General features: G+C 38.1%; 8 protein-coding genes, 1 long non-coding RNA gene, 1 other non-coding gene and 1 pseudogene across 16 annotated transcripts; 4 read left to right on the top strand and 7 right to left on the bottom strand.

The window, feature by feature from the left end:
* Window positions 1-5,309: 5,309 nt before the first annotated feature.
* LOC112164509 lies at window positions 5,310-8,215 on the bottom strand. 2 transcript variants are annotated; one of them, XM_040519773.1, is made up of 6 exons: window positions 7,692-8,215; window positions 7,517-7,594; window positions 6,856-6,890; window positions 6,670-6,725; window positions 6,066-6,179; window positions 5,310-5,745 (listed from the first exon to the last, which is right to left on the bottom strand). In XM_040519773.1, the coding sequence occupies exons 1-6, from the start codon at window positions 8,085-8,087 to the stop codon at window positions 5,684-5,686; spliced, it is 741 nt and encodes a 246-aa protein (XP_040375707.1). In that variant the 5' UTR covers window positions 8,088-8,215; the 3' UTR covers window positions 5,310-5,683. The 2 variants fall into 2 exon arrangements, with proteins under 2 accessions (XP_040375707.1, XP_024156488.1); XM_024300720.2 differs by having other exon boundaries at window positions 6,066-6,161; window positions 7,692-8,211.
* Window positions 8,216-9,959: 1,744 nt separating this feature from the next.
* LOC112165289 (transmembrane protein 184C) lies at window positions 9,960-12,875 on the bottom strand. Of its 2 annotated transcripts, none has more exons than XM_024301780.2 (5): window positions 12,725-12,875; window positions 12,148-12,454; window positions 11,918-12,040; window positions 11,243-11,533; window positions 9,960-10,410 (listed from the first exon to the last, which is right to left on the bottom strand). In XM_024301780.2, the coding sequence occupies exons 2-5, from the start codon at window positions 12,397-12,399 to the stop codon at window positions 10,201-10,203; spliced, it is 876 nt and encodes a 291-aa protein (XP_024157548.1). In that variant the 5' UTR covers window positions 12,400-12,454; window positions 12,725-12,875; the 3' UTR covers window positions 9,960-10,200. The 2 variants fall into 2 exon arrangements, with proteins under 2 accessions (XP_024157548.1, XP_024157547.1); XM_024301779.2 differs by lacking the exon at window positions 12,725-12,875 and adding an exon at window positions 12,574-12,718.
* A 25-nt stretch (window positions 12,876-12,900) lies between these two features.
* On the top strand, window positions 12,901-12,973 carry TRNAF-GAA. The gene has a single exon. It is a non-coding gene; the product is annotated as a tRNA-Phe (tRNA).
* Window positions 12,974-13,203: 230 nt separating this feature from the next.
* LOC112166475 (uncharacterized protein YnbB) lies at window positions 13,204-18,144 on the bottom strand. 3 transcript variants are annotated; one of them, XM_024303328.2, is made up of 13 exons: window positions 17,923-18,142; window positions 17,219-17,332; window positions 16,628-16,738; window positions 16,490-16,552; window positions 16,260-16,373; window positions 16,032-16,181; window positions 15,562-15,639; window positions 15,262-15,483; window positions 15,088-15,174; window positions 14,730-14,849; window positions 14,263-14,355; window positions 13,838-14,087; window positions 13,208-13,680 (listed from the first exon to the last, which is right to left on the bottom strand). In XM_024303328.2, exons 1-12 carry the CDS (start codon window positions 18,073-18,075, stop codon window positions 14,028-14,030), a joined length of 1,365 nt encoding a protein of 454 aa, XP_024159096.1. In that variant the 5' UTR covers window positions 18,076-18,142; the 3' UTR covers window positions 13,208-13,680; window positions 13,838-14,027. The 3 variants fall into 3 exon arrangements, with proteins under 3 accessions (XP_024159095.1, XP_024159097.1, XP_024159096.1); XM_024303327.2 differs by having other exon boundaries at window positions 13,204-13,680; window positions 16,490-16,738; window positions 17,923-18,144; XM_024303329.2 differs by lacking the exon at window positions 15,562-15,639 and having other exon boundaries at window positions 13,204-13,680; window positions 17,923-18,143.
* An 11,238-nt stretch (window positions 18,145-29,382) lies between these two features.
* On the bottom strand, window positions 29,383-32,627 carry LOC112167082 (lysine-specific histone demethylase 1 homolog 2). 2 transcript variants are annotated; one of them, XM_040506939.1, is made up of 3 exons: window positions 32,463-32,622; window positions 30,530-32,121; window positions 29,383-30,413 (listed from the first exon to the last, which is right to left on the bottom strand). In XM_040506939.1, exons 2-3 carry the CDS (start codon window positions 32,061-32,063, stop codon window positions 29,701-29,703), a joined length of 2,247 nt encoding a protein of 748 aa, XP_040362873.1. In that variant the 5' UTR covers window positions 32,064-32,121; window positions 32,463-32,622; the 3' UTR covers window positions 29,383-29,700. The 2 variants fall into 2 exon arrangements, with proteins under 2 accessions (XP_040362873.1, XP_024159815.1); XM_024304047.2 differs by having other exon boundaries at window positions 30,530-32,627.
* A 2,880-nt stretch (window positions 32,628-35,507) lies between these two features.
* LOC121049181 (zinc finger BED domain-containing protein RICESLEEPER 2-like) lies at window positions 35,508-38,423 on the bottom strand. Its single transcript, XM_040505796.1, has 4 exons — window positions 37,388-38,423; window positions 36,936-37,330; window positions 35,776-36,658; window positions 35,508-35,689 (listed from the first exon to the last, which is right to left on the bottom strand). The coding sequence occupies exons 1-4, from the start codon at window positions 38,421-38,423 to the stop codon at window positions 35,508-35,510; spliced, it is 2,496 nt and encodes an 831-aa protein (XP_040361730.1).
* A 6,431-nt stretch (window positions 38,424-44,854) lies between these two features.
* Window positions 44,855-46,359, top strand: LOC112168314. The gene is made up of 2 exons (XM_040505619.1): window positions 44,855-45,086; window positions 45,563-46,359. Exons 1-2 carry the CDS (start codon window positions 44,855-44,857, stop codon window positions 46,357-46,359), a joined length of 1,029 nt encoding a protein of 342 aa, XP_040361553.1.
* Window positions 46,360-46,714: 355 nt separating this feature from the next.
* On the bottom strand, window positions 46,715-48,388 carry LOC112167555. 2 transcript variants are annotated; one of them, XR_002923836.2, is made up of 4 exons: window positions 48,180-48,388; window positions 47,899-48,051; window positions 47,213-47,625; window positions 46,715-47,094 (listed from the first exon to the last, which is right to left on the bottom strand). It is a non-coding gene; the product is annotated as an uncharacterized LOC112167555 (long non-coding RNA). The 2 variants fall into 2 exon arrangements; XR_002923835.2 differs by lacking the exon at window positions 48,180-48,388 and having other exon boundaries at window positions 47,899-48,153.
* A 961-nt stretch (window positions 48,389-49,349) lies between these two features.
* Window positions 49,350-50,133, bottom strand: LOC112167310 (phytohormone-binding protein). Its single transcript, XM_024304313.2, has 2 exons — window positions 49,893-50,133; window positions 49,350-49,740 (listed from the first exon to the last, which is right to left on the bottom strand). The coding sequence occupies exons 1-2, from the start codon at window positions 50,071-50,073 to the stop codon at window positions 49,460-49,462; spliced, it is 462 nt and encodes a 153-aa protein (XP_024160081.1). The 5' UTR covers window positions 50,074-50,133; the 3' UTR covers window positions 49,350-49,459.
* A 6,669-nt stretch (window positions 50,134-56,802) lies between these two features.
* On the top strand, window positions 56,803-58,612 carry LOC112167585. Its single transcript, XM_024304627.2, has 2 exons — window positions 56,803-57,075; window positions 57,651-58,612. The coding sequence occupies exons 1-2, from the start codon at window positions 56,841-56,843 to the stop codon at window positions 58,433-58,435; spliced, it is 1,020 nt and encodes a 339-aa protein (XP_024160395.1). The 5' UTR covers window positions 56,803-56,840; the 3' UTR covers window positions 58,436-58,612.
* A 10,411-nt stretch (window positions 58,613-69,023) lies between these two features.
* LOC112203580 overlaps window positions 69,024-69,362 on the top strand; it is a 2,115-nt pseudogene continuing 1,776 nt past the window's right edge.

Here is a 69,362-nt window from a genome sequence, read left to right as displayed (position 1 = left end):
AATTACTGAATTATTGAAGTACATATTTTTAACGTTTAATTCTCATCTCGAATATTACTATGATAATAGATTAGCACAAGACAAATATAGATTCGCACAAGAAAAATGTATGCTGATTAACTATATGGTACTCACAAATAATTTTTTGAAATCCCTTAAAAGAAAAAAAATTCTGAAATAAAAAGGTGATATATGTCTATCAATAATTGGATTATTGGAATGAATATGAGGTGCTCTTATCTCCTGTCTGGTTTGCTTAATTCCGTACAGGACTTTTTAACATGATTTTAGATCAAAAACTTGCCATGGAAGATTACAAGTCAACCTCCAGATCGAGCTAGGATCATTCTATTTACTTCTATGTCGTCCCATTCTGCAGATTTTTTAGGTCGCGTTTCTGGCACCATTAGTTGTTGGTAGGCCGGGGTTGGTTTCAACACATGACGTTGGCGAAAACCATACTGTTGGCATTGTTGGCATTAAGGAGGCAAACCAATGCATTTGTCTGCTTTCCAAGCTGAAAATATCATCGGTGATGTATATAGAATTTGGATGACATCTGGAAAGTCTAAGGCAGACACACAAATATGTTGATTTCGATCCAAAAACAAAGCATCACTTCCAATACTCTCAATGGGTATGGATGTGAGTTCATCACCAAAATCATATATCAATTTGTCAACTGTGACGATCAGAAAACGATCAATATCAAGCAAATGAAACCTCCTAACCATCAATAGATCTCCCTTTGACGATCCCACAAGGTATGTATTCATAACCTCATGTTAGCGTACAAATTGTTCACCATACATGAGTAGAGTAGTTCTTTTTCTGCTGACATCTACCGCAAAATCAACATTTGTGCCACCACAAACTAGAAACTGACCTTTGTAGCAAACTATGATCAATATCATGCAAGTGAAACCGTGACGATCTCCCTTGGACGATTACACTAGGTATGTATCATAACCTCATGTTGGCGGACAAAGTGTTCACCATACATGAATAATTCTTTTTCTGCTGACATCAACCGAAAAAACCGAAAAATCAACATTTGTGCCACCACAAAGTGGAAACTGACGTTTGTAGCAAACTGCATGGGTGAATCTGATAGTCGTCCCAAGGTTCTAAATCTCTGCGATATTTCCGATATATCCCCCGATATCTCCTTTTTTTGACGGACCAATATATCTAGGGGGTAAATATCTTATCTGTCACCGTTTCTGCGAAATTTCTCCGACATAGTCAAATATCCCCGATATATTAGATATTTGCGATATATCCCGATAAAGTGAAGAAATATCTGTAAAATTTGAGGTAAAAATAAATAAAAAAAACTCAGTAATTCTTTAAATAAAAATCTGTGTGAAGAGAGATTTCCTAAAGGCAAATTTGAGTGAGGAGAAATCCCCTCAAGGTGAATCTAAGTGAGTAGAAAATCTCCTCAAGGCGAATCTAGGTGAGGAAAAAAATCCCCTCAAAGCGAATCTAGGTGAGGAGAATTGGATAAATACCCTCAAGGCGATTTTGGGTGAGAAGTAATTCTCTAAAAGTCTAAATGCAAATCTGTGTGAGGAAAGATTTGGTACTGTAATGCCCCAAGCTGCACCTCACCAGCTTAAGCACGTCACAGTGCCGCGAGTCTCTAAAACATAAACCGAACGCTCGATTTACATTCTAGAGAACCGCTAGGCATTTTGTTTGAAAACTTTTCGTAGAAGGTACTGTGTAGTCTGTGACTATTTTTGTAACTTTGTATGTAGTTTGTAACTCTGTAGTTGAATAATAGAAAGAAGATAAAGCCATAAAGGTTCAATTATTCAAATGAGGCCAAATGACATTGCAGAAGGAAGTCAAGGAACCATATATGGATGACATGATGAGAAGAGAGTGCAGAGTACGGAGTATTAAATTTAGGCTATGCATCTTGAAAAAGTGAGGAATAACGAAGCTACTGTGTAGTCTGTGTCTTAAACCTGAAATTTTTTTTTGGAAGTTGTCTCTTGTTTTAGTGGATCAACATAATTAAAAATAGAAAGTGATATATGATATGAAGCAAACTACAGACTGTTAAATAGTTAAATGTAATTCATCTTTTTTTTTTATTGATTTTATTTTATTAAGTGCAATGTTTATAAAACTATACAAAGGGCCCCAAATTGCAGATTGTATGCTTTAGAGATGCAAAGGAATCATTTGGGTCAACCATAGCAAGAAAAACAAGAGAAACCAGAAATACAGGTTTGTGGTATATCTGTATATGTATACATTAAAACACACACATACACACACATATAATTTCTTTAATAGAAAATGTTGATCTATTATAGCAGTAACTCATTGTAGTAGCTTTACAGCTGATTGGTGGACATAATGTGGGTATTCTGCACCAAACATGCAGAAAATTGCAATGCGTGTTTTGGCACAAACGGCTTCTTCTTCTGCGTGTGAGAGAAATTGGAGTACATTTGCTATTATTCATACCAAGCAAAGGAACCGTTATTCATACCAAGCAAAGGAACCGTTTGGCATATCAGAAGTTGGAAAAGCTTGTATACTGCTACTACAACATGAAGCTGCAGCTGCGAGATAAACAGGCAAAGAATAATGTGGTAAATGAAAACAACTATATAGATCTACTTCATGTTGCAAGCGAGCCGCTTGATAATGGCATTGATCAACTTCATGATTGGATTATGCCTGCACACCTCGATGATGAAGCTGGAAGACCTCTTCCATAAGTTATAGAAATTGCAACTAATGCTGGAATCAACGTAGAGAGTCTTATCTGAAGAAGTTGTTAAAAACCCAGAAGATAATTCAGATAGTGATGATGCGTGGGGTGGTACAGCAACTCCAGATAGTTCTGATGATGGTGGAGAGGGTGGAAGCGGAACAGGTGGTGGAGGTGAAAGATATGAATATGGACAATCTTCTGTGGATGGAGGATTCCAATTTACCTGTGAAGATAATTTTGATCATGCCACCCAAGATGAAGACCACGGAGTGAGAACAGCTGGTCATGGTGCTCAAGAGAAGACCCGATATGGGAGGAGGACTAGGGGTGCAACTGATGATCAAAGTACCCCATATGATGTTTCTTCAATTGCCTTAAGTTTTGACTTTATCAGTTTAGGCACAGAGCGCAGTGGGATCTCAAATGAATCTCATGAAAGCAACAATCAATTTGGTTATGATGCTTATGGATATAATCAATATGGAGAAGTATATGATCAATCATCTAGTTGGGTTCATCCTTATTATCCCCTTATAGGGAAAACAGTCGGCAGCTCTAAAGAGATCTATAACTATCATGTTCATCACTACAATTCGCACTATATGGGTCATATGTCTTGGTCTGATTATTGCATTTTCGTAGACCAGCGAGTGGCTTTTCAACCGCCTAGAGTCTCTTTTTGGATGTAGATGAAGTTTACATTCATATGTATTTATATGTAGTTCTAAATTTCTAATAAAATGACTTTTTTCAAAAACGATATTTTCGTACATTGTATCCTCGATATATCCCCGATATATCCGATATCTCCTTTTTTCAAAATACCGATAGATATGAATACCGATATTTCAATCCTTGAGTCGTCCCACTGTCTACGAGAGCAATCATGTTCCCCCGACTTAAAATGGGTTAACCTGGTGTCAGCATTATAAACATCGTGGTTATAAATTACTAAAACTTGATAATCATCAGGGAATGAAGAAGGGTCAGCAGCCAGTACAACTTTCTTAATGTAGTAGGAACCTGTTGCTCGTACTGGTAGAACCGTTGCTGGTACCGGTGGAAGGGTAATGGTTCGTCCGGTGAAAGGGTTTAAGAGGTTTATTGCTACCAAATTGCCTTGTGCAGAAGCCAACCACCCATGGGAAGATACACAATACTTATTGTTATCGTAATCACGTACGTTATTCAGTTTCAGCTGAAACCTGCAAGTCTTATCTTGTGTAGCACTACGCAAGGTCATGATTCTTTCGCCGCTCTGTTGTTGTTCTGTAAGCATCATTGAGGAGGCTGTTTGTGACATGATCCGAAGCGTTGCTGCCGCTGATTTAAAGCAACTAATTGCCAATGCTGGCAAACTACTCCAAACCGAATGTAGTCGATTTTTATCAACTTGTCTAGTATCAAATCCGAAGGTCCCTTTGAAGCGATTCCCAAACTGAACCTGACCTCACCCGAGTGCTCGTATTTGCTTTTTGGTCTTTATCCCTACCATAATGCTAGTATTAAATTTCTTGTTACGAACTTGCGATCACTCCAAAATTGATCCGCACTTTTTATACCTTTATAGTATATATTCCCAGCTTTAAACCCTATAACATAAAGCACTCCCACGATCATGACCAAACCTAATAAGGGAAGATGATTATTTATATCCGGATTAGGATTTGACACACACACACACACACACACACAGTCCGTCTCAGGTGCGGACGTCCGTATCGAGCGAACGATACGGATTTTCTGTTTTCGACCACTTTCCGGCCACATTTTTACGTCTTAACCGTTCAGTTTTTAGGTCCTAGTGTATAGATCACCTCTGCAAAATTTCAGCCAATTTGGTGATCGTTAAGGCATCCAAAACTGCAATTTACCATTATAAATACGAACGGTTCCGGTTCGACAGATTCGGTCTGTTCGTGTAAAATGCAGTTTTGGATGCCTTAACGATCACCAAATTGGCTGAAATTTTGTAGAGATGATCTATACACTAGGACTTAAAAACTGAACAGTTAAGATGTAAAATGTGGCCGGAAAGTAGTCGAAAACAGGAAATCCGTATCGAAAATTCGGTACAGACGTCCGCGCCTGAGAAAATTCCTATATACATACATACATACATACTACATTTTGCTTACTTAAATTGGTTAATAAAGAAGAAGCTGGCAGATGATGAGATTGTAGAGATTCAGCCAACTGCTTTTACCAACTTCCTGAAAAGAAAAGAAAAAAGGAAAAAGGAAAAAAAAAAAACACAAAACCAGAACTCCATATCCAATTATCCTGCTTCTGCCTTGCACACTGTTAGGACTCCTGATCCCAACACACACTACTAATTAAAATTACTAAAACCGGGGATTTCAACCGAGAACCGAAAACTCATAAAAAGTCCAGTGAGGGATCGATTCTCACTACCATGTCCAGCAAGTTGTCCCTTTAAACACAACATCACCTTCGGTGACTTGTAGTAATCCAGTCTCATACAAAAATTACTCAAAATTCACAGCCTTATTTGGCACGCAAGTTCATTCATGTAACAAGAAAAACCCTAAAAGCAACTAAATTCCTGTGCTTCCTCTCAAAACTGATATGATTATAAAGCGTATATAAACAGAAGATAACTTGCATCAAAAAATAATATACAAGGCATGACGCAAAATCCAAAACATGATGTACACTTGTGATGCTAATTTGGTCTGTTCTAATACAGGAGCCGGTTCACTACCAAAAGGTTCTGCAGGATTGGTATTCTTCTTTGACTATATCCCCAATTTAACATCACATACCATTGTAGACAGGTAGGTGATTACAACCCTATTTCCAAATTTTCTAGGAAATATTTCTCATTCTATTTTATATCATTGTTTTCATTATCTATGAGTAATAATAGATTATCTTTTAAGCATCACTAGTTGTCAACATCAACAGTTCTTATTTCAAGCAATCTCAGTCAACATCCGTTACTTCTGCTTCAACATCAACAACTGCCGTAGAAGAATCCTTCTTCCCTGTAACCCAGTGTCAAGCTCAGAACGTGTAATGATTCAGCATTTATAACTATACAGAACAAGTACAATTTTAATTTCATCTATCATTACAGGTCTAAATCTGTCCTGTATTAGATAAAAGTGAAGGCGCACAATGTTTATATGACATATTTTCAAAGAGAATGGTGAATGGTGACAAAACATTATAAGAATTGCAGGAAGAAAGTATGGAAATCAACAAGAAATAGGAATGATGCAGATGTTAATATCATCAGATTCAAATGCAGGCTGGTAATGCTACAACGCAATAGATGAATGATAATCAAGAAAAAAATAGAAACCTGTTTTTGAACGTGTGTAGTCATTAAATGCCTGGCCAAATGTTGTAGATCGATTAGAGAAATTCACTGGGTCCATTACAAACTTGTTGTCCACCACTGAAATTAAAACAATGTCTTAACACATGAGGCAATGCCAACAGTACTATCACATCAGATACTATAGCAAACTTATTCATAGTTCAGAAGATTAATCCTTAAAAGCATGCCAAGAAAGCAAGAGCAGCTCCTACTGATAGTACGTGGACATACAGAACGGAGGTAAAAAAAAAAAAAAAAATCAATGAAAGCATAACCACTAGTTACTGAGTTTAGACCTGAGATTTAGCAACATAAAAGTATGAGTTTGTACAAAGTAAAAAGATATGTGTCGCTAGTTGCACCGGTTGCAAAAACTTCTTCATTCTACCAATAGGAGAAAGATCCATGAAAGGTTTTTTAAACTCAAATAAACAAAAAACAAATTGGTTCACCAAAGTTCAAAAAAGTCCTGTACTATAATTCCTAGTGGCAATCCCAGTAAAATGTCTACAGTCTGAGACGATTAAAAACACCAAAACCAGAATTCATAACACAAGCGCAAGAAACCCAAAGACATAGAATGTACCAGAGAATGGCTGACTACAGTAGGGGCACTGCTGCATACCATCATTTAAAGTAGATCTGCATAAACATTACAACATTCCAAGTTAGGTGAATTATTATACATAAGAATGTTGTATAACGTAAAGATAGACAATTATAGGCGTCCATAAGTTAGTTTGACATCATAACAGATTCCAACAGGTCTTACTTGAAAATCTGAAAATCATTTCCGCAGTTTGGGCACTGCAAGTACATCACACATAAAATCAATCATCAAAGGCAGAAAGACACCGGGACTACGAAAATAATCCTTTAGATCTGAAAATCACCATCAGGATGCTATACAACAATTTTTGGATGAAGAATTCAACGATTTTTTTACATTAATGAGTAATCCATCTCGTACACCAACTCATTCTAATATCCTATAACATGCATTTCCCCTATATTTCTGACATGAGAAAGAATGAACTGATCATGATACACTAGATTTTTATCACCTATCTTCATTGTCTACGTAAAAAGCACCTCTGTGATACAGTTATTCAGTTACAATTACCTATATTATAAGATTTGTATATGGATAAACTAACTCCAGATGCTTGCAAAAGCATTATGAAATTATCTGTGATAATATTTGAAGCTTACAGAACAAATCTAAAATATTTGTTTTACTAAAGGAGGCTTTCAAATACCTATTTGCTCAAAAAAAAAAAGGTAGGTATCAATATTGTAGTGATCAACATGGAAATTAAAGCACTGGAGCAACAATATTCAGTTGTCAAAGCAAGAGCAAATACCAGTTGCAGAAACTATAATGAGCTTTAAAAAGTGAACAAAAGCCAAAAAAAAATTTGAGGTATTCTTACACTGTCTTGAACCATATCCCGTCCTGCCCACCACAGAAAAGCACCCAAACCAACAATTGGCACAAGAAATGCTATGAGCTGCATGTTGAAAAAGCATCAATTTCATTACTGTGACAATAGCACAATGAGTATATTCAACACAGATAGAATACCCAAATGGAAAGAAAGAGAGTACCCAAATGGAAACAATAGCATCCAAAAGCCAACCAAGCTGCCCAGTAAATGAAAGATAAGTCAACCCAATAGCCACAGCTATATTACCCAACACCCTAGCAGTAGTTCCATCATCTTTCCCACCACCTCCACCATTAAACCCAAACCCCTGATTAAACCTCACCACAACCTCTCTTTTCTTCTGCCTATTCCACCCCTCATCTTTCACCAAAATTCCATCTCCACTGATAGACCCTCCCTCCCAAAAAGCCCTCAACTTGAACCTGTTGAGCTTCAAAGAAGCAATCTTTGTTCTGGGTAGAGAGCAATACTTGATGGGTTTGTTGTATGTGTCATTTTGCAAACTGCTCAACCTGAAAGCTAAGGAATTGATGGAGATTTGAACAATGGCTGTCATGGAAACGGTGGAAGTTGAAGAACAGAGGAGACCCCAATATCTAAAACACTGGTTTTGAGATGTTGATAGAGGATTTCATGATAGTCATGATGGCCTGGCCCTGGATTAAAAACTAAAAAGATAATTTTAGCTTTTCTACTTTCTGGGGTCCAAGATTTCACTATTCACTATTTGTCACCAAGATTAGTGGCTTAACAATCGTTATCAGTGCTACATCTACCATGTGTGGCTAACACTATTGCACTTCATAATTTAACATGCAGAAATTAAGGGGGGTGTATTGTATATGGAATTAGTGGAACTTTTAAAGAAATCTAGGGAATTTAAGTCTTGGTGTATTCAATATAGACTTTTAACAGTCCATGAAAGTCTTAAGGTATTCAATTAGGATTTTTAAAGACTTCATGAATTCCACCAATATCTAGGGGTATTCAATTAGGACTTTTAAAAATGAATAAAAGTACAGAGGTATTCAAAATATCATTCATACTTATGGAATTAGAAAATCATGGACTTTGTAGTGTTAACTGTACATACCAAACTCCAATAATTTTCCCGTCTCCAGACCAAAGATTTCAAAAAGTCTATCAAAGTTTCCTCTTCAAAAAAAAAACAAAAACAAAAAGAGTCTATCAAAGTTCTTCTCTCTACGCACGAAGAAGTTTGTCCTTCATCATCTCCCTAATAGCAATAAAAATGATTATGAAACCCTAAGACCTTGAACCATACTAAATTTTATTTTATTAATTAATTATTCTCATTAATTTGAATTTATATTATGGTTCAAAAAAAGGTTGAACAATTGAATTTCAATTGATTGATTATAGATCAAGACATTGACCGATATTGCTACAATATATGTTAATCGGCGAAAACAAAATTGATGAGAATAATTAACCATAAACATCAAGTGATCTATATTGTATGTTTATGTTGTTGGGAGATTAGGAATGAGAACAAACTCGCTAGACAAACGAACAATCATTTATTTGAGTCAATTTCTATTAGAAGATAATTGAGCATTGAAGAGACAACAAGTTATTATTTTGTTTTGTGTTTGGGCTGCATTTGGGTTTTTTTTTTTTTTTATATTTTGTACATCCTAGGAAGTCTGTAGAAGTCATTTATAATAAAGTATATAGATTTTTATGAATCAATAAAAGTCTGCTGCTAAAATCAATGGTTTTAAGAAATCCATAACAGTCTATCAACTTTTTAAAGAGTCTGTGGATTTTTCAAAAAGTCTGTCATTTAAAAAAGTCTGCACAAATCTAAATACAATACACCCCCCTAAGTAGCCTCCTGAGAGAGAGAGGCTATTTTTCTAAATGATTTTAAATCTTTTAAATTTTTTAACAGACTGAGAGTTAATTTTTTTTTTTTCAAGACCAAAAAAAAAAAAGAGAGTTAATTCTTTTTTGTCGCTGAAAACACGGGCAGATAACACTTGACCTGATAGCCAACATTAGCATCTTTTCCAAGATGAAATGCTGGAGACCAAAGTGAAATTTTAAGGGTGAAATTCACACCAAGTTTCATAACACTCTTTTCTTCATATTGATGAATCCAAATATCTGATATGGAAGCAAAAATTTTGAAGCTTCTTATTTGAACCTCTTTTATGGCACCTCGTTGGTTTCATAACACTCTTTTCTTCATATTGATGAATCCAAATATCTGATATGGAAGCAAAAATTTTGAAGCTTCTTATTTGAACCTCTTTTATGGCACCTCGTTGGTAGAAAAACGTTCGAGAAACTCTTATCGGTTTCTTTTCCTCAACTTTTTGTTATATTTTGTCAGGATGAAGCACAGGTAATTTTATTACCATACAATAACAAAACTTTCTAATTGAAAATATGGTTGCACTGGTAGAAAAAACTGGAGCATTAACAAGGATTTATTCAGTACTGAGTACTATATTGAACTTGCTCTCTAGAATTTAGACAAAGGTACAAAAACACTAGCTCACGCAGAATAAGGTATTTTCAGCACCATATATGCGTCCTGTGGAATATGATGGATATATTTGTGGACATTCTGTAAATCGATATTGAGGTGAAGACATTCAGTGCACAAAGATGATTTTGAACCACACTGATCGGCTCCTAAATCATTCCGTCTTCTTATCCCGTTTTGCAGTTGATATAGCATCATCTCTATAAGGTTCAGCACCGTAGGCATACTTCTGAACAATCGAGAAGAAAACCATCTCCACACACACTAACATGTTCTGCAGAGCTTCCTCAATATGCTCCACGTCTAGCCATTTATGATGAGATCGAATTATTTTTAATGCTACGAGAATATCAAGAACAATTCCCTGCACAATCCATTGAACAACTGCTTCGTCAAAATACACAGAAATTTTGCTCTAAAGAATCCTGATACCAAATAATAATCCGCAGTCCTACTAACTGAATCAAGTACTTATACTAATTGGAAATGTTCAAGAAAGTACAGCATGGGTGGTCTTTTGAAACCAATACCGGGACTACCAGTTTGATATGTGTATACTAACTTAAGTGCCAGAGAAATATGAGAGACATGGGTCTCAAAACAATGCAGTTACAACAGTATCTGATAAAGTGGTCGGACACCTTATAAAACAAAGAGGAAGCTTTAGACATTAACACCAGTATTAGAACCAGCATAACAGGCCCAACAATCAGTATGGACTATGGAGTATGAACAAGAAAGAAAATCTACGTATGATGTCCTAGACTCATAACAATCTAAATCTAGAGGTGTTAAAGATCTTTTTACAAGGGTTCCAGAATACCACAAGCACTATAACATCGCTAATATTCTAGATCTTGCAGGTGTATGACATGACACAGATAATCACAAAAGAAGAATGCAACATGTATATAACTTATAAAAACAATTTTGCTTTAGGATATTATACAAGAGAAGTTTATCTGCTAAAGTATAAGAATGGCCAAACATAAACCTGCATGATTATCCAGTTGTAATTTCATGCCTAATGGCTAATAAAGTTTAGATTTCATTGTCAAAGTTTATAAACCTACAAAAACCTTTATCCATTATGGCATTCTCTAACTTGACAATACACACTTGACAGAAGTATGAATTTGTCAGTTTATGGCTTGACAATTGACATAAAGGGGAGGAGAGTGAGAATTATTAATTACCTGCCAAAAGCAGAAGAAGACAATCCCTTTGATGCACAAGAACTTAGCAAGAGGTTTGTGTGGTGCCAGCTCCTTATCAAAGACATGGTAGAAAATGACAAGAGAATACAGAGCCAGTGACACTGAAATGTTCAAAATTATAGTGAATGTCCAGCTAACCCAACTGGGATATACTCCAATAAGTTGAAGACTAATCATCAAGATGGAGCACACAGGGCGAACAACAACAAATTGCCATGTCCAGTATTTGAGAAGCTTCAGTGTATGATGGTTCAAACGAACAGAGCGAGGCTGCATTTGATAGATATGAGTCAGTATAAACCCAGACATATCAAGGCAAATAACTTGACTATGCAATAGCTAGTTTCATTAAACCTGGCGAATGGGAATTAGCTATATACACACTACTATTCAGAGACGGTTAAAAATACCAAGTATTTGGATACTTAAACGGTTGTTGTCATTGCTAGAAATCTTTCTAATGTTCTCACTGCACACCAAGGAGAATATGTGTTACCCATAAATATGAGTTTAGTAAGCATATAACTTATTTTATGATAAGATTGAGGATGTCTCCTAACTTGCATATCTTAATCTGATAATGAAAATTCAGGAAAGCACATCATTCGTTCAATTAAGTAACAAAACCAGAATCAGTGAAGAAATTTCATTTACCACAAAGAGAGTCATTGGAAACGAATGGTGAATCTCCCTTCCTTTGATCTCATCAGGCACTATGTTTTTACTTATCGATATGTTCAAGTAGCTATACAGCAAAGCCAAGAACTTGGCTATCACCTGCACATAACAAACCAAGAAACTCAGCACTAACAAACTAAACCCAACTCTTACTTTACTCCATACACAAATGAAAAACTATACATCTCCCAAAATCGAAATCATACCAAAGCTTCATAGCACTCCTTGATCGAGTCCAAGAACATAAAGAAAGCTTTGCTTCCCTGGAAATCAATCAAGCCCACATAGGAATCTATGGCATACAAGGGAGCCATAAGTATAATGACGAGTATGGCCTTTTGCTCCTTTGGCTTCTTCCAGCAGAACAAGTGCTCTGAGAGAAGCTGTACTGAGAAATGCAGCGTAAGCATCACACAGAAAGTGGAGCCCGTAAGAGTAATCTGTGCAGGGTTTGCCATTTGTACTCTCAAGTTTGAGTCTTTGACCACCCAGAGGTAGCTCAAGAACTGGGTCCTGCAAAAAGGTGGTAATAGTTTTGATTAGGAACTAACAAAAGCAAATTAACCCAGAGTTGCTAATGATGAGAGTCATATGTGGATGCAGAGCACAAAAAATCATGGATTAGTGACAACCCAGATGAGAATACTATAGTAGGGACAGAAGAGAAGGATGAATTCATTGAGGAAGTAATATAGAGAGAACAGATGATATGGTGGGTGTGAAGGTAGAAGTAATATAGAGAGAACATATGATATGGTGAGTGTGTAAAGAAGATGGACTGACAGTGGTTTTCTGATGGAGATATGCTTGAGTTTAATCGAGAGCGATCAAGGAAGGAAGGAACCGGAGACAAGATCAGTGTTCTACTTTGAATATCAATCATGACAACCTTGACTGCTGCATTGAAATGATTGAAAGAAATGAGTGTATAAGTAAGAATATCTGTTCTGGTATCAACAGCGGGGATAGCTCAGTTGGGAGAGCGTCAGACTGAAGATCTGAAGGTCAGGTGTTCGATCCACCTTCACCGCATTATGAATTTTTTTTTTCTTTTAGTTCTATTTTAAGATGAGAAATATTAAAATTAAAATAGAAATTCCATTCCTTCTTGTCTTTTGAAACATAAAATCATGTTTGATGAACATTTGTTCAAATTATTTACTTTTTATCCACATTTTTGTGTGGATAATTCAGCTACAATCAAATGCATCTGAAAACTCGTGATAAAGACGTGACAAGCAAAGCTCATCAAGCCATCAGTATCCAATATACACCGACTTGTCGTTAGCTCATCAATGAGAAATTCAATAGGAAATTAGGAATGTCTGCAATTTCCCTAATACATCTATCTATCTGCAGATTGTTGCACATATCTAAAATTTATCTATGCCTTCCATAAGGAAGCGGATAGGAACATTCACCTTGTTATCAAACAAATGTATGTATCTTCTCTTCCAGATGTAATTTTTCACTCTAGCAGCCTCAGTTTGTTTCATCCGGCATCAAGTGATGCAAAAAATTAATATTGACAAAATTGCAAAATGCGTGGCAAAAATTAAGGTACAACACCAGGCTAAGAAAGTAATATTCAACTCATTTCTAAGGTAAACTTTCTTCAAGGTATAGTGTCTGGAATTTCTATCATATGGAGAACAAAATCGTTTGCCCTTGGAGCAGTATCCTCATTTGGCTCCTGAGATTGACATAGTAGCTCCATTCCAATAAACTGAGCCACCAAGCTGATAAAACAGTAACAGCAATACCCAAAATTTAGTCGGTGACCATTATGAAATCATTTAATAGAATATAACTTAAAATCCTTGCGTCCAAGTAAATCACATAAAACACAAAAAGACAGGAGTTAAGCAGCAGAGCATCTAATAAAATCTGTTATACCTTCTTTTGGAAAAAAAAAAAAAAGAGGTGAAATGCCACTGCTGCTGTATTTTGAGCAATTGCAGCAAGGACATATCTTGAGACTGCCACACCATACTTCTTGCTTTGCAAAATTAGAAATCAATAACTTCCACATTCCATTCCATAATCGTACTGTCAGCTGTCCTCATTGGAAAAACTTCATTCTACATTATATGGCTTTTAAAACCTCTCCAAGAACTAGTCCCCACTGAGTCCAATGGGAGCCACCCTACAATAGAGAATCCAACAAAACAAGAGAATCCAACAAAACAACTGACATTCAGGACACAGTAACTGCATTAATTATTTCTGAATCTCAAGAGCCTCAGACCTTACTTCACAACTGCAGAACAGTAGTTTTTGGGTTTCAAGCAGGAAAATATACCATATCAACAAGCACTTACCTGGCAAAATACAGCGAATGGCTCTCTTAATGGTCCATCGCATGAAAGCTCACTTGTACTCCCATCAACAAATGTTCCATCAGCAAAGATCACCTGAAAGATGTAACCAACTCAAATTATTGGAAATGAAGTCATAACAGATTAACTTCCAAATGCATGTTAAACTTTTACTGCAACTTTGTAATGCAAGATTTGCCACCACTCTGGAAATAAAGTTATCCACATAATGACCAAATTTCAATGTTCAGAAAGATTCAGTAATGCTGTTATGCAATCTTGGCTTTCGAAGTAGAAGGTACCTAGTAAAGAGCTTAATAAAAATGGATTAGATGTAGCCATGCAGGTATTGAATTCATAATTTAATAGAAATTGCTGGATACTTGCTTCTGTTGCTGTGAATGATGCAATATAGGAGACTTTAGTCCTAAGGTATTGTACAACTGAATGTAGAATTAATGTGGCCAGACCTCTGATGCATATCCAGGAGTTGTGCCAGCAATTGGTTTAGTAAATGAACCGACTGGGGAGCTCCTCTGCACAGCCTCACAGAAAGCAAGAAGACGCTCACGATTTCCAAGCTGTATGGCCTGAAACGAATTACATATATTTGAGATTTGCTTCTATTTCTAGCAGAGCATACATATTAACAGCCATTGTCATTCAGCATAAATTCTATTTGACGAAAAAAAATTAAGTGTACAAAATAGCAGAAATTGATATAATAAAACTAAGCAGCTACTTGCTGCATATGGGCATTGATAACCCCAGACCATAATGTTTTTTCAGACATTCACTTGAAAAGGATATAAAATAAATCACAATAACCTGTACTGTGTCATGGCGAGGAACACGAGGAAGGGGCTGGACCTTATACCCTTTGGCAGCCATAACTTCAGCTACTAGGAAAGTCCCCTATTATTTACATGGGAAAAATATATTAGTTACAAGTTGAACTAGTAAAAAATTAAATGTGAAACTAGGAAGTGCAGATGCCAATACCTTGATAGCCTCGCCAACCATTTGAGGTGAAAGGAACAAACCTTGGAAAAATGCTCTCATAATGTGACCAGGAGTTGAGCCACAATCAACTCCAAGGCCAGGTGCAGACAGACGAGCTGCTGCTGCTTTTACCCATCTTTCTCTTCCTGCAACATATCCACCGCATGGGGCTATAGTTCCACCAGGATTTTTTATCAAACTGCCAGCAATTAAATCTGCACCCTGAACACATAACAGCATTTTATTGCCTTTATCTTTCAAAATAAGATATCTAAAGTAGATACAAAATATGTCACACACCACCATTGGAGGTTCAATGCTTTCCACAAATTCACCATAACAATTATCCACCATGACCAGGCAGTTAGGATTCTGCATCTGTTTAATATAAGAGGAAAACAGTCTAAAGTTTTCAAGACAGTAGAAGTGGGGCAGGGAAAAAATCACAGAGTTAACAAATACATATTTCATAAATATAGAATATATCATTTTCTGGATACTGCAGAATGACTTGGATTACAACAACAGAAGTGTCAATGAAATTCTTCCAAGATGATAACCCCTGTTTTGGTAAATTTATGATCAAATCGGAATAAAGAGCATTTGAGTTTTAAAACGATAATGCTATCTAAAATAGAACAACACTATCTTAATTCGATAGAGGTCCAAATTTTGTCCAGTTTATGCTTGTTGCAGTTATTCACTTTATGACACACTCTCCCTGGAAAACCAGTTACATGTAATTCTATTGGACATTCTGAGAAATTTACCTTAATTATCTCAATTGCTCGCCTTATATCATCCACACTTAAACTCTGACGCCATGAATAACCACATGACCGCTGTATGAGTGCACATTTTGTTTCAGGGTTCAAAGCATGCCTAAGCGCATCCCAGTCAAGGCCACCATCTTCAGCAAGCTAAAATGACACCAAAAGTGAGAAATTTGACGAAGCACAGCCAGAAATCTTAATGAACTGGTATAACTAAGAACATACTGGAACTTCACGGTATTTCACTCCAAAGTCTATCAAGGATCCCATGCCATGAGAGTCTCTCTTTCCAATAACCTCCTCCAAGGTGTCATAGGGAGGACCAGCAACTGCCAAAAGCTGACATTTAGATTAGTCTAAAGTCTAAATCATATTCCCTACAAAGTGGACGAAGAACAAAATATGGCTGCAAAACTTTCAATACAAAGTCCATCCACCATCTACTAATAGCTCACCTCATCTCCTGGCCTTAGAAAAGCAAACAGAGCGCAGGTTATAGCATGAGTTCCTGAGAAAAACTGAAGCCATTGGAGAAGAGAATTAAGTATTGCAAGTACCTCTACAAAGTAAACACAACACTTTGTACGACAAACCTGTGAGCGAACTACTGCAGATTCAGCGCCTACAATTTCTGCAAAAGCTTGGTCAAGAGCTTCACGCCCCCCAGCTTCATCGTGACCATAGCCAGTACTTCCAGCAAAGTGCTGATTGTAGACAAGAAAATGACAAGGGACAATATATATACATTTTATCATTTCATAGTTATGACCAACCATAACAAGAGACACAAATAGGGCATTCTACTTTACACACACGCGCGCACGCGTGCGCACACACACACACACAATGCAGCCATTAATATAAACCATTGTGTCATAAAAAAATGTACTAGTAAGGATAATTATGTTTTATGTATGCATTCCTTGAATACATATGCAGTGCATGGATATAACAAACTGTAAATGAACAAAAAGCCATATAAACATAGTACACATAAACATGCAACGGCATGAGATGCACAGTTAACAATTCTCATAACATGGCAAGGCAACATATATGTGCTTCCTTCCCGAGGGTTAAAGTTTCCATCAAAAGCACTCAAACAAGGGTCTCACATCCAAGTCTAATATGTAACCAAAAACCATCTCGGGCATTACATCCAAATAAAGTAAAAGCCTACTCACATGAGATCCAATTCGGGCATTCTGGAAAGCTTTAAGAACCCGGGTGGTATTGCGTGCTACCAAATTATCCACAGCTCTGAACTCTGAATGCAAGGAATCCACTGCTTCCACAACCTGCATTACACAAAAGATGAATCCACTTGGGCCATTTTCCTAAAAATCCTTTTAGTGCGTAACACAAAATTCAGCTCTATATCAATTCAAACCATGGATACAAGGACATAAATAAAGGCTTGCTGTATATAGAATATGGGTCTGTTTGATTGCTCTTGAAGTCTAGAAAACATTATGTGCCTTACGGCCTATGCTGATTAATTTACCAACGGAAGAAAACAATAAAGAATTGCCCATCTCAAATAATCATCAATATGATCAGCATTAGTTTATCTAGCATAATCATAAGCCTAGGATAAAAAAAAACAGTAATCCTTTTCTAGCTTGCCCACATTTTCTCAGGAAACAAAACAAGGCACTGACTTTTAGTGTTAAAACAAGTGTGGGGTTTTGAGAAAACATGAGTAGCATTTATAAGTCACTACTCTTCTTGCATCATTTCATATAATTTCAACTTTCAAGCCTCGTCCAACATTAGCATTATAAATACTTGGAAGTAAATTGCTGCACTCACCCAGAAACCAAACAGGAAAAAGAACAACTTAACATCTGGATATAATGAAAATAAGTATGAACTAAGAGCAACTGACCTCAGGAACAAAAGGGCTGTCTTTCTGATAACAATGGTGATTGGTAGGGACTGAGACGGAGACGGGAGAGCCGGAACGAGTAGTGGCCATGGGTACAGACGCTCTCAAAGTGAGCGCAGGATAAGCAGAGGTTGCGCAGGATAAGGCCCACATCCTCAACTAGTTTGTAGTTTGAAGGAGATGCTGAATTCTCAGTGGGTTTCCGGACTTCGTCGATAATAACGTCTATCTTACGAACTTTAGATAAGTTTTTGTTCGTGTCTAGACTTTTTACTAGTTTGTGTAGTAAATAATCAATCGTTTTTTATATTTATTTCAGGATGTTCTCTAGCTACTTATTGTAATCAGGGGTTTAAACTCAATGCCCCCCCCCTTGTATTCGACAGTGTCTTTATTTAAGACTATCAAGGCTTGAGGTCTGCCACACAGCCATTTTTCTATAAAAAAAAATAATAATAATAATAATCAATCGAATACTTAGAAGGGGATTCCCTGTACATGTTTTTCTGTTTTGACTAAAATATTTAGGTACCATTCTATAGTATTTAGGTCCTAATTTATCGACCACTTCTGTAAATTTTCAGCCAAATTGATGATCGTTAAGGTATAGAACTATATTAAATCAATGGACGAACCAAATCTATCCAACCTGAAATGTTCATGTTTATACTTGTAAATCACAGTTATGAATTTGGCTAAAAATTTCCAGAAATGATCTACTCATATAGACCTAAAAACTAAACGGTTGAGTATTTTTTTTTTTTCTTTATGCCTTTGCTTGTAGTTTCCGTGATTTATTTGTTCAATGTTTTAGAAGTTAATTGAACACACATTTGCAATTATATGATGAATGTATTATCATTTTTGGTACGGATGAATATATTATTTTCTTACAGCTATATAACATCTTTCTAGTCACGTGAAAAAGTCTAAATTATTTTCACCAAACAAAAAAAGTCTAAATTATGACTTTAAGAGTGTTGTTCTTCACATACTAAATTGTTATTAACACACTTTTTTGCTTTTTTTTTTTTTTTATTGTATAAATTATCCATAATACTTTTTTTTTTTTTTTGAATAAGTGAACTTTCATTAAGAATGCCCTCAATTGAGGTGTTTACAATCTGCATTTAGAACATCTATGATGCAGCTAGGCATATGATCAAGCCAAACTGTGCTAAATTGCGCCTCAAAGCCTATACCTGCAAGCCTATGGGCCACCATATTACAAGAACGTGGTGCATACTGGATTTGGACTGAAGGTAAATTTCTTACAGCTCTCTTAATGTCAACAACAAGACCTCCGTTTGCAAGCAAGGAATGATCTGGGCACAAGGCTTCCGCTATTGCCTTAGTGCAATCGGATTCAACAACAGCATTTTGAATATGAAGTGAGGCAAGTAAATCAAGGCCAGCACAGATAGCATATAACTCACATTGTTTTGGGGACGTTGTGTGAGCAATAGGAGTAGCAAAAGCCGCGACAAATTGTCCAGAAGCATTGCGTAAAACTCCTCCAAGGCCACCCCTGGTTTGGTCAGATAGGAATGCAGCATCTACATTTAGCTTGGAGGCTCCATTTTCAGCCGGTTTCCATCGTTGTCTTTGTTGCTTAACAGGAGATGGCTGACTGGTGTTTCTGGCTTTCTAGAATTCATCCAACCATGTGAAGCTGCCTAATAGAATATTCTGAGCAGATTGCTCAGTGCCATTCCATAAAAAATTGTTACGATTTTTCCATATGGCCCAGATGATCATTAACAATTTCGCAAAAATGTCAGGTGGTAAAGTAAGAGCGCGTTCCAACATCCATTCCTTGAAGTTCAAAGAGGGAAGTATAGTATTCTGCAAGTTGAATGGTGCAGCATGTAGAATTGTAGATGCTATGGGACACTTACAGAAAAGGTGACTTGCATCCTCAATGTGGTAATTGCAAAAAAGGCAATGTCGAGGGCCAACATACCCCTTTGTTAGAAGTCGATCTCTTGTTGGAAGAAGATTGTTGCAAGCCCGCCATGCACAAATACTAACTTTTCCAGGGACTTTGGCTTTCCAAACGCATCTCTATAGTTCCTTATAAGGATCTCCCCGAGAGGTAGACCCCAACACATGTTGCATAACATCTATTCGAGCAATCCAGTATGCAGATTTTACAGAGTAGTGGCCCTTCTTTTCTGGAGCCCATACCAACTTGTCCGGAGCAGCAACTCTACTGAGTGGTATACATAGAATCTTCTCTGCTATAGGAGTGGGAAAGAGACTACAGACTGCTTCTAGGATCCACTGTCGGATAGTTATGTCAATTAGGTCTGCGACCTTGGAGTAGAAGGTGTTAGGAGGCTGCATAAGTGGTACATGGACTTGAGCAGGAAGCCAGCGATCATGCCACAGATCCACTTGTTGGCCATCATCAATTTTCCACTGTACACCTGCCTTAAGGACCTGCCTACCTTGTAGAATGCTTCGCCATGAGAAGGAGGGAGAGTCCCTGAGATTGGCTTCCCAAAAGGAACATTGAGGAAAGTATTTTGCCTTGTATAGCCTTGCAATAAGAGAATGAGGGTTGGAGATAATTCTCCACCCTTGTTTAGCAAGCGTGGCAATATATTCCATAATACGTTGTTTGAAGAAAAGTTGCATTTAGAATATAAAAGTTCTGTTAATAACAATATGAGGTGTGTTAATATCAAATCTTTAATTTGAATACATAAGATTTTTCAAAAATAACTGTTGCTTTTCTCTCCGACCGATGACAAGGTTCATGCACACATAATAAATGTGTTCATGCTCACAAAATAAAAAATTCATTTGTCATTAATAATATGTGAACAAGTATTTGCTGGAATTTAAATAGTTCATGTACTTTTATTTACGAAATGTATCTTCAGGTCTATATATAATTGGAAAAATGATCACTTACCCAATTTTGAGGTTAATTAACCCCACTTAACCAAACACTCTAAGAAATTGCCCACTTACACAATATTTTATATATATTTTTCCCTAACACCCAATTAAGTTTTTTTTTTATTACTTTTTATTTATTTTTAGGACAATTTTGTCCTCTCCTTCTTTATCACTTAGAGAGAGAAGTCATCGGAGACCTTGCGGGACTCCCGTGACTGGGTCACCGGAATCCGGCAACTGGTGACTGGAATCTAGCCATCGGACCGGTGGCCGGATTCCGGCATCCAATTTTATTGTCCCCTAGTAATACTGTAATACCCAATAATCATATTATTGTCCCCCAATAAACATATTATTGCCCCCTAATAAACTTGTTTATTAGGGATCAATAATTAGTCAAAAATGAAGATATTTTTAATTTTGAAAGTTTTAGTAGGTTTATCCAAATAAATAATCTTATTATTGCCCAATAAACATTTTAGGGAAAATGGTCCGTACGGTACCCCGCCTTTGGCTCCTTATAACTTTTGGTACCTGACAAAAAAAATATATCAATACGGTACCTGAAGTTCTCTGCCCGACCGAGGATTGGTACATATGGCAGTTAGCTCCGTTACATCATCTGCCAGCTGGCAATTTTTGAAGGGTATTTTCGTCCTTTCATGCCTTAATTTTTTTTTTCCTAAGCATCTCTCTCTCTCTCTCTCTCTCTCTCTCTCTCTCTCTCTCTCTCTCTCTCTCTCTCTCTCTCTCTCTCTCTCTCTCTCTCTTTGTTTCTGCATATCTATGTGATGAGGAGGAGTAATAACTTCCTCGTCTCCTCTGGTGTGGGAGGACGGCGGCGGCTCCGGCGCATTTTCCGACGAGGCCATTATAAATATTCCCCAAACTCAGATCCCCGAGCACAAGCTCAGGGCCCTATCAGAATATTATGCACAGCCGAATCAAACCCCCAGAACCCAAAATCCAATTCCGACTCGTCTTCGAAATCATTCACCAAATGAACCCCAAATTGGGGAGTTTGGCTGCTTCAAATACAACATTTCACAATCAAATTCCCAATTAGTAAACACAAACACGAAAACAACGAAGCTCCTCATCCACCACCAAAAGAAACGGCGATGGTGGACAGAAAGCCACCTAAAGAAACGGCGCTCTGCACCTTCCTTTCACTTATCACAGTCCTCACACTTCACCAGCTTCAATGGCGAGCCGTTGGTCCGTCGCAGGTCTGAAACGGTGGCTCCCACATCTGGACACGTGGAGGCAGATTTCATCACTCAACTCTTCCTCCTCGCCGGTAGCTGAGCTCAAGAGCAAGATTTTCAAGCTCAAAAATATGGGGCACCCAATCACTCCCCCCTCCTCATCCACCACCACAACCACCATTAGATCATCTACGGCCACCACCACCACCATTAGATCATCTACGGCCACCACCACCACCAATTGGGTCTTACCTTCTTCAAACTCCAGTAGCTTCTCTGTAATGGTCTCCTCAATCACATCCAACTCCTCCTTCGACTTAAAGCCACTCTTTCTCACATTTTCTTCTAAAATCATTTAATTTGAAATCCCACAAGTCCCAGCTCCACAACTTTCATGGCAAGACCAAACCTGGCAAGAAGGATCTTGACTCCTACAAGATTCGTCTCTCTCAAAAACCCAAATTTTATTTTTTAATTTTAGCTTCTGAAAATAACGAGGTTGAGGAGAATGGGAAGTTATTGGATGAAATTGGGGGAGAGATAGATGGGGAAACTAAGATGCTTCTGAGCTTGCAGCGAAATTGAGATCCAAGGAGCATAAATTCATTGCCTCTATTTCTTTTGCATTGCCTCCAGATCCAAGGAGCATAGCTGCATTGTTAGCTAGTTATTGGATGCAAAGAGTAGTAAAAACCCAGAAGGATTCGCATCAATTTTGGTTTGTAATTCCATGCACAAAAATGGAGGAGAACTGAGGAAAAAAAGGTTCGAAAAAAAAAATTGAGGAAAAAAACAAAACAAAAAAAGAATAAAGTGTAAATTGGTCATTTTATGATCAAAATTGCCAGTTGGCAAACGATGTAATGGAGCTAACGGCTATATGTACCAATCCTCGGTCGGGCAGAGAACTTCAGGTACCGTATTGATATATTTTTTTTGTCAGGTACCAAAAGTTATAAGGAGCCAAAGGCGGGGTACCGTACGGACCATTTTCCCAACATTTTATTGCCCCCCAATAATCTTTTTACTTACCCCCCCCCCCCCCCCAATAGTCTTATTATTATCTTCCAATAATCGTTTTATTGCCCACTAATAATCTTATTATTGCCCAGCAAAATCATAATAAACAAAACAATAACTACTAGCAACATCCCATATTGAAATCGGCCAATTTTTTGGAGAAACAAACCACCACAACAACAGACGCCGCTTCAAAGATGTCGTTTCCAACGATGACGACATCAACTACGTATCCTCCGCTATTCCATGGCTCGATCATCCGCGGTTCTTCGATCAGAGAGAGAGAGAAAAGTACCAGTGATTGGCGTAGAGAGAGAGAGAGAGACGTCAGGTGACTCCAATCGGCGGCGGCGTCCGCGATTGTTTAGATATGAGAGAGAAGTCGCTGGTGATTCGCACTTTGCAGAGAGAGAGGGGGGGGGGGGGAAGTAGTCACGGTGATTAGAGAGAGCAACTTCTTAAGCCACTGAGCTGCCGCCGATGAGTGACGCAATCTAACCTACCCAGATTTTTAGGTTTCTCCTTCCACGACGGTGACGACGAAGCCTCAGATGATAGTGGCTTAGGGCTCAACGATGGGAAAGGCGGCGGCGATGGCTGGGAAGCCGCCGAGGAGTTGCAATGGCCAGAGCGAGTTGACTAGGATAGATCGACAATGGAGAACGCAAATTTGTGACTGTGTGAGAGGGAGAGAGAGAGAGAGAGAGAGAGAGAGAGAGAGAGAGAGAGAGAGAGAGAGAGAGAGAGAGAGAGAGAGAGAGAGATCTTAGAGTGTAGTTTGTTAATTAAAATGGTTGCAAAACTGTCAATAAATGTTATATTGGCCGAGTAAATGGGAGTAAATGGGAGTAAAAAACTCTTAGTGGAGTAAGTGGACAATTTTTAGGCTCAAATTGGGTAAGTGGTCATGGCTCCTATATAATTTATTTGTCGAGGCAACAAAGGGTACCCAGCTTTTGATAATTTGAATAAGAATACTTGGAGAGAATTTCACTAGTTTTTGTTTACCTATTTATGCTCTTCAGCTTCTTGAGAGGATTCCTCTATTTTCATTGATCTCAATTGTTTCCCCAACATTTCTTTGTCTCGATCATCTTTTTCTAGGCTTTGTATGGTTGTTTAGATCCACCTGATGAGTACATTTCAGCCTTTTCTCTCACCCATATTTGCTATTCATAGGTATATTTGGTTTACAATTCGCAAGTTTATGAACAAATGCTAGCTTATGTTTACCAATGGAGTTTTTGCTTATAGAAGATTTGAGCTTGGAACTTCATTCAACATTGTGTTTGGTTAGTTGATTCTACTGAGATCTTTGGTTGATTAACTTTGATGACAATCTAGAATAATCTATATGATAGTGTAGTTTTTGTTTTTTTTTTTATTCAAACGCTTAATTGGTGTGTTTCTTTGAATTACATTATATAGGTCCAAAGAGATCATCAGCTGTAAGGAGAAACATTGCAGCTCAAAATAATGAGGTTCAGATCCAAAGACTAGCGCAAAACTTGTTTGGAGAAGAAGAGTTGACTCTGGTCCGGACTATAGACGGATTCAACCAAGGTGAAGATGCCATTGAAGTCTTGTGCGGTTGCACATGCACAGACAAAAAATATGGTGACACGATTGGGAAGCTTATGGTTTAATCACTTGTGAATGCCCTCTTGAGCATACCAAAGAGGACAGAGAGAATAGTACATACTTTCTTCTTCATTCCTTTCCTTGCTTTTGTACTTCTACTACTTGCTCTTGTTATGTCAATTAACTTAGTGCTTCTATATTTGTAATGCAGAGATTACTGAGTCTACTGACCCAAGAAGAATGACACCAAAAGAATTTAAGAGCCATGCAAGGAGTGGAGTGAGAAGATGGAAGAGTAACATCTGGGTTAGGAAGGAAGGCAAAAAAGTCTCTCTTCAGAAATCAGGGTTGTGGAGATACTACAAGTACGCTGCGAATGATAGCAACTGGGACCGTCGCAGATCAGATTTCGTCCATCGAGATGAATTCCTTGGCTGCTCTAAGTGTCAAAAAGAGCGAAGGTTTCATTTGCGCACAGTGGATGAGTGCAAAGCTTTCCATTAAGCCTCGAAAAAGATAAATTGGAGATGCGCTGACAGCTATGAAAAGTGAGTTGCCTCTTTTATTGATATTGCATCTTTGATGTCTCATATATGTGCAGTACTAGTATACAAAGACTTGATGGTTTTTTTTTCGATGCTTCATCCAGAACAAATTGCGAAGATGAAGAAGAGCGTGTCGGTCGAAAATGCTACGGGAGATGTCCTCATGCCCCAACATGCAAGGGTTTCACCTCTTGTGTGTGTTCGGGTTGCAGCATGTGCCGCTTCAAGGACTGTGATTGCCAGACCTGTGTTGACTACATTCAGAATGTGGAACCTTAAAGTCCAAATTTGTTTCCTTGCTCCTTCAGTTTGCCTCAAAACTATGAATTTGAGGCTCTCAATGTTATGACTTATATTGTGCTAGCTTGCATTGAATTTGAGAATAAGGTTGCATTTTAATCTAAATTTTTTCGTCATGAACATATTTCTCTTGATGAAAGAAATTAGAATATTCAAAACTACGAGGATAGCCCTTTCCAGCTTATCCCGATGGAAGATGCAGCTCGGTTTTTTTATCCTAATTTCAGACCTCCCTTCAATCCAAAGTTAGTCATTCAAAAAATTTATAAAGATGAGTTGTATAGCTGCTGAAGGGTTGATTCGAAATAGTGAGGTGATTGGTTATGTGGCTTTTCGATTAATTTGGTGTGGGAGGAAAGTTTACGGTAGAAGTGTAGAACCATGCTCATTATATCTTTGATTGAAGTGGCTTTGAGGTTCGACTTTGACATTGTTAGTGTGGAATCAAATTTTGCTGTAGGAGTCAATATCTAGTGGTCAAATTGACAATGGACGTTAAGACATTCTCTTTATTTGGGTTTTTACCTTTTTTTTCCCGTCCACCTGAGTGTGTCCGTTAGGGAGAGACTTAAAGAAGACAAAGATGGCCTCTTGAAACTGAGATTAGTTATTGTTTAGTTTTCTTGTTGGCATTAGCCTCCTTGTAACCCAAACAAAATAAAAAAAATTCAAATATTTTTTCTTTTAACTTACTTGGCAATTGATTTAACATCAATAACTTACGTGTTACAGCCCATTTTCTCACAAGATTTCCAGATATTATCACACCTCCTATCCTCCTAGGCTCCTCCGTCTCAGACACCTCACCCTCTCATCTTCCATCTTAATCGTCTTTTTTTTTTTCTACAACCTCATTAATATTCAACCCTTGCAGTCTCGACAAGAATCTATTCACCTAACTTCATACTTGAAAATTGCTGCCATACCGGCCAAAAGAACAAAAAAATCCTCAACCTAACACCAAAATCTTCACTACAATACAGAGACCAGCCGCCATGGTAGTAATAGCGACAAAGTGAGCTTTGACAAAAGCTTCACTTCTAGAGGCCAAACATCTCTCCACCATCATTCTCCACACCCAAATAGCATGCGCAAGAAGAACAACAAATGTACCTTTTTTTTTTTTTAATCGATATCACAAAATATCTTCACTACAATACAGAGACCAGCCACTATGGTAGTAACAGCGACGAAGTGAGCTTCAACAAAAGCTTCACTTCAAGAGGCCAAACATCTCTCCACCATCATTCTCCACCCCCAAATAGCATGCACAAGAAGAATAACAAATGTACTAAAGATTTTTTTTTTTTTTTCGAGATCACACGGTATCCTCGAAGACTTATTAGGCCCAAAGAGTAATTCGTGCCCGGGGGGGGTATTTATGTCAAAACGCTTGCACCCCCTAGCAACCAATAATAGATTGAGATTTAAACTCCAATCAGCGTCGGCGGAATTCGAACCCAAGTGTGGAAGACTCGTCTCAACTCAACCATCTGTCGTGCTTAAATATGCTATAGAACTTAGTACAAGTAGTTGTGCAGATAGAGACCACCCAGCAACACAACACCATTGGTCCGGTGTTGTCCACAAATTTTGAGGGAATGCAGGCTTTTGGGCTCTAGCTTTGCATTTTGTATAAGTTTATGGCACTTTTACTTACTTGAAATGGAAAAAGTCATGAATTGGAGACAATGGAAATGGAAGAAGGAAGAAATCAGTATGGGAATGATTCCTAAACTGATACCCCCATTAATTATCAAACTAAGGGTTATTCAATTCCTAATAATAAGGTGAGACCCACACACATTCCAATACCTTTATATGTTAGTAAACGCAGAAACTTTCATACCCTCGAATCATTTCATTCCCATTCTAGGTAAGTAAACATGTCCTTAGTTTATTTATGATTTTGTCTATTGGGTCTTTGGGCCTAGAATTGCTGTTTTCTTTTTGTAATGTGTTTCAATCTAATGAGTTAATGTAGGGGTCATCATTTGGCCTGTGGATTAATGGGCCAATGAAGGCCCGCACAGCCCGACAGGTAAAAGCTCAGCCTTGTCAGCATCTACGCATGCGAAAGCCTGACCCGTTAGTGTTGAGAGCCAGGCTTGTTTTAGGGGTTTAAAGCCTGATCCGGCCCACCAAAGGTCAAAAGAAACCCGTCCAACCCATCTCGTAAATACCCGCCCAAAAAAAAAAAAAAAAAAAAAACAAGCTAAAGGGCTCTCTAGTTGCAATCACCGTCGTATATACCAGGGGTTCTCAAATGCTCTCAACACCCTATTGTAACTTGAACTTTTCAAGCAGTCAGACGATATTAGAACTAGACCTTAATGCTTCAGCAGTCAACACAAATACTAAGGCCTTCTCCAACCCATGGGGGAAAGGGCTAAAGGGTCAAAAAATAATCCAAATAGTGTCCAACCCATGAGGGGGAGGGCTAAAGGGCCAAATTTGATGGGCAAAGGGGTATAAGGCCATCTCCAACCAAAATGGCTAAAAATAGCCATGGGGCTAAATTTTAGCCCTAAATTCTTTACTATTCATCGATGCAACATCAACTGTCTCTAATCCGTCAAGGCTAAATTATAGCCCTAAAATATATTTTAAACATTTAAATGTATTATATATATATATATATATATTCTTATTTTTTATCAGATTCTTACTTATAGTAATTGAAATCATTTTTATGATAAAAAATATTTTTCCGATTGTACTTTACAAATTCCATGTGTTGCTTCACAAACAATGTTGTAGTTTTTTTATACGATTTCATATATGTGGCATAGGTCATGAATAAAATAAATATTGAAAATATGACACATGGTACTAGAAGGATGACGTGAAAAATAAGGTTGAGGAGAAATGTATTTATAGTGTAAATTTTTTTAAACCATATGTTAAAAAAAATATAAATAAATAAATAAATAAATAAAAACCAACTGCTACAACAACTAGTTGCTGACGTCATGCATTGATCAAGCTGACTAGGAACGTGAGCCATTGTAGCTTTCTGATCCATTTCTTTATATGACTAAAAAGCTAACCAAAGGGCTATTTTTGCCCTTTTGGGTTGCCTTTTGCCCCTTTAGCCCTCCCTCTCATGGGTTGGAGTGTTGGACACCATTTGGGTTATTTTTTTGCCCTTTAGCCTTTTCCCCCCATAGGTTGGAGAATGCCTAAATAGCCCTAACAATAGCCTTTTAGCCCTTAAAAAAAGTGGATCAAAAAATGGGTAGCCCATGTTTGGGGCAACTATGACCAATGCATGATGTCAGCAACAGCTAGTTGCTGATGTCATGTAGGCGTGGCATTTTTATTTTTTTTTAATATAGCCTTTGGTGTAGCCTTTGTTGGTTTTTTTTTTTAATTTACACTATAAATACATATCACCTCAACCTTATTTTTCACATCATCCTTCTACTATCAAGTGTCATATTTTCAATATTTTTTTTATTCATGACCTGTGCCACATATATGATTTCATATAAGAAATCTACAACATTGCTTGTGAAGCAACACATGGATATTGAAAAGTACAATCGGAAAAATATTTTTTATCATAAAAATGATTTCAATTATTATAAGTAAGAATCTGATAAAAAACAACACACACACACACATTTATATATATAACACATTCAAATGTTTAAAATATATTTTAGGGCTATAATTTAACATTAACGGGTTGAAGACAGTTGATGTCACATCGATGAATAGTAAAGAATTTAAGACTAAAATTTGACCTAAGATGTCACATCGATGAATAGTAAATAATTTAGGGCTAAAATTTAGCCCCACCCGTGGCTATTTTTAGCCCTTTCGGTTAGAGATGGCTCAAGTGGCGAAACATAAAAAAGAAAAAAAAGAAGTAAATGAAATAGTACTATTTCATATATGTAAAGAGTACGAGACATTTCAAAAGACTAGCAATTTTGAATGTGTATAAACCCTAATCTGTATGCATCTTTGACCTAATTAAATTTAGCTGATGACTAAAACATGTTCTCCGGAAACAAGCAAAATGTATTTTCTCAGTTCCACTCCAGAAATCAATATATCTTCAAGCTAACAAACCTACATGTCCCGATCATATACAAAAGTGCGCACCTGAAAAATGCACCCTGAATTCCAGGAACCTTTCATGTAGCATGTGTATAGAACAGAAAACTCCGTGTCAATACACCAAAACGTTAAGTTCTTGAAACTGAAACCTATTGCCGCCCAGCAAACATACGATTCTTTCCCCTGCCTCTTCGTGCATTGAAAATACTAATTGCCAAGGAGTTACCTGCCGATCCTAGGGCACTAGGTCCCATCAGTTGCAAACCAAGATCTTTTACCAAGTATGATAACCTACTTTCTTCTCCTCCTGTCACCAGCTCTAACCCACATGCTTGCTCACGAGATACAACAGCATAAAGCTGCAATGGTAGGTTTAACGAATGCTGGAAGCTGTGTACAAACTGCTGATTAAAACTGTCTTCATCGCTCCCAATACTAACTCTCGTAAGCCCTACAGCTTTTGGATCTTCTGTTGTAGGATCAAATACAAATGAAAACTTCCCAAATGCTAGATCTGGATGCTTGAATAGATCTACCAGCATATCATTGCTTGGTCCAACATTCTTTTGTGAGACTTTCTTGACATTGTTTTGGCTACTCCTTGTGGCGCGATACATGCACGATGCCTCTCTTAGGCCACTCAAAAAGGCCCCATGCATGGTAGCTGGATGTTGCCTATTTGTGGCCTCACCTGCAAAGAACAGCCGGTTTCCCACATTTTCTGCAAGTAAATCATAGTCACTGCCGGATGACTGTACTCTAACATGAGAGTATGAACCATAGGAAAGGGGATCACTGCCCCATCTTGTACATATGGTTTGTATTGGATCAGGCACGACAATGCCCTTAGGACTGTAGATACCTGAAAGGGGAAAATGAAAAAGAAGAATCTGTAAGATGAGACGGTCATACTAGATATAGCTTTCTAATTAAGGTCCACCCAAATAATTTAGAAATTAACCCTTTATTTATGCATACCTCTGAGCACACTTAAAACTCGATGAAGTAAGCTGGATGGCTCTGTGCATTCAAATGTTTGTGCGGCTTCTCCAGCCACCAGTGCAATGAGAACTGGACCTCCAGAAACAGTATGGTAACTGTAGAACAGAAAGAATTCTCCACGTTTCTGGTTGTGTTCATTGAGACATCCAAAAGTATCCAGATCTTCTCCCCAGAAAACATGAGGAAAAACCATAGCTACTTTGTTCAGCAGCCCAAACCCCAACCTTTGAATCGCTGCAAGTTTTTCTTGGGGCAACTCAGGTTCAAATTTAATAGCCCCTTTTTTCAGAACTCCAAGAGGAACAGTGCACAGGACCATATCCCCTCGAAACACTTGGTCGCCTGCGATCACTTCAACCCCTCCATCTGCATAACGAATGGTATTCACAGTCTTTCCATAGAAAATAGGAACTCCTTCACATAATGCTTTTATCAATCTCCAATTACCTCCAGCGAGAAAGCAGTGGTCCCCACCCATTTCATAAGGATCATCCTGATCCCAATAGGCAGCCGAAAGATTTGATAGACATCCGGCATTTGCATATTCCAAATTTGCGAGATGCCAATCAAGAAGTTGCCTCTCCTCAGCACTTCTAGCAACAGCATACAACTGCCTAAGTGTCTCCAAAACTGAACCCAGAGAAATATCATTTGCAAACCCACCCATAGTTTGCCTGAGTTCCATGACTTTGTCAAGCAGCTTATTAAAGATGACTTCAATCTTAGAGTCGATTTCCTTATCAACAGGCATACCATCAGGCTTGTACAAGGGGCAGTTATCCCTGACCTTATGAAGAGGAATAGAAAGTTGCCTAGCCAACACTCCAAGAGGGTTAGCATGGATGCCAGTAATGACACTGCCACCAAGATCCACAGCAGAAAAGTTGCCATTGTGCCCCATCTTTTGGGTGTAAACTCTTCCACCAGGTCGATTCCTACCTTCTAAAACAACCACTTTGAAACCCAATGACATAAGATGCCTTGCGGCTGCTAGTCCAGCAAGTCCTGCTCCGACAATAACAACAGACCCTTCAGTTGCCTCCTCTGGCATATATGCCACATATGATGGTGCAACCCCAAAATTAATGTATCCATTATAAAAAAGATAATCATAAGCAGCAGATATCAAATCCCCATACTCACCACTCACGGTTTCTCTAATCTGTGCTTTTGTGAGCCACACTCGGACATTACTCCTCCATCTTGCTAAAATATGATTCCTCACAACAATATAATCATTCTGCTCCTTCCCGCCTAACTCTTTGACCACCCCAGCATTAATTTCCTCCTCAAGAAGCGCATCGATAGGGAACCCGAGGGAGAATGCTATCATCGCCTCGGTCTCAGTCTCTTTCTCCAAATCCTCCTTTGTCCTACTCTTCTTCTTAAAAGTCCCACCCAAATGCTTCTCTATGAGATCATCCATTAGATTCTCATCATAACTTCGCAAACCGACCTTCTTCCTCAGAGACCGCTTTATTGCAGAACCATCTGAACCCGGCGTCTCCATTACCCTATATACTCTCCTCCCTCAACCACAACTTCCTAACCCAAATCAAGTAGTTAGCCTAAAAACCACCAACCCCAAATTTGTTCAATACCACCAGTACATACTCAAATGGGTATTTCATTCACAGAAACTCAATCAAAAGTTCAAAACCCATTATGACCATGTTCATCTTCAGAGACGTTCATTATCTTTATAGAGAAATCGAACACCAAATTCACACACATCAATCATTTCACTCAAACCCCATTTAGTTTCTACGTCCATCCAGCGAGTGAGTCAAGCCAATATGATCAGAGCAACTAAGACTAGAGTGACAACCCAAATCAAACTGAATCCTAATCTTGGATTTGAAAGAGTGAGAAATATTCACTGAGGAATTGAAAGGGGAGAGTGACTCACCTGGTTGGACCGAGTCGAATCGGAGACGGGTGATTTTGGGTGCAAGTGGAGTGGTTCAGTAGGAGTTAGGGTTTTGGTGCTGCGAGGAAGAAGGGTCTCGGAAATGAGTCAAGTCTCAGTTGGATTGGAGGGAAATGAAGGGACGGCGGGCTTTCTAAGGATGATCCATACCCGAGAAGCAATATGGTAAAGTCCCACTTAAGAATTGTTGTATGGCACATGTGCTTTTTGGTTAAAGGCCTTTTTACCTTGATTTGCAAGAGGAGAAATTCTTGAAGGGGGATTTTGTTGAACGAAATTGTAGTAGCAAAGATATAAATTTCGAACTCTACATGCGATCTATGTAATTTTATTCTAGAATTTTCGAGATCAATGAATGGATCATGCAAACTGAAAAATTGTTTCATTAATTTGGAAATATATTACTCGTAACGCTCGTGATATGATCATAACTCAGACACTTATTTTAAATGTCAATTCCATTTTGGACAATAGGGTTGTGAAAATCTATGGGAAGCAACTGGATGCATTATACGTGTCAATTGCCATTTAGCTAATAAACACGTGGATGCCGAGGTTTTGCAATATGATAGTTATTTTTAATTCGTAAAAATATTGCATTGTCCTTTAAAGTGCAAACTATGTGACGGTTACGAAATGTTTGCCAACAGTTGCAATAGAAGGTTGTACTTTCACGAGCATGTTCTTTGTTCACAAAATTATATTTTGTGCTACCTATCTTAGTTATAATTTTTCAAACCGAAAACAACTAAATGGGTGTTTTCTTTTTTGATTTGAAGGAGAAGGGATTCAAGCATGAGTCTCACCACTACTGTCACCCCCAAGGTGGAAGATGTCTAAGTACCAGACAATGTTTTAAAAAGTGCACCTCAAGCGCGCCTTAAGGCGTATTAAGTGCAAATGTTACATAAAAATGAGTTAGTTTTGATGGCAAGATGAAGAAATATAGAAAGCACAAGCCGAAGGCATAAAAAGCGCATAAAAGTGCCGGTCAAGGCTTGAAAAGTGCATAAAGCGCTGCTTAAGGCACCTAAAGTGCACAACCAAATTTATTTAGATTGTTAAATCCAGGAATATGAAAAGTTCCAAAACTCTTGCGCCTGAAGAACTGCTACTGCAATCCAGGTCGTGAAATCCAACAATCCAAAAGTTCCAAACCTTTTACCCATCATTACCTTTATATTGTCCGTCTCTTTTCCCGGCGATTTCCAGCAATGGGAAGCTATAGCTACTTTGTAACAGAGTCTATCTCTATAGACTTACCTAGATTTGCGTGAATAGGATTGGAGAATCCTAAAGAATATAGATTGATGGAAGATAAATTCCCTTTTTGAAAACAAAATGAAAAGAAAGGAAATGATCACCAGGACTCATCAATCAGCCCTTCAAAATAACCGAAAAATAAGGTATAGGAATAAATTGACCTCAAATTATTCAAATGATATGAATAATTTTAATTTTTCCCTATACAATATTATTAATTTTTTTATATATAAATTCTTTTCTAATGTAATGCTTACGTTTTTCGCCTTGAGGCTTATGCCTTTGTAAGGCTTTGTCGAAAATGCCTAGGATTACGATTTACGCCCAAGTGATTTAATACATTGGTGCCAAGAGCGGCAAAGACTGCAAGCAAGCGAAACAAGGTCACAACGAGCAAGCAAGCAAGGAAGGCATGTGTACCATGCTAGCGTGAGTTAGTGAGCATCACATTGGGAACCAAGTGCGTGAGCTGCAACTGTGGGCAGTACTCATCGAGGCAAGAAATGCCATAGGTTGGGGACTAGCATGCAAGTGAGCAGCGGCAAGTTGTAGGGTTTAGGGACCTGGTATGTTGTCAGAGTTGGCTGGACCGGGTATTGAGGCATAAAGGCGCCATGATGTTGCTGTAGGCGAGAAAAATATTTGTGACTCCTGACAACAAATATTTGTTAACCATGGGGAGATAATAGATATACTATTAGACATTTTTTTTTTTGTATTTTTTATATCATGATAAACTTCAAACAATTTGTTATAGTACGAAACTTGTACGTGATAATAATGTTACTATTTAAATTCAAGCAGTGAATACAGACAAACTTTGTACATACATAAAGTTCAAAAGAGGATTTCATTTATATGACAGAAAATGACTGGGTTCGGATCGGTTCGGTCCGAAAAGTTAGAAAACCGAGTCCGAAACCGCCACTGTCAGTTCGGTCCGGATCGGTTTTTACAAAATGAAGAGACCGATGATAAACCGACCCGGAAACAGTCGGTTCGGTCTATCGATTTTTCGGGCCAAGAATTCTGTTTGTCCTGAATCTCCAGATTGACTCATTAACTATTTAACTTACTGCATTCTGCATCATTGCAAACTGTGCAAAGTGATTGCAAACTGAAGCATCCAAATGGACCAAATCTGCAAACAAACTATGCAAAATTGCAAACTAAAGCATCCAAAATTCCAAATGGACCAAATCTGCAAACAAAAGCCAACAAAAGATAAACTCAAGTAACACATAAACACAATCACAATGTCACAAGCTGCTCAACTCAAGTAGCAGTTCATCAACTCAAGTACTTAGTTCATTACTTCATTATTTAGTACAGCCATAAACAAATAAACTAAACTACTAAAGCCATAAAGCCATAAACAATGCAAAGCTGCAAGTCACAGTAGCATAAAGCCATAAACAATGCAAAGCTGCAAATCACAGTAGCAGAATTATAAATAGTCAAAGCAGTAGCAGACTAGTAGTTCATTATTTCAACCAACAACAACAACATTTATTCAATTATTATAAAATAGAAATAGCCATGTCTTGAGTCCACCTCCACCCTGCAAAAAAAAAGGGACATTCCAACCCAAATAAATAATATGCAGAAGCAATATTTGCAGAACAGCAGCTATATATATATATATATATATATATATATATATATATATATTCAAATGAAGGTTCAATACTCGAATTACTTGAATCAAATAATCCACAAGTTCTTGGACACTAACCAGCTATATTCAGCTATTTTATTTCTTCATTTTCTTGGCCTCTTTGAACTGCCACCAGGCCCAGCAATCTTTAGTCCCTTCCCTGCCTTTTTCATTGTTGCCAAAGCTCCTTGGTTGTTCATTGCTGCAACAGCTTCTTGGTTTTTCGTTCCTTTCCCTTTGGCAGCTTTGGCTTGCCCACTATCAGCTGTGTCTCGAAGCACATGGTCTACAATGAACAAATTGACATTATCACTTCTTGTGCAAAGTCATTAAACACAGAAATCAAGTATTCAAATGATTTAAAAATTGTACCTCTCTCAACTTCTTCATAGAAGTTCATATCCTCAAGTGTTGGAACATATTCGATGCTTTGAATGCTTTCTGACCTCAACCAATTGTGGAAGCATATCAACGCTTCAACTGTTTTAGCTAATAGGGAACTCCTGAATGGATCAATTACCCTCCTCCCTGTGCTGAAACAGCTTTCACTAGCAACTGTGCTTACTTGAATTGCAAGCACATCCTTGGCGACTAATGCAAGATTGGGGTACTTAGAACCATTCATTTTCCACCATGCAAGAAGCTTCCAATCTTCATGTTCTGGAGGGTCTTCAATAAGGTCTAGCAAGTACCTATCCACCTCGTGTGAAACTACAGTCTGATCTGAGTCTTCCAACTCTTGTTTCCAATCAGCTTGCATGGCAGCCATCTTCCTACTCATTTGGGTTCTTGAACTTCTTGTGCTAGAGCTGCCGGTACCACTTGCTGCAACTTTCTCAGCCTCATTGCCACTTGGTCTTGACCTTTTGGTGCCCAAAGACAATGAATACAAGTCCGTGAGGTTCACCACCAATTCCTTCAGCTCAGCAGACCGATGCTTGATTGTTGCAGCATCAAGTTTAAGCCATATTCTACATACCCTCTCAAAATTACGAAGCTTGTATCGAGGATCTAAAACCAAAGCCACCAAAAGCAAATGATTCATGTCATCGAGGCTTGCAAAATATTTTTTAAACTTGCTCCTCATCTTCACTGCCATCTCAAACAAGATCTTTTCTATATTGCTTCCAGTACACATCTCAGGCCGGTCGAACAAGTCATCGATCTCAGCTTCAATTGCCACGATATCGTGGAACGCTTTTTGAGCTGTGGGACTGTTAGTGGCCGAAATCCTCATTGTGACATCATAGAATACCTGCATATATAAGAGTATGAAACTTTAAAGGAAGTAGAAAATGCAAAAACTGTAAAGGAAGTAGAAAATGCAGAAACTGTAAAGGAAGTAGAAAATGCAGAAATGCAGAAAATGCAGAATTGTAGAAATGCAGCAAAAGTGCAAAACTGTAAAGTACAAATGGCCTAATTGCAGAAAATGCAGAAACTAAATAGAAAACTATCGAAAGTAAAACTAAACAAGTAGAAATGCAGAAAAGCATAAACTAAACAAGCATAAACTAAAAGTAGCCAATTACCTTGAGGAAGTTCACAAAAACAGTGGCTCTTTCCCAGTCACTTTCAACCGGTGGCCCTACCCTTTTCACCTTCTCTTTTGGCTTTTTTTCAGGTTCTATTTCTGGCACTTCTAACCACTCATCATCCTCAACTTCATTCTCATCAAAATAACCAGTGTATCTCGTGTCTTCCTCTTCCGCCATGCGATCAAACGCTTTCCGAAGCTCAAGGGCTACATCCAACATTAAGAAGGTGGAATTCCACCGAGTTGGCACATCCAATATGCACACCTTCTTGCAATCCAATTGTTCGTTGATAACACATTGCTTAAAAACATCAAGCCTTGCAGACGAACTCCTAACATAACGAACTGCGTTTCTAATCGAAGCCACAGATTTATCCATCATTCTTAACCCTGATTTCACAATCAAGTTGAGAATGTGAGCTAAACACCTCACATGTAGCCACTTACCTTCTAAAACAGGCTTTTTTTTCCAAGTCAGCATCTTTTTCCTAATGTACTCTATAGCAACTTTATTTGCGGATGCATTATCCACCGAAACAGTCAACACTCTCTCGATTCCCCAATCAAGTAAGCATGTTTCCAACAGCTTGCCTATGGTGTTCCCTTGATGATTAGAAATTACACAAAAGTTAAGAATCCTTTTGTGTAAATTCCAGCCACCATCTATGAAATGAGCCGTAACCACCATGTAATTTATGTTTTGCACCGATGTCCACGTATCGGTGGTTAAATTAACACAGTGGCTAGCTAGCTCCTGCTTCAATTTAAGCTTCTCAACATCATACAATTTCCAAAATGTGCTTACAACTAATCTTCTAGAAGGAACCTTGAACCTAGGACAAGCAACTTTACAAAATCTTTGAAACCCTTCCTTCTCCGGGTGACTAAATGGCAGCTCGTCTATTACTATCATCTCAACACAAGCTCTTAGGCAAGCATCTTGACTAAATGCCCTCATAGTTAAGGAAGGTTCATTCAACTTCCCACCAGCTACAAACACTTGCTGAAACTCCTCCAGGTCTATCCTACCAGGATATTTTTTACACACAACCTCTATATGCCTCTTTAAACTACTGGTACCATTATCGTATGAATTACAGGCAAGGTCTGTGGAGCAATACCTGCATTTGGCGCGCTTGGTAGTCCCAACCTGGACCTTCTTTCCATCTTTGAACTCATAGAGAGGTTTATCAATCTTCTCATAGTGCTCCCATACCATTGAACGTTCCCTCGACCCTGTGGATGTATTCGTCCTCGCTCTCTTTTTCGGTTTTGGTGGTCGTGACGATGTCATCGTAGATGGAGCTGTTGCAGAAGATGGTTGGTCTGTGCCAATTGCAGGGACGACAGCATTCTCGGCAACTTCAGTGTCGGAATCGGAATTGGGGTTTGCATGATTCGAATCGGTATTTGAATTGGGCTCGGATTGGGAAAGGGATTCGGTTTGTGGTGTGTTTGAGGTGTTTCCAGTGGAGGAATCCATGGGTGATTCAGTGATTGATCGAGAAAATCACGATCTGTGATCGCGGAACTATGAAGAAGAAGATAAGAATTAAGAACTGAAGGTAGTGAAGTGAACTGACTGAACTCACAGACGGCTTCGCCTAGGATTTAGGTCGATGAAATTGGGTGATTGCCTGCACCCAAGTCCACGGTACTCTCTATAGGCTTGACTGAGAACCAATGGTTATGCTACACGTATACAGGTACATTTACCGGTCCGGATCGGTTTTATTCGGTTCTGCAACTTAGTGAAACCGCAACCGAAACCGATGTAAGTTTAATCGGTTCGGTTTAGCCCGAACCGAGGATTTCTGTATTCAAACCCGACCCGAATGGTCGGTTCCGGTCCGGATCGTATCGGTTTCTCGATCCCTCGGGTCAACCCGCCCAGCCTTAGAAAATGTTATCTGAAGCCACTTTTACACCCAACCTTCTTCGCTTATGATCGCTTTTTCTTTACCCTAATAAATATACCTCATATATATGTTATTACGAAAGCATTTGGACACTTATCCAATGGAGTTGGTTTGGTAGAAGCATGCTAGGTTATAAGTGGGGCGGACGCTGCACAACTTTTTCTGGTATTAAAAGGTCTCTGCTTCGAACCCCAACTTGTGAAAAACATTAATTGGGGAGGGGTCATACCCAAGTTGTTCCCGGCTCCAGAGTGGTAACTCACTAGGTTACTATTTTGTAACTAAAAAAAAAAGAATTTGGACACTTTCTCGAGCATTTTTTAAGCCAAAAAAAATATTAATAATAATTATAAACAAGCATCTTGTAAGAAATCAGGAGCAGTAAAAAGCCATAATGAATTTACATGAGAATCTATAACACACCGAACTAGCGTATGTGTTACCAAGACTCTTAATATAGAATAATTTGGTGTTGATGTTAGTAAGTCCTTCACAATCTAGAGGCAAACTGTTTTAACAATTAGCTTGGAAGGAAACACTCTGTAACTGTATGTGTTGGAATTACTTGGTAGATTCCTTTATAATACTGTCAATTCTATAAATAAATTTATCGTAGAAGTTCTACAGTACATCAATAATGTACCGAAACATTAAGTAGTCATAGTTCGATGCAGAATAGAGTAGTCTCATCATCCCAAACTAGTCTACCAATGCTGCATGAATCTAGTCTACATCTGAATCAAACTATTCTACCTAGCTAAATACCTAATGTATTAGTATTTTTTTTTTTAATAGGAATTGATTGCATTAATAATCAAGCCATGAAAACAGGCCAGAGTCTAACAGAACTTACATAAGAAATTTCGGGACAAACTGGATAACTTATCTAAGGCACAACTAAACTCATTAAAGTCTAAAGGGACGCTCGCTGAATAGCAAGCCTAACCTAAGCAAGAATAATCTCGCTCTCTAAGGAAAATATATTCATCTAGTCTAATCTGCCAATCACACAATTGTGGTACAAATATCAACTAGAAACGTCTTAGAAAAGCCTATAGAAATCACCCATACTTCAAAAGGCTTGAGTCCAGAATGTCTAAAAGCTTAGAGAACTTAAGAAAGGGCTAATCCCTCCCCCATAGGGTGGGAATCAACACCTTCCTCAGTCTCCTCAGTAGCCAACAACCTCGGCAACAGGTTGCTCCTCGGGCCCTTCTTGAAGATTTGCCGTATATAGTCCAATTTGAGCTCCTTACAAACAGGCCCAATCAAAGCCAGCAGCCCATTAAAATCAGTCCCAAGCCCAACAAAATCCACTGGCCCAATATCCAGCCCAGTCAAACTATCGGTCAGCCCTAATGCAAAACTAGGGTTTCCCGCTGGTGTTTCTAGCATCCCTTTCTGCTTGCAGGTCACTGCCGCACTCCCCTCCAAGACTGGTAAATCAATCCTAGCATCTCTAGATCCGGCCCAGGCACTGCTAGCGCTACAGCAGACCCACCTGCCGCCTCCACAGATCGCTGCACACTCGCTACATCACAGTCCCACGACACCAGCCGCCCAGACTCCGACTCAATTTGCCAACCCACAGCCACAATCTCCTTTCCGTCATGCCGGCCATTACTGGAGTAGCCATCACCCAGCAGATTGCGGCAAACAAGCCACTAGCCACCAGCAGCGTCTAGACCACCACACATGCAATCATGGATCTGCAAACCGCCATAGCCGCTGACAGCAATCTCATGTCCTAACCACCAAGCATTCCATGCCATCACGACCTTACCCCCCCATCTGCATCAACAGGAGCTGAGGATAGATTGAAGCCATCGATAGCAGCAAAGGTGTCACCTCTATCAAATGGAGAAGCAGCGTAAGTAACGTAAGCAAAAGGAGGATCGCCGAAGCCACCCAGTGCTAGGAGGAGCCACCATGCAAGGCCATGACTGATAGGAGCATTTTAATGCGACGTTTTAACTGTTATTTCCCTACATTTCTTGCGTTATTTCCTTATTAAAACTCTGTTTAGGGAAGTTTCCATTCTTTGATTGGGAAAGTTCCTAATTGTAGAAAGTTTCCGTTTTGTAGTTTCTATTTTCCATTTTTAGAAAGTTTCCATTTTAGTTTAAGAAAGTTTCCATTTCTTATTTTAGAAAGCTTCTATTTTTAGGTTTTTGGAATAAATAAGTTGAATTGAGTTCATAAATGGAACGACAAGTTTCATGAAGATGACATGGCAAGGAGGGATTCAAGGAAGAGTTTTTAAAAAAGGAAAATACATTTTCCTTGGGAATTAAATTTGCCGTGTAATACTTAAGGAAAAACAAGGTGACAACGTGGGAATTGAAGATGATTGATTGAGGATTTCAAGGAGAGATTTTCTTGGGAGACTTTTATGGAAAGAAATATTGTTGGAGGAATAATTTGGTGTGATTGCCAACGTGAAAATCAGAAATAATCAAGGAGATGACGCCAAGAGAGATTCAAGGGAGATATTTATGGAAGGAAAATATGTGTGCACCAAGGAAAAGCTAAAAAGGCGTCTAGATTCATCCCTAAATTCCCTAAAGGAATGTTGGCCGAAATTCATGAAGAAAATCAGAATAATTTCAAGGAAATTCGGCAATTAAATATTAGGGAGGTATTTTAGAGAATTATGATTGGTTGGAACACATCACAAGGCTTACTTGGCATTCTATGATTGGTTGGACCACATCACAAGCTTACTTGGCGAATTCCTATTGGTGGAAGCTATGTGGAAATTTCTGATTGCTTTGTGAACCCTAGCTGTACTCCTATATATACCAACCTCTTTGACATTGAGAAGGGTCCTCTTCCCCATACAATTTACACTTTAGAAAAAAATCAGAAAATCTTCTTAGCATAGCCGTGAGTTTCTCCATCCTCTAGTCATCTCCACGAGTTCAAGCAAGGCCAAGGGAGAAGAAGCATAGCCGTGAGCATCCATCATCCATCTCCAACCTTGAAGCTTGCTTTCGAGATTCAAGAGACCACCACATCAATCGTTCATCACCATCCCCATCTCACGGTGTAATCCGATTCTCCTTTGTAACCTTTGCTTTGAATTTCGTTGGTTATGAACTAGTTGACATATGTGTTTGAACAAATATTAATTTCTGGAATTTTTATGATTAATTGAGAATTTTCAGATTCAAATTATTGTTCTTCGAGAGTTGCTTATGTGGGTTTGTTTAATTAAATTTGCGTTACAGATAACTTTTGTATTTTAATCTTATGTGGTTGCAAACACTTAGGGTTTTGATATAATTGGTGCTAGGTTTAAGAACATGAAATCGACTTTTCGTTTTGTGTAAACTTGAATCAAAGTAGTAAAGGTTTTGTGCAAAGATCGAATTTAATTAAAGAGGATTGCAATTAGGTGGACTTTTCCATAACTAAGTTGTACACTTGAGTTGATAGCCTTTCTCTATGTGTAATGCGTTAAACATGACATGATTGACTAGCTTTCTAGGGTTTGATTGCATGTTTGATAGAATTAATCTAGGTGCTTTCGCTTAGATTAATTAGCATTGAAAAGTAAAAAATGGGAATTCATTTGCTTTGGAATGTTTCACATGATCAACTCCTTTCTCATGACTTAGATGAACAATATTAGGGTTTGAGTCAATTTTAATCATATGTTTCGATTTTGATCTTTGTTCTCTCATTCCATTCGTATTTTTATGTTTTTGCATTTTAATTGTTTTCTTTACTTAGTTTTATTTTCGAAAAACCAAAAACAAAATCCCCCCTTTTCGTGTACAATGTTTATAGTTGTGAATATATTTTTGAATATTATACTTTGTTTTAATTTTAATCGTTTAATTGTTTGACAATGACAGGTGTACCCTCAATCCCCGGAATAGAACGATCCCTACTTACTTTTACTACTAATGACATTTCAGGGTTAAATTATGCGCTTGCTTTGCTTTCAGGCGCATCAATGACTCAACCTTCTATGAAACCCCAAGGAGAAGACCACGCCTTCATCTTGGAGAAAACTGACCGCGCCGCTACGAGGGAACCCTAGAAGAGAGCTCGAGAGAGAGCGCAAATTCAAAACAGTCTTGCCCCACCCCTTAATGTATTAGTATATTGATATATCGCAGATGAAACTAAATTATCGTTTTGACAAAAAAAAAAAAAAATGAAATAGTTGGGTTTGATGAAAAAAGGATAAAACCCTCTAGCCCAAAAAGCGACAACAGAATAATGCATTAGTTGACCCATAAATGGTGTCATTTTAACCTTCGATATACGTCAAGAATCAAAGATGTCATTTACTTTGGGTTTCTGGCTATCTCAGCAAAGAGATCGCACTTTCATCAGATATACCCAGGGGCGGATCCAGTATGTAAGTGGGGCGGGCTAAAGCCCGTCCGAAGATTTTGGGCAAAAAAAAAAAACTAGATGTATATATATATATTTTTAGTTGGGTATTGTCTATAACTCCAGCCCAAGCCCGTTCACTCTACTAGTCGACTAACTCGACTTCGATTCTTCGAGACTTCGATTACTCATTTACGCTCCCAGCCTTCGACTAACTCGCCCGTTCATCACTTCGTCAGTCCTCCTCCTCCTCATCACTTCGATTGCAGCTCTGGCCTCTGGGAGTTCGATTCTTCGACTGCGCTCCAACCCCAGTTCATCACTTCGTCTAATCCGACCCTCGGGCCTCGGCTGTCGACTCCTCCAGTCCTCCTCCTCTTCTAAACTTCTGCAAATCTGCATCTCTGGCCTCTGGGCTCTGGAATTCTCGACTTCTCCAAGACATCAACATCAATTTGGGGCAATGATTCAATGTAAGATTTTGTTTAATTAATTGAATCAATCCAATTTGGGGCAATTTATAGGGTTTAAGGATTGATGTGAAATTCATGTTCCTAGGTTGTATTCAGGTGAAGATTTCATAGATTGAACTCATTGAAGAATGAAGATTTCATGGATTGAACTCATCTTCGTCTCATCGTCTGGAATTCTGAAAATCTGGTATGCAAATCTGCAATTTAACATTTTATTGTTTAATTGTTGTGGACTGTGGGTTAAATGTGATGTGGGTAAGTGGGTTTGAATGTTTGATTAATTTTTCCCTATGCTTTATAGATTGATTTGTCTAGTTCTGACTATTCCTGTTTCTACGGCGACCACTGAAAGAGCATTTTCAGCTATGAACATCATTAAGAATAGACTTAGAAACAAGATGGAAGATGAGTTTCTTGGTGATTGTATGGTCCTTCATATTGAGAAGGAATATGCTGAATCTATTGACAATGAATCGGTGATCAAAGAGTTTGAAGCTTGTGGAACTCGTAGAGTTAGATTTAGTTAGTTTAGGTTCTTGTATTGCATTGCACGTTTATTTTGTTATTGATTTTGTTTTTTAGTTTTGTATAGATATGCATTTGAGGGGTAAGGCTCACTACGTCCCCCCTTGACTAGGTGTATATTTTTCTTAAATTAATAAAATTCTCTCGCACGGTCGAGATTCTCTATAATATATATATATATATATATATATATATATATATATATATTTTTTTTTGTTGAAGAAATCCCAGCCCGTCCAAAGTTTCAATCCTGGATCCGCCCCTGGATATACCTGTAGATCGGAGATGGCTAATTTTAATTCCGAAAGTCAGAATCCTTAATCTTCTGCAAGCAAAACCCAGTGGGACAGTCTGCATTTGAAGGCATTCGCTTTCTATGTGAACCTATTTGCATATATATGTCTGATCGCCAGCAATACCTTCAAACTGGGAAAAGAGCCAATGGAGCCATGTTCATATACTTCACCTTTCAGCTAGAGATAATTTGATGATATCATTAGCTTCAGAAACACTGGAGCATTTAAAATGTAAAAGATGATTACGAGAGAATGCCAATGGTACTGTAAAATCTATAAATAGAAGGGGTGAACCTTGGAGTTCTTGTATCTCTTAGCCTTGAGGCCTTCTTTGAATATTTCTAACACAAAAGTATGGAGGTCTTGAGAAGCAGTTCCACATTGATCATTGTCCTAGTATGTTTTGCAGGTGTTATATATCAAGCTAAGGCATACAGTTCTGTGTACTGTACCAACCCAGCAAGCAGATGCTATGGGAAGACTGTTAAGTGCCCATATGAATGCCCAACCAGTTACTCTGAAGACCCGAAAGCCAAAATTTGCTATATCGACTGTGATTCACCCATATGCAAGGCACATTGCAAGCGTAAGATGACATTATTTCGTTGATGCATTCATTTTCTTTTGTTCGCCTATACAAATTGGTATATATTATTGCTCGAAAATGGCTCTTGTGACACTGTCGGCCTTATTGACTGTCAATCTGAAAGTGAATTTTTGTTTAAATATGTCAAGATTATCGATTCGTAAGTGGTACGTAGTTTGAATTTTTTGACATGATATCCTCCGTGAGTGAATCTTATTGTTAGGCTATGTGACTTATCACGTTCTTATATTAGCATTGTCTACCACTATCAGGCGTTCCAAGGAATCCCTTTAATAGCCTTTATGTTTTCAAATGAAAGAGAGCTATGTCTATACTACCAATCCTTAATTACTACAAGGCTATAGCCTATAGGTGGCCAATCCATGAATTAATCATGCTATTACCAGGACTATAGTTTTCTACTTGTTCTTTATTATTATGGTTACAAACTTATTGAAGTGTTTGATAATTTTCAGAGCGCAAACCAAACTGCAATAGCCCTGGATCAGCATGCTATGATCCACGTTTCATCGGTGGTGATGGCATTGTTTTCTATTTCCATGGCAAGAGCAACGAGCAGTTCAGCTTAGTCTCAGACAAAAACCTCCAGATAAATGGCCGCTTCATTGGCCACAGACCAGCCGGCCGTGCTCGTGACTATACCTGGATTCAGGCCCTTGGAGTCCTTCTAAATTCCCAGAGTTTCTCTGTGGAAGCCACCAAAGTGGCTACATGGAACAACCAAATTGACCATCTGAGATTCACTCACAATGGAAATGATGTAGTTTTGGAAGAAGGGTATCTTTCCACTTGGTACTCACCAGAAAAAGATATCAAAGTTGAGAGAATAGCAAGCAAGAACAGTGTGATAGTGTCGCTCAAGGATGTAGCTGAGATTATGATCAATGTTGTACCAGTGACCAAAGAAGATGATAGGATTCACAACTACCAAGTACCTGAAAATGACTGCTTTGCCCATTTGGAAGCCCAGTTCAAGTTCTTTGCTCTGTCCCCAAAAGTTGAGGGAGTTCTTGGAAGGACTTACAGGCCCGATTTTGAGAACCCGGCAAAGCCTGGAGTGGCAATGCCAGTTATTGGGGGTGAAGAGAAGTACAGAACCACATCACTTCTCTCTGCTGATTGTGCTACTTGTGATTTGTTCTCAAAGGAAATTAGTGAGTCCGCGAAAGAAACTTCAGCAATTGTGGACTATGGTACACTAGACTGTACCAGAAGATCCTCAGGAGGGTATGGGATTGTTTGCAAGAAATGAGTGATACCAAAAGTACTTGTCCCCTGCCAAGTGCAAAGTGAATAAGGAAGACCTGGCTAGCTTCTGGGGAATAACTAAATCTTGGCAGTGAATAAAAGCATGCTTAGCTGTTTCTTTAACTCTTCAGTACTAATCAAATTTATGTATTTCCCTAATCTATATATGAAGCCCTATTTCTCTTGTTGTTATATGTGCAAGTTGAGTAGATCATGATTTCCGAGCAGAAAAACTTTATTGAAAAAATTGAAACTAAAGGAACCTAATTAAAAAAAGAGACAAACTAGAGAGGATCATTTCAGTAATTCCCTTAGAACAAAGTACTCATTGATAAAAAGCAAATTCAAGGCTTCTCCGTAGTGGCCTTTGTTCTAGCTCAACAAACTAGACCAAAATTGCTCATTCATGTCAAAGATTATCATATTACATTGCAACAGCCAACAATTTGCTTCTAGGCAGCAGCCCTTAACAAATAGGACTCTAGGCTCCTGATGAAAGCTACAGCAGCTTGGGTTGACCTTGATGGCATGGTAGTATCTTCAACTTCAGACTCATAGGTCACTGTGAAACTAACCAGGATCTCCTGCTCTTGAATTGCAGTAAGTTGGAAACTTCTTTTGTATGAAGAAAACCCATGGTTCAAGTGGCCTCCTTCTATTACTTGCAGCCCAATTTTATGCACAGACTCATCAAGCTCCACATTAATCTTCTCCTTCTGGTAAATTATCTTTGATGCATCTAACATTGTACCAAACACAAACAAAAAGGACATTAATCTTCAACGTTGATCACCCTAAGATAAATTAGAAACCCTTCATATTAAAATATTGCAGGAATGCAAGCTAGAGATACTCACCAGTGCCAAAGCTGAAGAGCAAGACTGTACCGTTGCCGGTACCATCTCCTTCTATGAGTTCCACATTCTTGATCTAATTGGGGGCAATTTTTGGAGCCAGAAATCTCAAATCTTTTGACAAAGCCTTCCACAAGGCTTCAATCCCAACACCAACTTTGGTTTCTGTTTTGATTTCCTTAACCATGGTCCATGGCTCTCAAGTGTGGTTAGTTCTTGGGAGAGGGATGAGGACTGATATAACAGAAGCCATAATTTATACAAATAGTATAGCAGTGGCAACTGGCAAGAGAGCATCTTTTCCATGCACAAGGAGACACAGGTGTGCTAGATGCCATTTTCTTTCTCAAAGGACTTACAGTACTTGGCATGCCTTGTGTAAATGACGTACCGTGCAGATATATTAATGAAGGTATCTATTTCCTCAAAAAAAAAAAAAAAAAAAAACTATCATCTCCGCAAAAAAAAATCTTAAAATAAGGCTTTTCCACACTCGGCCATTGTTTGCCCAGAATAAGCATGTCAAACATAAAATTGAAAGTATCAACCAATTATCGGCAGCACCATTAATTCAAGTTATTCAACATTTAAGATTCTAGGTTCGTGATAAAAGCTAAAGCAGATTGGGTTGCCTTTGATGACATGGTAGCATCCTCAACTTCAGACTCATAGGTGACTGTGAGACTCACCAGTAGGGACTCCTGCTCCTGAATTGCAGCAAGTTGGAAACTTGCTTTGTAGGAAGAAAACCCAATGTTCAAGTGGCCTCCTTCTATCACTTGCAGCCCAATTCCTTGCACGGATTCATCAAGCTCCACAATCTTTTCCTTCTGGTAGTTTATCTTAAATGCATATAAGATCGTCCCCAATAAAAAAGAACAAAACATAAAAAACATCGATAATTTCTTAAGAACGTAAGATCACAAAGTTAAGTCCAAGAAACTCTTCACTGCAAACCAGAAGTACTCACCAGAGGCAAAATTGAAGAGCAAGACTGTAGTCACTGTACCGATGCTGGTACCATCTCCTTCGATGAGTTCCGACTTTTGGAACCACAAATCTGAACTCTTTTGGACAAAGCATTCCAAAAGGGTTCTATCCCAATACCAACTTTGGTTTCGGTTTTAATTTCCTTAACCATCGATCTCAAATGTTGTCAAGTTCTTGGGAGAGGGATGAGGACTGATGTTATTTACAAATACTATAGTTTAGACATGGACGAAGTCGCCCCCGTTTACTTTCTATCTGCACGGTACGTCATTTACACAAGGCATGCCTGTAATTGGCGACGGACATGTGGTAAGGTCTATAATACACAAGAATTAGTTTTTTTTTTCTCGACGAACTTTAACACACACGAATTTTTTTTTCTTTTCTTTGCAGTTCATCTATCATCATTTCAAAGAATTAGGTTTCATTTCGAATTTTGAACTTTCCCTCAAAACTGAGAACTAAACCGTAAATTCTTGTTCTCACTAGCTTATAGGGCAAATGATATGTCACATGTTGGCATGCGTGAACAAGTTTTTTTTTTTTTTTGATCTGGAAAAAAAAAAATTGTCGATGCCTAAATACTATATGGTACAATGATCGGGTATTTTGCAATGTTCTGCAGCAGGAGGTTTTGTCATCAGAGATCAAAAAGAATTTCGCTTGTTGTAGCAACTAAAAGCTTTGGGACTACCAATGTACCATTAGTTGAAGCAATGGCTCTAAGGAACAGTCTTGTACTTGCCAGACAACATGGATATACCAATATACAAGCAGAAGGAGACTCAAAGTTAGTCATTGATGCTGTGAAAGGAATAATACAACCTCCTTGGAGAATCCACAAAATTATTCAGGATATTTGGCTTCTAGCTTCTAGTTTCAATTCCATACTTTTAATCATGTACTTAGAGAAGCCAACTTTGTAGCTGATGCTGTAGCAAATCTAGGACATAGTTCTGTTGACGGTCTGCAATGGACCTCTTGATTTCCAAGGAGTGTTTTAGATGCACTCCACTTTGACGTTGTAAACTCTGGATTCCTAAAGGCTTCCACTTTTAATCATACTCTTTTCGCATAAAAAAAAACCATTGATCAGATATAGGAAAACTATTATTATTTTGACCACTGGGTGTAAATTAATAAGGATATGGAAAATTAGCTGAGATCGATACACATGCAGAAACTTAAATGATGATAAATCTCATTATTGAATATTGGACAAGAGCAACCTTATTGGACAGGAACGATGTTGAACACATCCTATGATTCTAATACAAGTTTCTCAAGGAGTTGAACGAAAGAAAGCACTGGCTGCATTGCTATCTCTCCCATATTAGTTTCTTCTTTTTCAGTATTATATTCCACCTTCATATCAACCAGGGTCTCCTTCTCACTGATTGCACTTAGCTGAAACGTAGTTGTCAATGAAGAAAAATCACGCAGTGTCAGTGCTGGGCCTTCTAACACTTGCAGTGCAAATCGATACTGAGACTCATCTAGTTCCACAATCTTCTCCGTCTGTTGTCTCTTGGATTTTGGATCTGAAATTTTGTAACCAAGAAACTTGCATCATATAAAAAACATAAACCAGCTTGTTCTTAGCCATAGGGCCAAAAAGAGAACGAATTTTGAAAGAAAATTTACGCTTAGACAATTATAAACAGAACATATGAGAATCGGTCGGAGTTCTCACCACGGCCAAGTTTGAAGAGCAGAACAGAATCGAGGCCACCATTTCCCTCAATCACTTCGACACTTTGCACTATATCAGGCATTATCTTTGGCATAACAGAAACTATATCCTTGGCCATAGCTCTCCACAGGGCTTCAACTCCAACACCTACTGTTCTTTGAGCCTTTGTCTCTTTGGCCATGGCTCTCACGAACACAAAAATATCTTTCGGGTGTTTTGTATCACAAGTTCTCAGCTACATTAATAGAGCTCAGTTGTATCCCTTTGTAAGTGTAAGGGTAGTACTTTTATTCATAAAAAAGTTCAGGAGCATATTTTTATACAAGTCCAATAGAGCTCAAGAGCATCTTTGATTCAGAAATTCCAGCAGTACTTAGTGACATTCAGACCAAACAAATATGGTGACCACGTCGTACCAACTGCAATATATCTTAATGCACATGATTGTACGAAAATTGGAAGATGTCACTCGATTGAAGCGCAAGTGCTGCTACAATAGCAAAAGATTAGTTACACATTAGAAAATGCTCGGATTTCTTCCCCAATCAATCCCTTTCAATCAATTAGTTAGCTTTTGGTTTTTAGTTTTTTACCATTTGAAGCTTTGTCGCAAGTTGCTTCCTTCGTTTCTTGCATAAGTCTTTTTGTTTTCTTTTTTGTTCTCTCTTTTTCTGGTTGCTGGTTCAACTATTTGTAGCTTGTTCTCTATTCTCTCTTGACACAGTCGGAAGTAACCTAGGTTTACAAGCAATAAACCTAAAGCAAGAATTCTAGAGTCCACCAGAGATAAATGAGAAACCTCTTAATTTTGATTGATAATATGATAAAAGATAGGTTATGCAGCAGTTTAAGGTTGCTTATATATGAGAAAAGAAAACCTAGGGTGACTAACAATGAAACCTTAAACCCTACGGGTAAAAACAAAATAAATCCAAAACAAACTAGAAAACCGAAAATTCTAAAAAATAGTAAATTGCAGTTTTAAGGCCCTAAACTATCCCGAAAGCCCGAAAAAGCCCACACGTCATGGCAAAGCGACGAGTTTTGTTCCTGGCTTCTTTCATTTTCTGGAAAGGTATAACAATCACGATTCCGACATCGAATGCCAAATTTGCAACAAACCGCGTGGGTTTTCCTTTGGATTGATCAAGCTCTTCTTTGATTCTTCTCACCAACCGTTCTACATCAGTCTCCTCCACCTCCGAAGAACTCGACCCCGAGTTCTCTTCAGGATAAAGAACCTCATTGCCATGAAACTCATGTAGATCAGCAACATTAAAGGTGTTAGAAATTCCCATTGAATCAAGAAGTGCAACAACATAAGCATTGTCGTTTATCTTCTTCAGCACCTTAAAAGGACCATATTTTCTTGGCTTCAGCTTGTTGTAGGTACCAACAAAAAGCCTCTCCTTCCTCAGAAACACCATCACGTCATCGCCCTCTTGGAACACTTTAACTCATCGATGCTTGTCAGCTGCAGCTTTAGACTTAGCATTAGTTTCTTCCAACTTGGCCTTAACTTCTTCTCTAACAGCCTGCACATCTCTAGCCATACCCTCAGTATCAACACTAACACCAGAAACCTTAGGAAGCTTCACCAAATCAACTCACATGTCGAGGAACAGTAGTATAAACTAATGAGAATGGTGACTTCCCTGTTGCAATATGCACAACACTGTTATAAGCAAACTCCACTTGTGGTAAAGCATAATCCCACTGTTTGGGCCTATCTCCGCAAACACTCCTGACCATGTTACCCAAAGTTCTGTTAGCAACCTTTGTCTGCCCATCAGTTTGAGGATGAGCTGTGCTGCTATGATTCAAAGCTGTGCCAAACATCTTCCACAAAGTAATCTATAAGTGACTAAGAAACTTCGTGTCTCTATCAAAAGTAATGGACTTGGGTACTCCATGCAAACGAACCACCTCCCTGAAAAACAGTTTGGCTATATTGGAAGCATCAGCAGTAGTCCTACAAGCTATAAAGTGCACCATCTTGGAGAAACTGTCAACTACCACAAACACAGAATCCACACCCCTTTGGGCTCGCGGTAACCCCAACACAAAATCCATAGCAAGATCTTGCCAAATATCATCAAGAACAGGTAAAGGTAAATAAAGACCAGTATTTTGGGACTGACCCTTAGAAACCTGGCAGGTGTAGCACTTCCTTACAATACCTCCTATATCCTTCTTCAGCTGTGGCTAGAAATACCTTTCCTCAAGGCTAGCAATAGTTTTGTCTCGGCCCAAGTGTCCACTCAAACCCCCTCCATGCAGATCTTTGATAAGTTTCTCCCTCAATGATGAGCTAGGAATAAATAACCATCATTCACATAGAAATCTGCAATTGCATGATTGCTACTGCACTTGACCCAAATCTCCTTAAAATTAACACCTTCCTCGTACAATTCTTTCAAGAAATCAAAACCCACAATCTCCTGAGCTAAAGTGACTAGGAAGGAAGCCCTCCTACCCTCCTACTCAAAGCATCTGCCACCCTATTAAGAGTATCAAATTTATGCTGAATCACAAAAGGAAATTTCTGCATAAAACTCACCCACCTTGCATGCATCTTGTTCACAATTTTCTGACTGTTAAAGTACTTCAAGGCCTGATGATCAATAAACAATACAAACTCTCTCTGAATTAGGTAGTGTTCCCATTGCTTCAATGCCCGGAACACTGCATAAAATTCCTGATCATAAGTACTCCACTTTTGACGAGCTTCACTCAACTTTTCACTAAAGAATGCTACTGGCCTTTTCTCTTGTGACAACATAACACCTACTCCCACGCCACTAGCATCACATTCAACTTCAAACACCTTGTTGAAATTGGGAAGAGCAAGAACTGGTGCAGTACAAAGTTTCTCCTTGATTAAAGCAAAGCTCTTTTCTTGTTCTTCTCCCCACTGGAATTTGCCTTTCTTCAAACATTCAGTAATAGGAGCAGTAATGGTACTGAAATCTCTTACAAATCTCCTGTAGAAAGTAACCAAACCATGGAAGCTCCGCACCTCAGAAACTGTTTTTGGAGCTAGCCATTCTCTTATAGTTCCTATCTTCTCTTTGTCAACTTGAATGCCTTTTTCTCAAACCACAAAACCCAGAAACAACAGCTTGCTAATACAGAAAGTACACTTTTTCAGGTTAATGTACAATTTATTTTCTTGTAAAGCTCCTAATACCTGCCTCAAATGTACCAGATGTTCTTCTTTGGTCCTGCTATATATCAATATATCATCAAAATACACCACGATAAAATAACCAATAAAAGGACGAAGAACCTGGTTCATAAGCCTCATAAAGGTGCTAGGTGCATTAGATAACCCGAATGGCATCACCATCCACTCATATAACACATCCTTACTCTTAAAGGTTGTCTTCCACTTAGCCCCTGGCTTGATTCGAATTTGGTAGTAACCACTTCGAAGATCTATCTTTGTAAACACCTTGGAACCCTCTAACTCATCAAGCATGTCCTCTGAACGAGGAATAGGAAACCTGTACTTCACAGTTGTCTTATTTATGGCCCTGCTATCAACACACATCCGTCATTGACTGCCCTTCTTAGGAACAAGGAGGACTAGAACTGCACAAGGACTCATAATTTCACGAATGAACCCTTTCTTCAGCAAGTCTTCAATCTGCTCCCTCAAAATCTCATTCTCCTTAGGACTCATGCGGTAATGGGGCAGATTAGCTCCAGGAATCAAATCAATCTGATGCTGAATGTCCCTCATAGGTGGTAACTCGTTGGGCAGCTCATCTGAAATCAACTCCTCAAACTCTCCCAACATATTCTGCACTTCCTTAGGGATCACCATATCTTCCTTTTTTGCAGTCAACAACCCTTTAATCACCACTGGACAAATAACTTTAGATTCTTTAAAGACTTCCTCCATCTCGAATTCACTGCTAGACAGGGTCAGAAAACTCCCCCCTTTCTTTACACCAGACTTCTCAAACTGATAAACAGGAGCCATGGCAATTTTATGACTATTCCACATAAACATCGTCATATTATCTCTGCCTTTATAAGTCACATTCACATCATGTTGCCAAGGTCGCTCAAATAAAATATGATAAGCATCCATATCAATAATATCACACATAACTTCATCTTTATAATGCTTACCAATGAATATTGGTACCTTGCAGGACTCAGCAACTCAAACTTGTGGACCTTTCTTGACCCACCCCAGAGAATAAGGTGCCTCATGAGGCTATGTAGGTAACTGGAAATACTCCACCAACTTTTTGGCTACAAAATTTTCGCAGCTCCCATTATCCACAATCAGATTGCGCACTTTGTTATTAATGGAACAAAGTGACTTGAAAATATTACGTCACTACCCATCTTCCTTAGGAGATAATAAGATCCTCTGCAACACAATATTAACCTTTTCAAGAGACTCCTCCACTGCAAACTCAACCCCTTCATATTCATCACCTCTTCCAACTTCTTCATCATAATCATCCATAAGGGTAGTTTGTCTCTTCTCAGGACACACATTAGACCTATGTCCAGGCTTGTTGCATCTATAGCATATTTCTGTTGTAGGCCTCGCATAAGGATTATTAGGCTTCTGATTTGGGACACTATTTTGAGCACCACTAGAACTGCTAGAACCGCTAGTCCCTTTAAAAGGAGGATTGGAAACCCTAGGAGCACTCTCTATATTCTGCTGTATGGCTTTACCCTTGCCAACTAAGGAGTTCACCAACTCTGTGCTCCTTTGATAGGTATACCTCTGAAAAGAAGAAGCTCGTGAAGGCTTCTCTAATAATTCTGCTTTCAATGCTAGGCTTGAAGCTTCTATCACAGTCCACACAGTTTGCAACCCAATTTTCTCCTGAATGGCTGGCTTCAGCCCACTGATATAGCGAGACACCTTCTGACTTTCAGTTTCTCCTAGTTCATTACGCTCTGAATAGCGTAAGAACTCAGCAGTGTACTCAGCCACAGTCCTAGTGCCTTGGACACAATCAATATACAACCTGTACATAAACTGCTCATAATCATCTGATAAGAACCTTTCCATCATCAGCTGTTTCATTCTTTTCCATGTTTTAATGCCCTACTTCCTCTGCTTCTTTCGAGTATTCTGCAATTTATCCCACCAAACTGTAGCAGTACTTTTCAATCGCCAGGCAACATGCTTAACCTGCTTGTGTTTAGTCACCTCCATAATCTCAAAGAATCTATCCACCTGAAGCTGCCAATCCAGATAATCTTCCACACCCAAGTGGCCAAGTTGCCCAAAAAGAAAGGAATTTCAGCCTTAACTTTGTAATCCTGGTCAGCTTGTCCTTGTTGTTCACGTTGCACAGTTTTTTTTTTCAGAATCAGATTCTGAATTATTATCAACAACTTCACCACATGGAGCCCCAGCTCGCTAGCCTCCTTCCCCGCCTCTATTCCGATTGTTATTGTTGTTGCAGTTATTGTTATTGTTATTATTTCTCTCTCCCAACAATCCACGAATTTCTCCAATCTGAGTATTCATGGTGTTGAAGGTAGCGGTAAATGCTGCGGTAAGAGAAGCGGTAAGAGCATCAAGATCTGCTCTTGTAACATCACCCATTGCTACTAAGGTAAATAGGAGAGACAGGAAAGACCTGCTCTGATACCACCTGACGCAGTCAGAAGTAACTTAGGTTTACAAGTAATAAACCTAAAACAAGAATTCTGGAGTCCACTGGAGATAAATGAGAAAACTCTCAATTTTGATTGATAATATTATAAAAGATAGGTTCTGCAGCCATTTAAGGTTGCTTATATATGAGAAAAGAAACCCTAGGCGACTAACAATGAAACTCTAAAGCCCACGGGTAAAAATAAAACAAACTAGAAAACCGAAAATTTTGAAACATAGTAAATTGCAGTTTTGAGGCCCTAAACGACCCCGAAAGCTCGAAAAAAACCCACACATTGTGGCGATGTGATGAGTTTTGTTCCTGGCGTTGTTCCATTTCCGGAAAGGTATAGCAATCATGATTTGGACACCGAATGCCAAATTTGCAGCAAACCGGGTTTTCCTTTATTTTTTGTGCAATCTTAGTTTTGTTTGAAGTAATTACTTTATCTAGGACATTGTTACAAGTTTGTCAACAACTTTATCGTTAATTTTGTAATTTTGATTTAATTATATGTAAATAGTGTAAAAGTTGTTCCTTTGTTGTTAAAACTAATGTATGGTAAACATCACAATACCATAAATTGATGATCCCATTTTTAAATACTATTTAGATAGCTGATACTAAATAATGGCTGATGAAAGTTTCCGACTTACCTGATTTTCCTTGTAGGTCTAAAGTTCGAATGCCCTCTCCCAACTATAAAGTATGTATTGTTAATAAGCACTACTAGTTTCACATTGCTTCAGAGTCAAGACGAGCTAATACCATAGAAAGTAGAAAAAGTAGGTTATCCGATCTGTTTTTATGCGCTGATTTTACCAGATTGAGATTATGCCATAATTGTTCCAAATCCATCTATTATTAAACATCTGTTCTTTTGCTAGCTAGTACTCCATCAATGAAGTATTCGAGATTAATGGGGCAAGTTGCAAGAAGGCCAGATGTGCTGAGAAGAATGATAAAGAACATAAAAGGCAGACAATTAATACGCATCCTTCACATGCCTTCAGCTGTAACCCCGGCCCGACCCATTCAATTCTTTGCTTGATTATAAATCATTATATCAAAGTCATACCAACAACAGCTAATCACTATCACGAGCCTCAAAGCATTGACCAAGATTTTCCCATGCATCCCGCAAAGGACTGGAGAGAGATCCTAGTCATCCTACGTATAGCCCATGTTCTTTCCAGATTCAGAATGTATTTAGAAAAAAAGATAATGCCAAAACTCCCACTTGTTAGACTCTATAAAAAGATCTACACGAAAGAGATAGGTTCAGTGAGCATTGAAGAAACAAAAGATGGAGTTCTTAGCAGGTAGCTACAAAACCTTGTTGATCATTCTGCTATTCTTTGTTTCTGCCATACTACAAAGTCGAGCAGAAACTAAAGTTTGCTTCAGCAAGGGCAGTCCATGTTTTCTCAAGAAGATACAGTGCCCTGCACAATGCCCATCCTCTTCACCAACCGACCCAAAAGTAACCAAGGTGTGCGTTGTCAACTGTAACTCCCCCATATGCAAAGCTGAGTGCAAAAGTAAGAACATCGAACTTTACTCCATATTTTTCCATTTCCGCCTGCAAATTTTGTTCACTAAATAATGCAACATTTTTTTATTAATTTGAAATTACATTCACTTATAATCTTGTCATATCTACAAGCAGAGAAATACTGACATTAATTAATGGGTAAAGCTATGGTATATTAACATTTCTCATACATCAACTATTTTTTCTACTTTAGGGACTCATGTTACCATTTTTAGGACTAATATTACTATTTTGAGAACTCATATGGTAAACTAAGAAAATTTACCACTTTAAGGACTCATGTTACCACTTTGAGGACTAATATTACTATTTTGAAGACTCATGTGGTAACTAAGAAAATTTACCACTTTAAATACTCATGTTACCACTTTGAGGACTAATATTACTATTTTGAGGACTCATTTTACCACTTTTAACGCAATTGTATGCATGTCATATGTTAACACATTGTAGAATTTTCCTTAATATATCAGTTGGTGAATACACATGGTGAGCCTAGTATCATTGTAAAACCATTCCTGACAAGTTACAATGTCTCTTTTTTGTTGTTGGTTATAATAGATCGCAAACCTAATTGCAATGGTCCTGGATCAGCATGCCTGGACCCTCGCTTCATCGGTGGAGATGGCATTGTCTTTTACTTCCACGGCAAGAAAAACGAGCATTTCACCTTGGTTTCCGATCCAAACCTCCAAATCAATGCCCGGTTCATTGGTCTCCGCCCTGAAGGAAGAACCAGGGACTATACATGGATTCAAGCCCTTGGACTTCTCTTTAACTCTAACAGCTTCACACTTGAGGCCACCCCATCAGCAACATGGGATGATGAAGTTGACCACTTGAAATTCTCTTATAATGGTGAGGAGCTAATCATCCCAGGATCAGATCTCTCCGTTTGGCAATCTCAGGAATCTTCTATTAGAGTGGAAAGAACATCAACCAAGAACAGTGTCCTAGTCACTCTCCCAGAAGTTGCTGAAATTTCAGTAAATGTGGTGCCTGTGACAAAGGAAGATGATAAGATCCACAATTATCAGATACCATCAGATGACTGTTTTGCTCACCTTGAAGTGCAGTTCAGATTCTATGGCCTGTCTTCAAATGTTGAAGGAGTTCTTGGGAGGACTTACCAGCCAGATTTCAAGAACCCAGCAAAGCCAGGAGTAGCCATGCCGGTAGTTGGAGGTGAACACAAGTACAAAACAACGTCACTTGTTTCTGCCGATTGCATGGCTTGTGTGTTCACTCAGGCCGGTAATCAAAAGGATTCAAGGGTGATGGACTACAGCAAGCTGGACTGCACCGGCAATACCTTCAGTGGGAACGGAATTGTTTGCAGGAAATAATGGATTTTTTTTATTGTTAATAAGGTTGGAGAATCATTTATCTTGGTTGTGAAGTATATATATACTTGCAGAATAAAATCATTAAATAATGTACTCCTACAGTTGTCTCTTTTCAAATCGAATGTGCTGTAAGAAATGACTACAAGTTGGCAGAAAAGCAAAATCCAATTTCAATTTTGTCCAGTCTCTCCGTAAAGGCCGTGTCACAATATGTTCTTCGCATCTTGGTGTTATTGTTAAAAGGATTAATTTCAGTTTAACCCCTTAAGGTTTGGGGGTATCATCATTTCACCCCCTCTATTTTCAATTTTGAATTTTTACCCCCTAAACTTTTCAATTTCAATCAGTCTTGTCCAATTTTTACTGTTCCGTCCAAATTGGACGTTAAGTTTGACTTTTGAGGGCTAAAATGGTCATTTCAACATTAAAAAATTAAAAAAAATTAAAAAAAAATTAAATTTTTTTTTTCTGTTTTTAAGTTTTTTATATTTATATTTTATTTTATTTTATTTTTTTGTCTTCAACCTATACACCACAAATTATAATAGGTTTATAAAAACAAAAAAATATTCTAGGTGGTTGAAAGCCGCTAACTGGTCTACGATATTTGTAATATATCTCCGATAAAATGAAGAATTTTAGAATATATCCCCAATAAAGTGAAGAAATATCTGTAAAAAATAATTTTACACTTATCTGTAAATAAATATCTGTATATCCCCAATAAAGTGAAGAAATATCTGTGTAAAATCATTTTTGGTCTGCGATATTTATGATATATATCCAATATTTATCTATAAAAAATGATTTTACACAGATATTTCTTCACTTTATTGGGGATATACAGATATTTATTTACAGATAAGTGTAAAATTATTTTTTACAGATATTTCTTCACTTTATTGGGGATATATCCTAAAATTCTTCAATTTATTGGATATATATCACAAATATCGTAGACCAAAAATGATTTTACATAGATATTTCTTTACTTTATTGGGGATATACAAATATTTATTTACAGATAAAGTGTAAAATTATTTTTTACAAATATTTGGGATATATCCTAAATTCTTCACTTTATCGGAGATATGTCACAAATATCGTAGACCAGCGAGCGGCTTTCAACTACCTAGAGTATTTTTTTGTTTTTATAAACCTATTATAACTTGTGGTGTATAGGTTGGAGACAAGAAAAAAAAAATGAAGAAACGGAACAAAAAAAAAAAAAAACTAAGAAACAGAAAAAAATTAAAATTAAAATAAAAAACAGAATTTTTTTTTAAATTTTAATTTTTTAATTTTTATGTTGAAATGACCATTTTAGCCCTCAAAAGTCAAACTTAACGTCCAATTTGGACGGAACAGTAAAAATTGGACAAGACTGATTGAAATTGAAAAGTTTAGGAGGTAAAAATTCAAAATTGAAAGTAGAGGATTGAAAGTAGAGGGGGTGAAATTTCACCCCCAAAACCTTAGGGGGGTAAACTGAAATTAATCCAAAGCTCTAATAAGGCCCCAGCTAGAGGTGCATCTGAAAACCGAATATAATTCTTCAATCAGTACATTGGATGAAGATCGATGGTAAAGTCACGGTGTTGGTTTGTTTTTTATTCTTATAGAAAAACTCCATCTCGTGGACTTTAGACTAGGATTGAACATAAGGTATGCCTGAACTTGCGGAACAATGAAATATTGAATGGATTTTTAATGAAATTTCTAGCTTTTTGACTTTGATAAATCATTAAAGAAAATATGTTAGAGATTTCAGTATTTTGTCAATTGGAATAATTTCTAAAGATCCATTACCAATGCGAAGCGATGGTGCTTGGTAAACTAAGCCATCTAAGAGAGTCGCACAGATTTAACTCTCTCAATGCTTGACATTGGTGAGAGGCAAGAGAGGTAGAAGGGGTGAACGGAGCTTTGCCGGAACTGTTAGTTGTTGCAGGTATAAAGAAAATAATCACAAGTCAATATTAAAATATGGTTTCTCTAAACATAAACTCTGTAATCATCTCACGATTGAAAATCAAGGTATAATATTGTACCTTTGGTGAATCAATGATTCAATCAATAATTCATAATTATAATGGTCCTAGCATCATCTTCATCTTGACCTTCTGACGTCTCAAAGTTTTTTTGCATTTTCTGTTATTGACTAGAAAATGGGTGGTGATTACAGATTTTTGTGATCAAATTATCAGGTGTCAAGTTCGTTTTATAGGCGTTGAGACAATTCTAGAACAAGCTGTTTTGAAAAATACAATGGGTTTATCTTTTTTTTCTTGTAAGGAATAGATAATTTCATTACTTATTCATGGTCAGAAGGCACGTACATCATATGCTATTTTACACCAAATAAAACCTAGCTAGATGGCCTAAGCTACCAAGCAAATGACAGGTAACCCTTATTGTAAACAAAATGAGCACAATTTTTATATCTAGCCATATGAACACAAATCCAACAGTACTTAAATCCTTGCTAAGGTAACTTTAATCGCCTAGAGACCTCAATTGGCGTACAACTAGATAAGCTAAACTTAAATAGCAAAAGACTAGAATCCAAATGCTAGGTACCGAGAAACAGAAAGCTTAGAGCTTCCCTTTGCCCTTGTCTATAGGGCTACCCTTCTGAACAGCATCAGCAGTAGGGTAAGTGAGACACAAAGGAACCACACCCACCTTCTTTTGAACCAATCGACCACCCAAGTGCGAACATTGAAAGCAGATGGGTCAACAAGTCGGCATGTCAAAGGTTTCGCGAGGAGAAAAGCTTGGGAAGAACGATGAATAGGGCCACCCCCAATCTTGCTAAGATCAGGAGCACCATCACCCTCTGCTAAAGGAAGGGATGCAGCAAAACTCACGGTCACAGCTTCAATTGAAGCCATAGGATCGAAGAGAATAAGCGAAGAAGCTAGTGTGCAGTCTTGGTGGCTATAACTAGGGTTGAGAGAAAAAAGCTCTCCTACATACAATGGGTTTATCTAAACAAAAATATTGTTTACTAATTTCAAATCTGTCTGATATTCGGTCCACCATTTTTTCCCACGTATGAATATAAATCTATTTAGCAAGTACACAAATTTGGTCTAGGCTGTTTCAGTGGTGCTTAGGGAAACAAAATATAATATTTGAAGAAATTGTGATCTTTATGACACAGTCAAATTTCTTTTTTTTGTTAAAAAAAATTACTTTATAGAAAGAATTAATTCCAAATTCGAGAGGCTATTTCAATTCCCAGTGCTTTGCGGTGCGGTTCGAGATAGTGGCTCTCTGTGTTCGAGTGCTATAGGGAAATTCATGAAGGTTTGATGTCATGGTGGTTGTTGTAGCCTATGATGGTGTTTCAAATCCTACTTCAATCAACCTTAATAACTTTAGATTGGATGCAACTGCACCATTTTCACCGGCCGTAACAATTGAGAAAGTGGGTGAAAAACACATCGTCCATGGCTATCACAGTTGATAGATTTAGAGTGGTACGCATATCATCCATATTTTAGGTCCAAGTTGATCGTGCTATTGATTGGATTGTTTGGTCGAAAAGATCTTTCAAGCTAGAGCTTATCACGGAAAACGAAAAGAGTGCGTTTAGAAAACCCTCATGGTGGATGCTTGTGGTAACGATTACGAACGGTGGCTCTGGTCAGCCACATAGTAGATCCATGATAGGTTTCGACTCTTGCAGTTTCCAGGATTTTGCTTCCCTTAAAATCGAATGGATCAAAGGTGATGCATGAGTAACTGATAAGTTCGGTTTGAAGTTATAGACTCCGAGGGTTTTCCAAAAGCAGATCCAAAAACCTTCGGATGAATCCCTTGACAAACTAAAGGTTCTTAAACATACCCAATGGTCAGTCCCAATCACCTGGTCAGCAACTGACCAGAGATCATTTGCTCACTTACCGTCCGATTGAAATCGGACGGTTGACAGATATCTGAATTTTGGGGGAGGAGATTTGTCAACCGTCCGATTGAAATCGGACGGTAAGTGAGCAAATGATCCCTGGTCAGTTGCTGACCAGGTGATCGGGATCGACCCAATGGTTGTTGTCATCTCTTCTGCCCTTAAGGCAGTAATGTCGATTCCAGTCGCAGGAGAATAATGTTGTATCGAACCCAACTATTCATTTTGGAGTCGAATAATTTATTATAGGCGTTTATGATCAGTCAAGAGTTTAGAACATCCTTACCATGGATGCTTAATTGTGGGCAATCTAGTGACTGTGGCTCTAGTCATCCACGTAGTAGCTTTGTGGGGTTTTGTCTCTGGTTTCCAGGATTTTACTTCACCTAGAATTGAATGGACCAAAATTGGTGCATGAGAAATAAAGGGAGTATTTCTAATGAGAACTAGCTGAGGATTTTCAAATCAACAGTTTAGGAGATTTACTTTTCGATTATATTACGGCAAATCAACCGTTAAATATTTATGTATGCATGAGTAGATCACTTCTGAAACTTTTCTGCCAGATTGCTAATCGTTAAGGTATTGAATTAAATCTTAACAATTTTCAATTTGGATGAAAAATTACATAAATGATCTACACATAAATATATAAACATCTAACGGTTGATTTGCATAAATGTGATCGAAAAGTGAGTCTAACAAAAAAGTTCTCAACTAGTCTTCATTTTAGTGGTCTTAATTAGAAGGGCTCCCGAGTAATAAATAACTTCGTTTTGTTTTAGAAAAACCGAAATTGGGAGAGAATTGAGTTGTATTTTCATTGATAATAAGGGTCTCTTTATATAGAGGATTACAAGCAAAGAATATCAGTCTTACAAGGAAATTGAATCATACAATGATTGAAATATCTCTGTAGATATCGGTAAGACTAACCCTATTACAACTCAGACAAGTAATCAGAGTTTGGACCAGACACACAAACTAGGTGTCCTTAAACATTCCCCTTGTGTCGCTCAAACGTGGTGCTCCTCTTGTTGCCTCGTCAAAAACCTTGCCGAGTAATAAAAACCCAGTGGGACAAAACTAACCACGATTGAAGAAGAAAAATAGTACAACACAACCTTCACATTTCGAGATCATACATGTAGACATCTCTCCCTGATGACTGTGGTCATGGGAGTTTGGATAACTTTCGCAAACGATGCTACCAACATGTTTCTCAAAAGGTGGATTTAGGCAATGACTTAGTAAACAAGTCTGCCATATTGTCGTTAGATCGAACCTTGTTCACTTTGATCTTGAGGAGAGTCAGTTGTTGCTGATGATGCTTGGTGATGTAGCCTTGCTTCATTTATTCAAAGCAAGCACCATTATCCTCATAAATGCTCGTAGTCTCATCTGTGGTAGACTTCAAACCACAATTTCTTCGAACATGCCTAATTATGGATCTAATCCAAATACATTCACGAACTACTTTGTGCATGGTTCAAAGATATAGCAAGTAGAGTCTATTCTGTAGACCGCTAAGATATCGCGATCTTATCTATGGTGAACACATAATCAGTATGGGAATGACCTTTGTGTGGGTTAGAGAGGTGCCGAGCATCATTAAAATCTTCCAAAACACTAATGTTGTTTTGGGATGGAAAAAAATAATGCAGGCTAGTGTTGGCGACGTTCTTGGTGTGTGATGGGTCTGAATCCATCATCTTTCTATAGGGATAGAACAAGCCCATATTAATCATACATCTCAAGTATCAAAAGATATCTTTTACATCAATAAAATGGCGTCGCGTTGGCTAAAAGCTATAACTAGCTAACAAGTTCACTGCAAATGAGATATTCGGTCTTGTGCATTGAGCTAAGTACAATAATGCATCTATTATACTCAAGTAGAGCACTTCTGCCTCTAGCACTTCTACATCATCATTCTTCGAACAAAGAGGATCATTTTTAGGATCAAGACTACGGATGATCATGGGGGTGTTTGAAGGCTTGACCTTGTCAAAATGCCTAAGCATCCATCAACACGGTGCTCAAGTTCCAATCCGAGACAAAATTGTGTTCTCCCACGTTCCTTCATCTCAAACTTGGATTTCAAGTATTCAATGGTTTAACTTAACTCTTTAAGGGCTTTCAAGGAAGATCATGTCACCAACATGAACCGTGATAGAATCTGAAACTTGTCATAGAAATCCGCAGACATTTACAAATCCCTTCCCAATCAAGTAGTCACTTAGTAAGCCTTTCAACTTCATTGCAAACGCTCTCTGTGGTCTAGAGCCACTTGACTTGGGTAAATGAAGTCCACCAGGAACCTTCATATACATTCTATATCTAGATCCTCATAGAGATAAGTAGTGACGGCATTCGTAAGCTGCATGTTCATTTATTCAAAAACTACCAAACTGACAAAGAAGTGGAGTGCAATGACATCCACTATGGGAGAATATGTCTCTTCATAGTCGATTCCAGGGCGCTTTGTGAGAAGCCTTACACCATAAGGCGAGATTACCATATTCTCATCATAATTTCTAACGGAGACTCATTAATCAACAGGTTTTATGTTAGGAGGTGTTGGCATCACTGACTCTAAAAACCTTCCTCTTTGTTAGAGAATCTAACTTAACCTGGATCGCATCTTTCCATTTAGGCCAAATTTCTCTACGTTGGCATCATTCATCAACAGAGTATGGTTCGATATCATTGGATTCAACATACTCATGGGCTATGAAATGCGCGATTACCTCATCAATCATGATGGAGTTTTTATCCTATGTCTTATGTACACTAGTGTAATTTTCAGAGAGCTCTATATTCTCAAGAATAGGTTTTGACGTTGAGGCGTCCCCCAACGATAACCATAATCCAGAACATTCTCATGAGACAGATTTTGAATGTCGATGATCAAAAAAGATTGAGTTGTACCAAAGTATCCTTTGAACCCACGGGCCTCCCACGCATCCTAGCTGGGGTCATGGCCTACAATGCCGGAGTACCATTCTCTATGGAGTTGGTGTCATGCCTACCTCCGTGTAGGGTAGCGTTACGTCCACTCGTAGGGACGTCCATCCTTGTAGCCATATTTACTGCAGATATGTGTGATCTTGTCACTTTAGCGGGAATCAAGATGAGACATAGTGGGGACAGACCACGACAATTTATGTCGTTCCTACTTAACATCTGTGTTCTTATATCCCTATAACAACTGGAAGACTGTCTCATCAAAGTGACAATCAGCAAATCTAGCCGTAAAAAGATCGCCTAGCAAGGGTATTAAGTGGCGACCGATTTTTGGAGTCTCATATCCAATGTATTTACCCTAGAGAGGCTAATGTGTAGCCAGAAGGGGCGCACGCGGAGGCAGAGGGAAAGCTGAAGCGAGGCTGACCAGACCTGTTAGGAACTTTTGGTGGCCGGTTCTAGATTTTTCGGCTGGTTCTGATTGTTCCGCAGCCAGTTCTGGACTCCTAGGGTCGAGGCCTTCAAGGTGTGTGGCGGAGGAAGCTAGGGTTTCAAGTTTACAAATTTAGGGTTTCAGGGTTTGGCTATTTGTTTCAGGGTTAGGGCTTCGTGCTGATAACGTCTTTTAGGAAAACCGAAATTGGGAGAGAATTGAGTTATACTTTCATTGATAATAGGGGCCTCTTTGTATAGATGATTACAAGGAAATAATATCAATCTTACAAGGAAACTGAATTGCACAATGATTGAAATATCTCCGTAGAAATCTATAAGACTAACCCTATTACAACTCAGACAAGTAATGAGTGTTTAACCATCAATATGGTTATTCACAAAACGTCAATATATTAAATAGTAACCTTAATATAGTCAAATAATATGATATTTAATGGTTTTTTAGATTAAGGATATTTTGGGTACTTTGGGTTGTGTATTTAGTAAAATATTAGAATGAGATATTAAATGGGTAGTGTATTGAGTATAATATGTTTATTAAGTAATTAGGGGTGTATATTTAAAACCTCTCTAGAAAAGAATACCAACATTTACCAGAATAAAAAAATAAAAAGAATAAAAAGACTTAATGACAAACAAAAGAGTAGAATTTGATGTAGAACCCTACGAAGACCATCGTCGCCTTTACTTGGTTTCCAGAACTTCGCAAAGATTAATCTCGTCCTGCGGCGGCACCCCATCGTCGGAGGTGGCCTTGGCCATGTTGATGGTGTGCGGCTTCATGCTGTCGGACGGGTGTTGCTCTCTATTACAGGCCTAAGGCCTTCTGGGAGTGTTAGGCTTGGAGATTGCAAAAGAGAAGTCGGCATGAGTTCCAGAGCTGAGGCTTCGTGGCTATGGAGGTTGCACGCACTGATTCACAGAGCAGTTTTCGGTGCCTATCCAAACTTCGGCGACGACATCGATTAGAGTTGTGGCAGTTTGGGGACTAAGAAGTCCAAACTCTTTGGGTTTCAGATCTGATTCAGTTTGCCCTATTTCATTCGGCCTCGTGGGTGGCAGAGTTGTGGGAAGGCGCCAGTGCTGTTTTCTGGTTTTGGTGGTGGTGACCGTGGTGATGGCAGGGACCGAGGGGTCTGGGCCTGTCTACTGGGTCTTGGGTTGGTTTTCTTCTAGTTGGGCTTTAGGGCTCTGCTTTGTCATTTGGGCCAGGTGTTAGACCTAGGCCTGTAGAATGTTAGTAGTTTTTACTTTCAATAACCCTATTTTAGGGACTTATGCTTGTTAGTTCCTTGATGAGAGCAAACGGGTATAGTTAGGTGGTTTTTTAGCCTGCAGATTATGATGTTTTATTTTACATCTTGATAATGCTAGTTTATGGCTCACCACAATTGTGCGCATTGGCAAAGGAAGTTTTCACACAAAATTATCTCTTTGTAGGGTAATGTTGTAGTTTGATAGGATCCTTGATTAAGTGAGCGTCGATGTCTTAAGAGAATGGTGCATGCTTCCCATTTCTGAAAAATTTGTAAATGTCGTTCTAGCCTGTGATTATCAATGAAATTTCATGGATTAATTTCAGTTTACCCCCCTGAGGTTTGGGGGTGAAATGATTTCACCCCCTAAACTTTCAATTTTGAATTTTTACCCCCTAAACTTTTCAATTTCAATCAGCCGTGTCCAATTTTTACTGTTCCGTCCAAATTGGACGTTAAGTTTGACTTTTGAGGGTTAAAATGGTCATTTCAACAAAAAAAAATTTAAAAAAATTATGTTTTATTATTATTTTTTCTTCTGCTTTTTAGTTTTTTATTTATTTATTTTTTTTTTTTATAATTTTGTCTCCAACCTATATACCACAAGTTATAATAGGTTTATAAAAACAAAAAAAATACTCTAGGGAGTTGAAAGCCGCTCGCTGGTCTACGATATTTGTGACATATCTCCGATAAAGTGAAGAATTTAGGATATATCCCAAATAAAGTGAAGAAATATTTGTAAAAAATAATTTTACACTTTATCTGTAAATAAATATCTGTATATTCCCAATAAAGTGAAGAAATATCTGTGTAAAATCATTTTTGGTATGCGATATTTGTGATATATATCCAATATTTATCTGTAAATAAATATCTGTAAAAAATGATTTTACACAGATATTTCTTCACTTTATTGGGGATATATAGATATTTACAGATAAAGTGTAAAATCATTTTTTACAGATATTTCTTCACTTTATTGGGGATATATCCTAAAATTCTTCAATTTATTGGACATATATCACAAATATCGTAGACCAAAAATGATTTTGCACAGATATTTCTTCACTTTATTGGGAATATACAGATATTTATTTACAGATAAAGTGTAAAATTATTTTTTACAAATATTTCTTCACTTTATTTGGGATATATCCTAAATTCTTCACTTTATCGGAGATATGTCACAAATATCGTAGACCAGCGAGCGGCTTTCAACTACATAGAGTATTTTTTTTGTTTTTATAAACCTATTATAACTTGTGGTATATAGGTTGGACAGACAAAATTTAAAAAAAAAAATGAAGAAAAAAAAAACTAAAAAGCAGAAAAAAAAAAAAAAAAAACAGAAATTTTTTTTTATTTATTTTTTTTTTATGTTGTAATGACCATTTTAACCCTCAAAAGTCAAACTGAACGTCTAATTTGGACGGAACAGTAAAAATTGGACACTGCTGATTGAAATTGAAAAGTTTAGGGGGTAAAAATTCAAAATTGAAAGTTGAGGGTCACCCCCAAACCTCAGGGGGGTAAACTGAAATTAATCCAAATTTCATTTACTAAAAAAAGAGTAGAATTTGATTATGAAAAGTAAAATCTACATAGAGAAGAAATTATTATAAGGAAAAAAATTATGAAAAGTAAAGTCTACATGAAGTAAGAAATGAAAAACAAAGGCAGAAAAAAAAATTTCAAGAAAAAAAAAATTTAATGCTCAAATAAACAAAAACATTAAGCCAAAAATAAAACAATAGACAACCATAATTGTGTAACTCTCATTGGTGATTACACATGCAAAATGGACTACAAGAAATGGTTTAGAATGCGAAGAGACAAATTTGAAATAAAAAAACGAATGTCAGACTTCAACAGGAAACAAAAATGCGCATGCGCATGCAGGAAGGCTAGTAATGAAGAAGATTACTAATTCAAAGTTGAAGATCTATATACATATACTCGCGGGAGTAGGACCATAGCATCGGGTATTTCTACAATGAATGCCTCATTTGGTAATGCTTGCTAGAATAAGATAAAGTTTGAGAGTAGGAAAAAATTAAAGATCCTAAAAGTGCAGGCGGTATCTACAGGTCTTTTATCGGGTCCAAAAATTGTGCTTCCATCACAATATCACATGGACCAATTGCTACAATTCGATCTTATGCTTGTTTATGGATTGTTCTCCCCTCACTAACAAAACTGTACACACTCATGATTCTCCACTCGGATTCTTTTTAATCAGCTACACGACCCCCAAAGCATTGACCAAGATCACATCGTGCTACAAAACATTTAAGAGATCCAACTAAGCCCGTGTTCTTACAACTTTAAAATG

This window comes from Rosa chinensis, chromosome 5 (assembly GCF_002994745.2).
Source record: "Rosa chinensis cultivar Old Blush chromosome 5, RchiOBHm-V2, whole genome shotgun sequence".
Lineage (NCBI taxonomy): Eukaryota > Viridiplantae > Streptophyta > Magnoliopsida > Rosales > Rosaceae > Rosa > Rosa chinensis.
This window is presented reverse-complemented; position numbering and strand designations above follow the sequence as displayed.

Coding starts and splice junctions, on each gene's coding strand:
- LOC121049181 (XM_040505796.1), bottom strand. CDS start 38,423: ATGGATTCCTCCACTGGAAACACCTCAAACACACCACAAACCGAATCC. Junction 37,331..37,387: donor AAAAAAGCCTGTTTTAGAAG/GTAAGTGGCTAC, acceptor TTGTGAAATCAG/GGTTAAGAATGATGGATAAA. Junction 35,690..35,775: donor CTATGAAGAAGTTGAGAGAG/GTACAATTTTTA, acceptor TGTTCATTGTAG/ACCATGTGCTTCGAGACACA.
- LOC112167585 (XM_024304627.2), top strand. CDS start 56,841: ATGGAGTTCTTAGCAGGTAGCTACAAAACCTTGTTGATCATTCTGCTA. Junction 57,076..57,650: donor ATGCAAAGCTGAGTGCAAAA/GTAAGAACATCG, acceptor TGGTTATAATAG/ATCGCAAACCTAATTGCAAT.
- LOC112164509 (XM_040519773.1), bottom strand. CDS start 8,087: ATGACAGCCATTGTTCAAATCTCCATCAATTCCTTAGCTTTCAGGTTG. Junction 7,595..7,691: donor ATGCTATTGTTTCCATTTGG/GTACTCTCTTTC, acceptor TTCAACATGCAG/CTCATAGCATTTCTTGTGCC. Junction 6,180..6,669: donor CTGTAGTCAGCCATTCTCTG/GTACATTCTATG, acceptor TCATGTGTTAAG/ACATTGTTTTAATTTCAGTG.
- LOC112165289 (XM_024301779.2), bottom strand. CDS start 12,689: ATGTTCTCTCTATATTACTTCTACCTTCACACCCACCATATCATCTGT. Junction 12,041..12,147: donor AGGAGTGCTATGAAGCTTTG/GTATGATTTCGA, acceptor TGTTATGTGCAG/GTGATAGCCAAGTTCTTGGC. Junction 11,534..11,917: donor TTCCAATGACTCTCTTTGTG/GTAAATGAAATT, acceptor TATCAAATGCAG/CCTCGCTCTGTTCGTTTGAA.
- LOC112167082 (XM_024304047.2), bottom strand. CDS start 32,063: ATGGAGACGCCGGGTTCAGATGGTTCTGCAATAAAGCGGTCTCTGAGG. Junction 30,414..30,529: donor AGTTTTAAGTGTGCTCAGAG/GTATGCATAAAT, acceptor TTCCCCTTTCAG/GTATCTACAGTCCTAAGGGC.
- LOC112167310 (XM_024304313.2), bottom strand. CDS start 50,073: ATGGCCAAAGAGACAAAGGCTCAAAGAACAGTAGGTGTTGGAGTTGAA. Junction 49,741..49,892: donor GCTCTTCAAACTTGGCCGTG/GTGAGAACTCCG, acceptor ACAAAATTTCAG/ATCCAAAATCCAAGAGACAA.
- LOC112166475 (XM_024303327.2), bottom strand. CDS start 18,075: ATGTGGGCCTTATCCTGCGCAACCTCTGCTTATCCTGCGCTCACTTTG. Junction 17,333..17,922: donor ACAGCCCTTTTGTTCCTGAG/GTCAGTTGCTCT, acceptor TGTGTAATGCAG/GTTGTGGAAGCAGTGGATTC. Junction 14,088..14,262: donor CATTCGCTGTATTTTGCCAG/GTAAGTGCTTGT, acceptor TCTCTATTGTAG/GGTGGCTCCCATTGGACTCA.
- LOC112168314 (XM_040505619.1), top strand. CDS start 44,855: ATGGAGGTCTTGAGAAGCAGTTCCACATTGATCATTGTCCTAGTATGT. Junction 45,087..45,562: donor ATGCAAGGCACATTGCAAGC/GTAAGATGACAT, acceptor GATAATTTTCAG/AGCGCAAACCAAACTGCAAT.